The sequence below is a fragment of the Lontra canadensis genome, unplaced genomic scaffold (genome assembly GCF_010015895.1).
Source record: "Lontra canadensis isolate GAN:19392208 unplaced genomic scaffold, GSC_riverotter_1.0 scaffold8, whole genome shotgun sequence".
In the NCBI taxonomy this organism is placed as follows: domain Eukaryota; kingdom Metazoa; phylum Chordata; class Mammalia; order Carnivora; family Mustelidae; genus Lontra; species Lontra canadensis.
In genome coordinates, this window is record NW_022631002.1 from 21,437,075 (window position 1) to 21,509,163 (window position 72,089).

Sequence of the window (72,089 nt, forward strand, 5' to 3'; positions counted from 1 at the left end):
GTATTTTATATCAAAAAGCAAGATGCAGAGGGCATGCCTGGGTGACTCAGTGGGTTAAGCCTCTGCCTTTGGCTCAGGTCATGATCCCGGGGTCCTGGGATCGAGCCCCACATCAGGCTTTCTGCTCAGCAGGGAACCTGCTTCCCTTCCTCTCTCTCTCTCTGCCTGCCTCTCTGCCTACTTGTGATCTCTCTCTGTCAAATAAATAAATAAATAATCTTAAAAAAAAAAGCAAGATGCAGAATAGTGTACATTATATAATATTAGTAACATAAATAAAAATATATGTATACACACTGGGCTAGTACTCACTTTTTCTCTTAGAAAAATTTCCCACGAAACTGTTTAATGTTTGTTTTGGGTGAGAGAGCACATTTCTCTTTGATTTTGTTTATTTTTATGCTCTTTGGATTTTTTTCAAACTATTCATAAATTAATATTTCCTTTTAACATTTAAAAACACAAATAAAAGGATAAACTATTGCATATGTAATGATCAGTAAAGAGAATTTATATTTCTTACCATCAGAATTTTTTGTTAGCATAAGTTTCCCTAAAATGGGAGTTTCTGTTAGTTGAACCTTTCGATAACTGTTAGGACAGAGGGTAATGATGAGATCTATAGGAACTGTTGTGTTTGATGAAAACTAGACACTCGATTTATCAATAAAGAAGCAGGTTCAGAGGGATCAGTAAATTGTCCTACTTCACTCATGTATTAAATTACAGAGCTAGAATCAATGCCAGGTATGAATGATCCCAAAGCTCCTGTTCTTTCTTATTTCATATTTCTGTCCTCTGCCATGAAACTTTAAGCCAGGGAGGTCTGCTTCCTTTTAGGCAATTTTACCAAGTGGCTCAGTTCCCCAGTTGTCTACAACTATCCAGCTGGTATCGCTTATAAGAACCTTACTAGCTCATTTAAAAACATACCTAGGTTCATCTTTTACTTGAGCACTTTTTAAAAAAAAAACTGAAAGCATATATTGTAAAAGTGTAATTTCACAAACTTAATATTATCTGAAGTCAACTTATTCTGAGGAAGTTTCAACATATTTCTTCTTTCTGTAGTAATGCAGACACTGGATTAATATATTCCCTTGAGATTAGATAGAAAAATGCAAAATGTCTGCATTGAATTTTACCTAGGAAAACTATCCTGTTGCTAATAGACAATGGCTCCAGCTCTCTCCATTTTTAGACATTTCTCAGAGTAGAGGCTAAAGCTCTGATCCCCTCTGTTTCACTGTGGTTTCCAGGCTTAACAGTTTTATTGCGGATTATGTGGGAGAAGCTTTTACACCTGTTTTTATTTGAAATTTATAATTGTGAAATTGATACATATCAGTTTCTTCATTATTTGGATGAGTCAGTTCAAAAGGATTAAGTGACTTTTCTGGGACACATGGGTGGTGGGACCTGAAATCTGCCCCACCTCTATTGGTTGTACATTCAATTTTCCCCCAAATATATCATTCAGACTTGATTGTTGATTGAAGATTAAGAGTTGATACTAAAACAGTACAATTGCTGGAATACATATTAAATATGTGGCAATATTTATTTAGACTTGACGGTGTGAGCTTTATCTTTCCTTCAACAAACAGATCATTTTATCACATGACTCATGTGGGAAGTCAGGTTCAGATTCAGCAGAAGTCTGCAACTCACTTGTGTTAAAAGATCAACCTATAATATATTTTTAAAGTTAACTAAATTCTTTTAAAAAACAAAGTAAATTTTAAATTTAAAAAGTGTTCCTTCCACACTGAATCTCTTTAATGTCACTGCCTCCCAAATAATAAGAAATGGATTTCAGTTTATTATCTGACTCCAGTTTATTTTCTCTCTACCTTTACCAGATGGAAATGTCACCAGATAAAGACACTAACCACATACAATGTTGGGGTGAGAATGACAGGTAATTATTACTTTAATTCAAGTGCTCATATGCTAATGGATTATCGACAGTTACTGATATCATTATAATAGACCACCAGGAAAAAAATGATTCAGAAGTCTCATATTAGACTGGCTGGGATGAGATGTATCACTGTCACTCTGTCTTCTCAGAGTATGAACACAGAGAATGACACACATCAAGGGAAAGTAAGAAATAGCACTACTGTTCAAAACGACGGTACAGTATCTAAGCGCTGAGGGAATTGAACTGGAAGATCTCTTGGTAAAATATTATCACCTGCATTTCTGTTTTTTATCTAAAGCATGGCCCTTCATATACTTGTTGGAACCAATGTCTTGAATATATCTTGTTCTGTGAATTTCAGGACACAAAACTGAATTCATGGATATATGGAATTAGAATGAAATTTAAATATATTCTCCTTCAGTTTTGTCATGATGAATGATCCTTTTCTGAAGCCACGTTCTTTAAATGTCCTGAAGTTATGGGAGTGTGTGGCAGTTCCAGGAACTCAATCCTAAATTTATTATTTTTTAAGTAGTTGGCAGGACTCTCTTGTCAGCTCCCCTGTGTATATTTTGCATTGTTGTTGACTTTTCATTTCTGTCTGTTGTAACTAGATGCTCTTCAGATCTTCAGTCCCTATTAGCTCCTTCCTGAGAAAGAGGATTACAAAACGAAAAACATCTAATTAAATTGCGCATTACTTATTAGGATATATTTGCTAATGTGTCAATACATAGATACTGTCTCCTTACAACTGCATCTTCTGGTAATGGAATGTTCTAGTATTCATTTTTTTATATTTGGATATTATTAGAGGAACTTTGGTGCTGGCTTTATAATTTAGGGGTTGTGTCAAGGATTTGTTAATTATGTATTTTAATGGAAATATTTCTTCCAAGGAAGATACCTACAATGCCATTGACTTGGAAATCATTTGAAATTCCTAGTCCGAAAGTGGAAGACATTGTTCCACAAATGGCCCCAGCAACAATTTGACCATACTCATTTATCCTGTGAGTAAGGTATTTGGCAAGGATGTAGCAATGTCAAATTTCTCTGCTTTAAACTGTCCTCAAATGACTGGGGGTGTCTTAATCCTGAGGGTGTTGGAAGGGCAGAGGATCCATTTCTGTGGATCCATTTCCATGGTACCTTTGTTACTTACATATCTGGTGCCTGAGTTGTGATGGCTGAAGGATGGACTCAGGTGGTACTCTTAAGCAAATCACCTGTATGTTGCTTCTGGCATGGCAGCGTCAGAATAGTTGGACTTAATACTTGTCAGCTTGTTAAATTTCCAAGAGTAAGTGTTACAGTAAACAAGTTAAACCCTGTATGACCTTTTATGGGCTAAGTTTGGAATTCATCCAGATGTATTTATGGGCTGAGGCAGTGATAGGCCCACCCACAGTCAAGGAAATGGGACATAATTCCATCCCTCAACTGAAGAATGTTCACGGATTTGTTTAGGTTTTTTGAAACCCTCACAGACATACACATCTTATTTGCAAATGAAGATTTTAACATTCTACTTCTCTAGACATTCTAATACCAGCAATGCAAAATAAAATCATTTATAAAGTGAGTTTGCAGGATAATAAGCATTTTTAAAAAGTCCTACATTTTATCCCAATAATATCAGTGTTATAATTTTTTAATATAGGAATTCTCTTAAATAAATAATAGCAGTTAGTAGTAGATAACATAGTCAATTAAATATGGTAATAATAAAAAAAATTTAATTGCATGGGCAGATTTCCATAATGTTAATTAGATGAAAAAGATACTGCTTATGTGTGTGTATAACACACTATTTAGCTAGAAAAATGCAGATAGAGATAGATACGTAGGTAGGTAGATAGAAGGAGTTTTATATGTTTTTGTGGCATATTATTCTGGTTGTTGCTATTGATAAGAACAATTTAACATAATTATATGCCACCTCCAGAGAAGTTGAGACACACTTTTCCTGTGGGGAGTTGAAGTAGAATATATCTAAGTGTTTATTTTTGTTTTTAATCTCTGTAAGCCCTAGTTTGTGTACTGAGGCCAGTAAGATGACATAATATCCATGGTAGTAATTCTGGTTGTGACATGGGGTGGTATATTACAAGCATGATCAGATACCTACATATTTGAAAACAACAAATCTTTAAGTTCATCATATTTTAGAAGTAAGAGCATCTCACTTTTAACAATTAATATCCTCTGATCTATTCAGCAGATTTTATGGAGACATGTTGCATTAGACTGAGTTACTGAAGCAAGTAATTCATATTTATATCCCCAGGACCTCGCAAAACAAAACAAAACAAAATAAAAAAAAATCCGTAGAATAAGTCCTTTTTAAAAAAGTTTCAAGGTTTTATTTAGATTTTGATTAGCTAACATATGGTGTAATATTCGGACTCCTGGGTGGCTCAATCAGTTGAGTGGCTGCCTTCAGCTTGGGTTATGATCGCAGAGTCCTGGGGTCGAGTCCCGCATTGGGCTCTTTGCTTAGCAGGGAGCCAGCTTCTCCCTCTGCCTGCCGCTCCCCTTGCTTGTTCTCTCTCTCTCTCTCTCTCTCTGACAAATAAATAAATAGATAAAATCTAAAAAAAAAAAAAAAAAAACCATGGTGTAATACTACTTTCAAGAGTAGAATTTAGTGATTCATCACTTACATTAAACACCCAGTGCTCATCACAAGACCTTCATTAAAAGAATAGGCCTTAGGGATGCCTGGGTTAAAGCCCAGTTAAAGTGGGTTAAAGCCTCTGCCTTTGGTTCAGGTCATGATCCCAGGGTCCTGGGATCGAGCCCTGAGTTGGGCTGTCTTCTCAGCAGGAAGCCTGTTTCCACCTCTCTCTCCGCCTGCCTCTCTGCCTACTTGTGATCTCTGTCTTTCGAATAAATAAATAAATAAAATCTTAAAGAAAAAAAGAATAGGCCTTAATAAAAGTCCAATAAATAATCAATTTATGATCTCTTGTACAACCCTTTGGCTAAAGGACAAAGTCTTTAGGTCATTTTGGATCTGCTCTTGGGATACACACCATCACACACTAGTCAGGTAGGCCATTTAATTATGAAGGCAGCTATATTGTAAAACTGTTTCCACTTTGAGCTTCCATTCCAACTACAATGTTAGCTCCACTAACAACATTAGTCATTTTAAATATCATTCAAAGATGGACTTCTTGACTTTTCTTTTTTTTCTAATATTTATTATTTATTTATTTATTTATTTATTTATTTATCTTAGAAGGGTGGGGTTGGTGGAGGGGCAGAGGGAGAGGGAAATAATCTCAAGTAGACTCCCCACTGATGATGGAGACTGATGGAGGGCTTGATCCTACCACCCTGAGATAAATTCAAATTCAAGTCAAATTCAAGAGTTGGACACTTTACTGACCAATTATCCAAGTGGCCCTTGACTCTTCTTTTCTATAAATCTTTACAAAGGTGTAGTTAATAAGAAAATGAGGGAAAAAATATAACAGTGTCTTCTGCATAAGTCATCAATTTAACTTATAATAACTAAGATGACCTTTAATAATTTCCAGATTCCATTTGTGTCTAAATGAAATGACCTATATCTTGATGAAACTTTTATCCTCCCATTGGTTTTCTTCAGTCATTTGCTCAAGAGCAAGTTTCACTTCTTTAAACTGTTATCCACTTCCTGGAACCAAGAATATTCCAAAACAAATGTTTTGAAGAATGTTGTATAAGATGTTGTATTTTTATCCTGGAGAATAAATATAGAAGGGAGATAATAGGCAATATGTGTGGGTTTGCTGGGAGAAAGGAAGCATAGCACAGCTCTAAGATAGAATAAGCATAGAAAGAAATATCACTGTTGTGCATAAGTAGGCCTAAGGAACAGATGGTTATACTAGATTGAATGTTAGGTCTGTTGAATGTCTGATGGATAAAGTTTATCAAAGAATAACCAGGGAGAAATACATATATATTGTACATTTCAGCTCACATTGATAAAGTACCTTTAAAAAAAATAAAGATTCTTTATTTATTTGAGAGAGAGAGAGAGAGAGCATGAGCAAGGGACTGGGGGCAGGGAGAGGGACAAGGCAACTTCCCGCTGAAAATGGATCCTGACTTGGGGCTTGATTTCATGACCTGCGGTGAAATCAAAAGTCAGACAGCTAACCAACTGGGCCCCCCAGGCACCTCAATAAATGTACCTTTTAAAAAAACTGAAGTACAGTTGACATACAATGTTATAGTTTCATGTGCACAACACGGTGACAAAACTATAAGTTATGCTGTGTTTACCATAAGCATAGTTACCCTCCATCTCCAAACAATGAGCACTATTACAGTATCATTGACTATATTCCCTATGCTGTACCTTTCTTTGCCTAATTTCTTACCTAATTCCATAACTAGAAGCCTGTACCTCATACTTCCCTTTACCCATTTTTACCCATCTCCCTGTCCCTTTTCCCTCTGGCACCTACCAGTTCGTTTGTTTTATTTATGGGTTTGTTTCTGCTTTGTTTGTTCAATTTTTTTTTTTTTTTTTTGGTTTGGAGTTTTTTGTTTAGATTTTTACATATAAATAAAATCATATGGTATTTGTCTTTTCCTGTATGACTTATTGCACTTAGCATAATACCCTCTAGGTCCATCCATGTTGTCACAAATAGCAAGATCTCATTCTTGTCTATACCTGGTAATATTCCATTGTATATATATTCCACATCTTCTTTACTGATGGTCACTAAGTTGCTTCCATATCTTGGCTATTGTAAATAAACATAGGGGTACATATATATATTCAAATTAGTGTCTTCATTTTCTTTGGGTAAATACCTAGTAATGGAATCACAGAATCATATGGTAATTCTATTTTTAATTTTTTGAGGAACCTTGATACTATTTTCCACAGAGACTGCACCAATTTATATTTTAAAGGTGCATGACAGTTCCCTTTTCTCCACATCCTCGCCAATACTTACTATTTCTTGTCTTTTCTATTCTAATCATTCTGACAGGTTTAATGTGATCTCTCATGGTGGTTTTGATTTGCATTTCCCTGATGATAAGTGATGTTGATCATTTTTCAATGTGTCGATTGGCCATCTGTATGTCTTCTTTGGAGAAATATCTGTTTAGATCTTCTGCTCATTTTTTAAAATTTTCTTTTAATTAAATTTGATTATTTTATGTTGAGGAAACATATCTAGAAAAATGTTGCTAAGTCTGTTAAATGTACTTTTACTTTCATCTGATCCTGTTATCCTCCTTTAACATCTCAATGCCTTGTCATTATACTTCAATTGCAATCCATACTCCTTACTGTGGCCTAAAGAGTCCAGCCCTTCCTTGCTCTTCCACCTTCTCTTACCTTTCACCTCACCTTTTATCATCCTCCGTGATTCAGCCTCACAAATCCTGTCACTTCCTCAAATGTTCCATGATGCCTTCTTTCTTGTGTTCTATGACACACATTTCTCTCTGTCTGGGAAACTCTTCGCATCCCATTATCTCAACCCCTGATGTGTCCTAAAAGGAATACCACACATACTTCATAAATTGTCAAAATTACATTTAGGTATTATCATAGCTTTCATACCCTAGAAGTGAAGACTGAAGCCAATATGGGCATTTGCTTAAGTAGTTTTTTGGGAGACAGTGGGAGTAAGAGAGGTAGGTTATAAAAGGAAGAAGAAGAAGAAAAAAAAAGAAAGAACAAAATGTAGACCCAGCTCCAGACAAGCATCAAGTTCTTCTAAAGTCTGGAGTACCAATTCTACCACAGAGTTAATCCTACCTTTAGCAGAGGGCAGCCTTTTGTAACACCCCTTCAGTCAGCCTTAGTTGTTAACCAAGGTATGCCAGAGAGGTCTTATGCTAGAATATTCAGCTAATTAGCTCCTGGATGGCCAGTAGCAGTGCTCTGAGATCAGGACAACTATAGGTCGTTACCAGCAAACAAAGCACAGAGAGGGAGGAGGGATGATTACACCAGCTGGTAAAGGTGATCTAATCAGGGCACTGACAACATTCATTACATGTATATCTAGTTCTTCCTTGTATTCCTTTGGTCATGGATGTCTTTCTAAACTGTAGCCTGCAAGCTCTGTGAAAGCAAAGATGGTATCTGATTTTATTTGCCATTGTGTTCCAGTGAGCATGTGCCACTATAAAAGGCACTTAAGAATTAGTTATTTAAAGAAGGAATGGATCAGTTGTTTTTGATATGGGAAACCTACAACATATATGGAATTATAGGAAATAAAGTCTCAAATTTTATGAATCCTTAGCATGTGAAGACTACTGATCTAGAGAGAAAGCATTGTCTAGGAATCCAGTAGCATAAAGTAGTGTCTCTTCACCCAGAGAGATATGTTTACCTCACAGAACTTCACAGTTGAAAGGGACCTTAGAAATATTGAATCCAGTTCCCCAGCAGAAGTTTGATATTTCTCTACTATGTCTGTTATAACAAAAATGTATTTGCCTTAACCCTTCCGAACGGAACAGCCATTAGAAGTGATGGGATACCCATTACTTTACTAAAATCTATTGTTGGACAGATATAATATTTAATTCTAAGTCTAAATAACTAAAATCCAAACTGTCAAAGTTTGGAAAATCTTTATTTTTACTGTATTTGTAATCCAAACAAAAAACACCAAATAAATCTTAATGTTGAGTTTTACCTTAGAGCAAAATTCTATACATTTTATCTTACCATAATATAATTAGCTGGCTTAACCAATGCTTGATCAGACTGTACACATCAGAAAGAGAAAATGTAAAACTTAATAGAAGATCATTTGGCCAAACAGTTAAAAATCTCTGGGTGAATGTATTTTCCCTAGAAAGAGATGCCAAATCGTGGCATTTGGAATGAAAATATAGTACATACATCTCTAACACCTCTCCTGCACAAATGGAAGACATTATTAATATGTCATGGCATTTCCCTGCTTTGCCTAGATAATAACAGAATCTTTCTAGGAGTAGCATAGAGGAGTAGCATAGCATTCAGGCACTGCCAATCAATCACCACTGGCAATTGTGATGGACCTATATACTGTCTCTCCCGAAGAGGAAGAACACAGAATTTTTACATCACTCTGTTGTTAACCTAAGAGGGATTTGCTGGGCTGCAGGTTCTTCAAATACCAAATGCTATAGTTAGTTGGGATGTTCTTTCTGACGTCTTTTTATAAGAACTCAAGAAAGCATCAACACCATTCCCACTACCACCACCACTACCACCACTGCCAGTAAATTAATTATTAAATAACAATAATGAAATAGAATTTTAAACAAAACGGAAAGTTCCAAAGTTTGACATTCTACACACGTTATTCAGATAAGGGTCACCCATACCTCACACTCTTGGTCTGTGCAGGCTCATTTATTTGTTTCCGTTAAAATATCTGTTCTGATGTGTTTTTTCACTCAATGAACATTTTCTGTTTTGATTTTCAAATCATGAAATGAATCTTATCTGTAAATCACAAAACAGAGTAATGCTCAGGCAAAACAGTCTGGGAGGAAACAAGCACACAAAGGACAAATAAACAGAGTGATTGGATACTCAGGGCTAGATGTTTTACTGGGAGTACTGCACAGAAAATAAGACAATGGGAGTTGATAATGGTTCATTTTCTTTCTGGTAATTCTAAATTGCTAAGTAAGTTAAATGAGATTAGAGCAAAAAAGGACAAATTAATGTTCACCTTTTTCCTCCCAATGTGACAGAAGATAATTCCCACAGTGTTTTGTTTGAGGTGTCTCCATAGCTTCATGTAACTGAAATATTGTGTCCATTTTGAATTCTTTAGAATGTGGTTCTTCCAACATATTAAAAAGTTCAAAATTTTCAGAACTCAGTTCATTAGTGTTTCAATTTTCATCTGTATTATCAAATTAGCTTATTACAGGAGAAAATGGGTTTATTTATACAACATCACTTTTTCCTTTATTCTTCCCCTAACACATGAAGATTTATGATCCCCAAGCTTTCTCCTCCTAGATGCAAGGACACTTTTGCCTATAATGTTTTTAAGAGTGGTTAATATTCTTATCTGAACATTCTTTTCTTTCCAGTTTGCCTCAATCTCTGGAACTTTCATCCTATCTCCTATCTCCATCCTATCTCCTATTTCATCCTATCTCCTAAGATATCTTATCTTCATCCTATATCCAAGTCTAAATTAGTTTTGCAAGTTTCCAAAAAAAAAAAGTATCTATCTCTTATCTATTCTCCTGATCACATAGCTGAATAGCCAAAACTTTTCAAGGGATCTTTAGCAAACCAACAATGTTTCCTTTTCATGTCACTCATCTGGAACATCTTGGTATCCTCTGTCCCCTAAAAGCTTAATCCCACCTTTACATAGGGTGTTTTAAAAGTCAACTGTATTTTCCAATGTCTTCAAATAGAATCATGGATAGTTTTAGGTAAGTAAGGCTCTTCCATTTATATTTTATTAAATGAAGAAATGGTTAAGCAAATTCTCAAAGTTCTAATGGTATTAATGTTAGAACCAGAATATGAAATCTGGTCCTTTAAAATCAAGCATGATGCTCTTTTGCTTAAGATGTAAGCTTTTCCTTGAAAATACTTAAAAAATTGAATAGCTTATTGTAGGCATCATGAATAAATTAGAAGGACATTTTTGTGTTCTGTTGAACTTTCAAGAACAGCTAGAATTAATTCTTCTTTAAAAAATGGCCACATGTGGTCAACTGAATATGGCATGTTCATCATCAACCCCCGTTTTCTTCTACTTTTATTTACATTTTAAAAGGTGAAAGGAAGCTGTTCATTTTCTATTGGAGTCTTTCTATGAGATTTCCACTGTTGTTGTCATTTTAAAGTTGCAATTATCTCTTTTACTGTCCTTATGGTTAACTATCTTATGCACTTCAAAAAGTTGGAAAGATAGAAAAAAATAGATTTGGTGCTGGGCCAGACTTCTCATTTACTTTCTTTTATTCATTCAATGCAGACTCTTTAATTACTTGATCTTGGTGACATTTTAAATTACCTATAACTTTTGTTATATCTTTTATAAAAGGGGGAAAAATAATACCTTCTTTGTATAGTTGACATTCAATTTAATTGAAAAATATATCTGTAGGGCTGAGAATATTACATGGAACATATTCTAAATTCAACAAATATTATCTCCCCTCCTTTTTTATAAAATACATTAATCTCAGAAATAACCACATGTTATTTATATTAATATATTATATTATTATAATATATTAATATAAATTATATAATTATAATATATTAATATTATTTCTAATATTTCAAGCTTGCTAGCTACCCTTACGTATTAACTTTATGATACATGTTTTTATAAATTAGTTTAGTCATTTGTGTGTTTACTTATAGTCACCTATTCACCTAATAAACACATATAAACTGTCTATTAATATCTGTGGCCAAGGGATTAAAAATTTTGAATAAACTAGTGTATTAGTTCACTATAGCTATCATGACAAAGTATCACACATTGGATACAACAGAAATTTGTCTCACAGTTTGAAGGTAGAAGTTTGAAATCAAAGTGTTGGCAGAGTCGATTCCTTTTGAGGCCTGTGAGGAAAGATTCTGTCCCAGGTCTCTCTTTTTGGTGTATCTTTATGGTCATATGATATTCTCCTTGTCTATATGTCTGTCTCCAAATTGCCTCCATTTTATAAGGAAGCCAGTCATATTGGATTAGGGCTATCCTAATGATTTCATTTTAGGTCAGTTACCTCTATAAAGAGTGTGTATATAAGGTCACAGTATGAATTCCTGGGGGTTAGGATGTCAAGTAGTACTTTTGGGAGGGTACAGTTCACTCCTGACAGGATTAAGAACTCATACTCTATTGAGATATTCAAAAATATATCTTCATAAATACTTAAATGTTATCCATCATGGACTGTGTTCAAAAGAGTTATACTGTATATGGACAAAAAGAAGAGGTTGAACATTTAATGTTATATTGTTTTCCATCATTAAAATACATCCAGAGGTTCTTTTTAAGGGATAGGTAAGGGAAATCTGTTTTGTTTTCTAGCATGCCTACTTAAATCCTCCAGGCACTGGTTATCTTGACCATACTTACAGGAACTGGTTGATTCCTGTATCATTTGCAATGAGAAATCAATGTGTAGAAAGAATCTAGAACAATTTTACCCCAAAAATACCTACACCATTTTATTTGAAAGACCAGAATTGCCATTTTTTTAATGATTAATTTCCTTTAGGGTTCTATTCTTATGCTAAAGGGATAAAATGCCTATTCTCTTTTCTTTAAGCATTCAAATCAAACAAACAAGGATCTCCAGGAGAGTACAGAGATAATTAGAGAAGAATATAGCCAAGCGGACTCTGACAATTACATTACTGTTAAGTAACTTAAACTTTCTATAGAAGGTACAAGTCATATCTTTGGTAAAACAAGTAAATCTAAGTGGGAGTTTTTAAAAAAGTAATTGTATAGACTAATCTTTATTAATTAATTCTTAGAAAAATGCACCAGATGCCTGGTATTTTAATGATAGGAACAATGTTAATTGTTTCCTGCTATAATTAAGGACATCTATAGTAAAACAAAAGTATAATGCAATATAAATTGAAATATAAAATTAATATTTCAACTCTAGAAACATATTTTGCAAAAATCAGCAACACAGGGGTGCCTGGGTGGCTCAGTTGGTTAAGTATCTGACTCTTGATTTTGGCTCAGGTCATGATCTCAGTGTCCTGGGGTTTATCCCAAGTCTGTGCTTCTCAGTGCTCAGTGGGGAGTCAACTTGAGATTCTCTCCCTCTCCCTCATACCCCCCTCAAATAAATATATTAAGTATTTTTTTTTAATCAGAAATACAGAACAATTTTTGTCGGATTTAGTTTGTTCATTTCCTTTTGTTTCTTTGTTTGTTTAACCACACTAGTAAATATGCTGTGTTCTTTCATGTGGTATATAACAGGGATATGTTTTCACTACTCTCCTACTTCAAGATGCTCATTACAAATTAAATATAATGCAAAGATGTTCCTCCTATCACTTGCCAAGTGTTGTGTATGTCACCATGGCTTAAGATATTCTAAAGTCACAGAAGTTCCTATGTATTCAACATCTTTCATCTATTTCTTCTTACAGCCCCTTTTTCTTACAGTTTTCAGGAGATAGGTCATATTTTTGATACACTGTAAAATTTAGCTCTACACATCTATGTGTGTCTTTTTAACCCCATTCTCCTCTAGCTGGCATTCACTTTTATCTCTAAATTAAAAGACATTCTTTCTTTCCTACCCTACACTCTAGATAAATACTCTCTGAGTTACACAGGAAAATCCTTTCTTTAAGTATAGAAATAAATAAATAAATGTATAATAGTATATTAAAGCTTATAAATTATATGTCTATGGTGTAAAACATATTTATATATTACATATAAATACAAGCATTGAACAGCTCTTCCTCTATAAAGAAGAGACAGATGGGGTGCCTGGGTGGCTCAATGGACTAAGCCTCTTCCTTCGGCTCAGGTCATGATCTCAGAGTCCTGGGATCGGGTCCCACATCGGGCTCTCTGCTCACCAGGGAGCCTGCTTTCCCCTCTCTCTCTGCCTACCTGTTTGTGATCTCTCTCTCTCTCTGTGAAATAAATAAATTCTTAAAAAAAAAAAGAAGAGACAGATAGGTAAAGAGATACTGTAAATTATTATATATATATATATATATATATATATATGAAGCATATATATGTGTGTGGATATATACTCATCCATATTTCAACCTGATACAACTCATATCTGATTTAAAATTTGTCTTCCTCATTATTTCGAGTAGAGAAAGGCCTCTCATTTAGAAATATAATACCAGTATTTAACATAGATATATTAAAGAACTGAAAAAATGCAGAGTCAACAGCCCAGTGTTCCCACTTCTAAAAACCTAAACATATATACTCGAATGTTCACAGTAGCACTATTTATAGTTATCAAAATTGGAAACTATTCATATAACCAGCAACAGTAGACTAAACATAAATCATGTTTTATGCAAACAGTGAATACTCTAGAGCAATGAGAATGAACAAAAGACAATTCCATACTTACAGATTGGTAGTAGAGGTTTTGCTTTATGCAAACAGTGAATACTCTAGAGCAATGAGAATGAACAAAAGACAATTCCATACTTACAGATTGGTAGTAGAGGTTTTGCTTGGATCAGCACTGCAGTAAAGTAAAAGAAGGAAGCAGGATTGGACAGAAGTCCAAGAAGGAGAAGTCAAGCTTTGAGCCAGTGCCCCCAAAATTGTTTGACCAACACTGCAAAGACTTTTAAAGAAAGAATGTTCCATCAGAGATTTCTGGAATTAGGACAAGAGGGCTGACCTTATGTTCCCCCTATAGCTCCGTGATTGGATATCAGTCACTCTGGAGAGCAGCCAAGTAGGTGAGATCCTTTTCTTCAGTTAAATCAATTTTTTTTTTAGATTTATTTACTTATTTTAGAGAGACAGTACATGAGCAGGGGAGAGATCAGACTTCCCTCTGACTAGGGAGCCCAACAAGGATGATCTCACCACCCGGAGACCAGGACCTGAGCTAGAATCAAGAGTTGAACTCTTAAGCGACTGAGCCACCCAGGCACCCCCATTAGATCAATTTCATTTATTTTTTTCTTTGAGAGAGAGAGAGAGAGAGAGAGAGAACAGGAGCAGGAGGAGGGGCAAAGGGAGAAAGAGAAGCAGACTCCTCGTTGAGCAGGGATCCCAAGACCCTAGCATGACCCGAGCTGAAGGCAGATGCTCAACACTGAGCCACCCAGGCACCCTGCAGTTAAATCAATTTTAAAGGGATCTGACAGCTGAGGGTAGTCTGCTGGCATTATTTCCAGCATCTGGGATAATAAGCCCTTTACCCTAAGAGGTGTTTCTGGATATGGATGGTATCACAGGGTCCAATTTATTCATGCAACAACATGAATGACTCTCAGAAAATGACTCTCAGAAAAACTCTCAGAAACATGAATGACTCTCAGAATTGTAAATGAAAGACCTTGGGTGCAAATTAGTACTACTATATAATTCCATTTATATGAAATAGATAAATAGGCAAATTGAACACTGTCAGAACTGAGGATAGTGGTTAATGCTGAAGTTTAGTGAACAGCAAGGATTATTTATAATGTTCCCTTTTTAGTCTGGATGTTAGGTAGATGGGGTGTATCCAGTCAGTATCTAAGCATCATTTGAGCTGTTTATTTAGTATTAGTGACTTTTTCCATATATATCTACCAAGATGAGGTTGTGAATACTTTCTATAGGGAGGCGGGGGAGAGGAGAGTCTGCCTTTTAAAAACATCTATTTATTGATCTGTTGTATATCTACAATGTGTGCATACATGTATTGGGGAGTGTAATATTTCTTTCATTTCTACTCTCTATTGATATATTTTTAAAAACCACTGTTTGCAATGCACTTTTCATTCCTAGAAGCAGCCAAACCAGGCTTTTCTGCCCTGCACACTGTTTTAGCCTAATGTAAGGCAATATCACAACTGAGAAGAATTATGGAGGATTTAAATAAGTTGCAATACAAATTGAAAAGATCATCTCCAAAATTCTGAAGTACATTCAACACTAAAGTTCATCTAGGAGTAAATATGTAATAGAGAGAATTTTTATGAGGAATATAAGTACTATATAAGTACTATTATAGAATATAAGTACTATTCCATATTCACTCACATGGATTCAGGAAATCATAATATACATGGCTAACTTTACACACACACGCACGCACACACTCACAAACACACAGATATTATATAGTCTGTATATATAATAGAAAAGGTGAATTTGGTTTATAGTTTCTGCTCTTGAACAGCTCTTACTCCAAAGAAAGAGAGAGATAGGTAAAGAAATAATTATCATATCACTGTGAATCTTGATCTGAAGTTTACTGACCTTTAAGTAGAAAAGGAGACTGTAACTGACATCTGTGTTTATATTCAAAATATTATATTAGCTTTCTAATATAATATCATCTATCTAGGGCACTCTTCCCCTTTTCTTCTAACCCTCTTAGCTGGAGTAAACACACAGACACACAGACACAGACACAGACACACACACACACACACACACACACCACATCACATTATGGCAAAATAGATTTGGGAAAAATTGGTTCAAATAGCATAATATTGCTATACCTAAATCACAGTTGGCCCAATGGTAACTCAGACTATTGGAATGTTTTATGTGTAGCTGGCCTACTTCTAAAATGCTTGCCCATACATCTTCATACATCTCAGCTATCTAAATCCTTTTTATATTTCATTAATTCAGTCAACTCCTGAAACACAAAGCCCTGTTTATTTGTGAGTTTCTTAACAGTGCCCTGGTGAATATTGCTAATGATCAGGAAACTCTTGGTTATTATTAATATGCTTTCAAAATGCCCTTCAATTCAATACTCTAGCCAGGTACAACCAATTGATCTGTTTGGGCCCATAATATGCCACATTTTGGCCATTGCTTCCAATTCTCGATTTAGGGAAAGCAAATCTCACCTTTAGAGGTTGCATATGGAGTTGAGAAGAAATTATAATTGAGTTATCATGTAGGCATTTTTTTAATTGTATAAATAAAATATTTCTTGAGCTCAGGCTGTTTGAGGACATTTTCATCTTGGTGAAATATAGTTTGTAAGCACTAAGTGTTCTTTGCCATTTCCCAAACCTGTACTCTGTGTCAGCTCCTGTAGAGAGGAAGTGAATAACAACATGCCCATGATCTTGAAAATCTTGGGATTTCACAAGTGAGGCAAATACACCCAATAATCATGAGATAGTGATGTATGTACTAGGATATTAGTAGGTATGTGTTGCTAAGCACTGATGATAAGGCATTTAATCCTGTCAAAGGGTCAAGATTTTTTGAAACCATTATGGCAGACTTTACAGAAGTCTGTTTTAAAAGACATTTGGGGAATTTTGATCGGAATGGCATTAAAAGTATAGATTGCTCTAGGCAGTAGAGACATTTTAACAATGTTTATTCTTCCGATCCAAGAGCATGGAATGGTCTTCCATCTTTTTGTGTCTTCTTCAATTTCTTTCGAGTGTTCTGTAGTTCCTCGAGTACAGTTCCTTTACCTCTTTGATTAGGTTTATTCCCAGGTATCTTGTGGTTCTTGGTGCTATAGTAAATGGAATCGATTCTCTAATTTCCCTTTCTGTATTTTCATTGTTAGTGTATAAGAAAGCCACTGATTTCTGTATGTTGACTTTGTATCCTGCCACATTACTGAATTGCTGTATGAGTTCTAGTAGTTTGGGGGTGGAATCTTTTGGGTTTTCCGTATGTGCTATGGTGAGTGCTGTGAAGTGTGTAAACCTGGCGATTCACAGACCTGTACCCCTGGGGAAAAAAACATATTGTATGTTTATAAAAAATAAAATAAAAAAAAAGAATCATGTCATCTGCAAAGAGAGAGAGTTTGACTTCTTCATTGCCACTTTGGATACTTTTATTTCTCTTTGTTGTGTGATTGCTGTTGCTAGGACTTCTAATACTATGAGAAACAAGAGTGGTGAGAGTGGGCATCCTTGTCGTGTTCCTGATCTCAACGGGAAGGCTGTGAGCTTTTTCCCATTGAGGATGATATTTGCTGTGGGTCTTTCATAGATAGATTTTATGAAGTTCAGGAATGTTCCCTCTATCCCTATACTTTGAAGCATTTTAATCAGGAACGGATTTTGGATTTTGTCAAATGCTTTTTCTGCCTCAATTGAGAGGACCATGTGGTTCTTCTCTCTTCTCTTATTGATTTGTTCTATCACATTGATTGATTTGCGAATGTTGAACCATCCTTGTAGCCCAGGGATGAATACCACCTGGTCATGGTGGATAATCTTTTTAATGTGCTGTTGGATCCTGTTTGCTAGGATCTTGTTTAGAATCTTTTTTTTTTAAAAGATTTTATTTATTTATTTGACAGAGAGATCACAAGCAGGCAGAGAGGCAGGCAGAGAGAGAGGAGGAAGCAGGCTCCCTGCTGAGCAGAGAGCCTGATGCGGGGCTCGATCCCAGGACTCCGAGATCATGACCTGAGCCGAAGGCAGCGGCTTAACCCACTGAGCCACCCAGGCACCCCTCTTTTAGAATCTTAGCATCCATATTCATAAGTGATATTGGTCTGAAATTCTCCTTTCTGGTAGGGTCTTTGCCTGGTTTGGGGATCGGGGTAATGCTGGCTTCATAGAAAGAGTCTGGAAGTTTTCCTTCTGCTTCAATTTTTTGAAACAGCTTCAGGAGAATAGGTATTATTTCTTCTTTGAAAGTTTGGTAGAATTCCCCAGGGAATCCATCAGGTCCTGGGCTCTTGTTTTTTGGGAGGTTTTTATCACTGCTTCAATCTCATTACTAGATATCAGTCTATTCAGGTTGTCAATTTCTTCCTGGTTCAATTTTGGGAGTTTATAGTTTTCCAGGAATGCATCCATTTCATTCATTGGTTTATAGTTTCTGCTTAGGTTTCATCTAGGTTGCTTAGCTTATTGGCATATAACTGTTGATAATAACTTCTGATGATTGTTTCTACTTCCTTGGTGTTAGTTGTGATCGCTCCCTTTTCATTCATAATTTTATGAATTTGGGCTTTCTCTCTTTTCTTTTGGATTAGTGTGGCCAATGGTTTATCGATCTTATTGATTCTTTCAAAAAACCAGCTTCTAGTTTCATTGATACGTTCTACTGTATCTCTGGTTTCTACCTCATTGATCTCTGCTCTAATCTAAAGAGCTGGAGCAAATAATCCTAAAATTTGTATGGGATCAGAGGAGACCCCGAATCGCTAAGGAAATGTTGAAAAACAAAAATAAAACTGGGGTCATCATGTTACCTGATTTCAAGCTTTACTACAAAGCCATGATCACCAAGACAGCATGGTACTGGCATAAAAACAGACACATAGACCAGTGGAACAGAGTAGAGAGCCCAGATATGGACCCTAAACTCTATGGTCAATTAATCTTTGACAAAACAGGAAAAAATATACAGTGGGAAAAAGACAGTCTCTTCAATAAATGGTGCTGGGAAAACTGGACAGCTATATGCAGAAGAATGAAACTCGACCATTCTCTTACACAGTACACAAATGGATAAAAGATCTCAATGTGAGACAGGAATCCATCAGAATCCTAGAGGAGAACATAGGCAGTAACCTCTTCAATATCAGCCACAGCAACTTCTTTCAAGATATGTCTCCAAAGGCAAAGGAAACAAAGGCGAAGATGAACTTTTGGGACTTCATCAAGATCAAAAGCTTCTGCACAGCAAAGGAAACAGTCAAAAAAACAAAGAGACAACCCATGGAATGGGAGAAGATATTTGCAAATGACAGTACAGACAAAAGGCTGATATCCAGGATCTATAAAGAACTCCTGAAACTCAACACACACAAAACAGAGAATCATATAAAAAAAAAAAATGGGCAGACACTTCTCCAATGAAGACATACAAATGGCTATCAGACACATGAAAAAATGTTCATCATCACTAGCCATCAGGGAGATTCAAATTAAAATCACATTGAGATACCGCCTTACACCAGTTAGAATGGCCAAATTTAGCAAGACAGGAAACAACATGTGTGGAGGGGATGTGGAGAAAGGGGAACCCTCTTACACTGTTGGTGGGAATGCAAGTTGGTGCAGCCACTTTGGAGAACAGTGTGGAGATTCCTTAAGAAATTAAAAATAGAGCTTCCCTATGACCCTGCCATTGCAATACTGGGTATTTACCCCAAAGATACAGATGTAGTGAAAAGAAGGGCCATCTGTACCCCAATGTTTATAGCAGCAATGGCCATGGTCGCCAAACTGTGGAAAGAACCAAGATGCCCTTCAACGGACGAATGGATAAGGAAGATGTGGTCCATATACACTATGGAGTATTATGCCTCCATCAGAAAGGATGAATACCCAACTTTTGTAGCAACATGGACAGGACTGGAAGAGATTATGCTGAGTGAAATAAGTCAAGCAGAGAGAGTCAATTATCATATGGTTTCACTTATTTGTGGAGCATAACAAATAGCATGGAGGACAAGGGGAGATGGAGAGGAGAAGGGAGTTGAGGGAAATTGGAAGGGGAGGTGAACCATGAGAGACTATGGACTATCTAAAACAATCTGAGGGTTTTGAAGGGGCGAGGGGTGGGAGGTTGGGGGATCCAGGTGGTGGGTATTGTAGAGGGCATGGATTGCATGGAGCACTGGGTGTGGTACAAAAATAATGAATACTGCTACGCTGAAAAAATTAAAAATAAAAAAAAATACATTTGTGGGTTAGGTAAGAGGAAAAAAGAAAAGGGAGTTTAGGCTGGTCCTGGAGGCAGAAGAGGAGTAGGACCAGGCAAACATCCAGAAAGACCTGAATGAAGAATACTTGTCTGATGCCACAGATTTATATTCAGCATAAAACTTGGAAAAAGTCACTCTACTTAAAGCTCTGAGCCCATGTCAAAATTGCATTCCAACTTCCTTTTCCTAGAAAACTTGTCTTTTCTCCAGTTGTTGAAAAATTACATGCTACAGCTTTCTTTCTCCAGTATTGACAAATGGTTAAATGGAAAGGGAGGTCAAAAAAGAAAATCAATGTGATTTTACACAGTCCTCATTACTAGGTCAAGCATGTCTTCTCTGTGCATACTCAGGCTGGTTTCCTTGCTCTGAGTAAGGCTTTTAAAAGGTTGCTTGCTGGCTGAACTGTCAGCTCAGGGAGAGAAAAAAAATGGTTTTCAAAATCTATCTACATAAAAAAGTAAAATAAAACCTCATATACTGCACTATGATTCTATCTTCAATTAACATCATTAATGCAGAACCAAGAAGGAAACACTAACTGGTCATTTCCATATAAAATAAAGAACCATAAAGATTTCAAGCTGGAAGGGTCTTTAGGGATCATCCATGTCAAACACCATTTTTCCTTTTATTTTATAAAAATGGAAATTGGTGCACAGAGAAGTCAAGTGACCTGCCCAAGGTGACAAATTGAGCTAATGGCTGAACCTGAGTTTGGTCCCAGTAGAATGGGTAAAGAAGCCCAGGCATTTGAATCTGCAGTGTGAGGAAGAATAGTTTACTTGAAATTACATATTGTTATTCCTTTAAAAGAAAGCTTTTTATTCAAATAAAGACATTTATGTGTCTGTTCCATGGTATCTATTTCTGCTGTCTGTGTCTGTGTTGGGATAGGGAACATATACTCTTCATTCCTTAGAATCTGCCTCTTCCACCAGTGGTGCTCAACACTGTCTGCACATTAAAAATACTTGAAGGACTTAAAAAAAAAATCAATGTCCTGACTCCACTCCCTGGAGATTCTAATTTAAATGGTCTAGGATGGTATCCTATCAACTATATATTTATAAAGTTCCCTATGGGATTCTAATACAAAGTCAGTACAGAGAACAGCTTCTCTGACCCAGCAGCAAATCAATATTCGGTTGTTCATAAGCCTTCCCAGATTCGTGTGCTATCTGTACTGTTAATTATCTAATATTTTCCTCACATTGACTGGTATTTAACTTTTTTATCGTGTTATGTTAATCACTGTACAATACATCATTCGTTTTTGATGTAGTGTTCCAAGATTCACGGTTTACATATAACACCCAGTGCTCCATGCAATACGTGCCCTCCTTTATACCCACCACCAGGCTCATCCACCCCCCAACCCCTTCCCCTCTAAAATCCTCAGTTGGTTTCTCAGAGTCCAGAGTCTTTCATGGTTTGTCTCCCCTCCAATTTCCCATTCACTTTTCCTTTCCTTCTCCTAATGTCCTCCATGTTATTCCTTATGTTTCACAAGTAAGTGAAATTATATGATAACTGACTTTCTCTGTTTGACGTATTTCACTCAACATAATCTCCTCCAGTCTTATCCATGTTGACCCAAAGTTGGGTATTCATCCTTTCTGATGGCTGAGTAATATTCCATTGTATATATGGACCACATCTTCTTTATCCTTTCATCTGTTGAAGGGCATCTCAGCTCTTTCCACAGTTTGGCTATTGTGGACATTGTTACTATGAACATTGGGGTACATATGGCCCTTCTTTTCACTAGATCTGTATCTTTGAGGTAAATACCCAGTAGTACAATTCCTGGGTCATGGGGAAACTCTACTTCAATTTTTTTGAGTAATCTCCACACTGTTTTTCAAAAACATTACCCATCAGGAAAATTCAAATCAAAACCACATTGAGATACCATCTTACACCAGTTAGAAGAGCAAAAATTGACTGGTACTTAACTTAAACATTTTTAAAAACACATTTTATAGTGCTATGACAAATGATAAACAATTAACCCCTATTTAAAAATAAAATTTAGGGCACCTGGGTGGCTCAGTCATTTGAGCATCTGACTTTTGATTTTGGCTCCCGTCATGATCTCAGGGTTGTAATGTTGAGTCCTGTGGGGCTAACGTGTTGGGTGTGGAGTCTGCTTAAGATTCTCTATCTCCTGCTCCCTCTGCCCTTTCCCCACCTCTAAAAATAAATAAGTAAATAAAATTAAAATGAAATAAACATGATGTAATCAATATTATTAAATATTAGATAGATGCCATTGCTTACCTGAGATTTTGAGTCTAGAGCTTATTATTTCCTTACTAAACTTCTAGATAGCACATATAAGGGAGTCGTTTAAGACAATCATTGACCACCAAGACCTCTTTTCTGATGTACATGGATAGACTGAGAGAGAAGTATAAAGGGCACACTTAAATGCCTGGCCTCTTAAAATACAAAATCATCTTTCTTAATACCAGGGATAAATGTCCCACACTTCAAGAATCTGTGAATCAAGATACAGGAAGAACACAGGATTTGGTCTTCATTTCTTGCATCTACAGACATACCAGGGCCTCAGCTCATGTCTTGGTGTTATTGCTGCTTTCTGTTGGGGTATGAACCACATCACACTGTTTAAGGTTGGTGACTTCTACTTTACGTTTAACTCCCTGGTTAAGTGGATGCATCTTTAATGAAGAAACTGTAACAAAATGAGATATGGAATATCTACTCTACTGACTTCCTTATGCTTCCAGAATTCCCAAAAATAGCTCACCAAACAAGTCAGGTATATGCAAATTGCTTTAGAGTTGTGTTTGAGAAATTCAAGGAATATTCGAACACAGGAAATGAGAAGTCATGTTTCTAGCTAAGTTGGCTATTTTCTGCAGGCTCAACTGAAGGTATTTAATGAAGTAGGGTCCCATGAGAAGGAGGGTCCCAGAAGATGTCTTTGTGAGAAAAGAGACTCCAATAAATCAGTCACCAAATCCTGAAAGAAAATGGTGGCTTAAGTAACATGAAGGTCTTAAGGGAAGGGCAGTGTCAGACACTACACAGAGAGGCATGTGTCACATAAATACACATCACACTTACATTCTCAAAGCTTTCTGGAGAATGCATAATGGTAGTTTTCTATTTGGAGAGCCCTAGTCAGCTTTCTCAAGGCTGCTTCTGATTGCAGTCAACCAGGTTGCATTATTGACCATTTCCACACTATCTATGTGTTCTCTCTACTTTTCTTTGTGTCTGTTTTATCTCCCTGCACCCCTTCTCCCCTTTCTCTTCTCTGGTTTTGCCTTTGCAGGTTCTCCAGACTCCAAGGCTATCTCCCTCATATATAAACAATTAACAATGGAAATGTCTCTTGTTAATTTTGCAAAGACATGTGTATATCCTCATTTTCACCCAGCCATTCCCCAAGAAAAGATCTGACTCCTTAAGTCCTTCCCCTTATACTCCCCTGGGAGCCAGTCTGCCCTGTGAATGGTGCTCCGAGAGTTTGCTGGTTTTGACTGGAGATGCAGGACTGATGTCTCAGATTGCAGGAAGCAAGGTGGGCAAGAGCAGTGGGGTCTCATTCCACCTACAATGGTAGATGTGTCAGCTCATACCTCTGTTTCCTTTCTAACTTCCCACCAAATTGAACTGTAGGCTTGCCAGTTATTCTAATCTTTGAATTTATTCAAGTGACTATTCCTCACAAGGGCATATAGGCTGAACTCATTTTAAGCGAGGGGACAATCTCACATTTAGCAAGGTACTTCCCTCTCCTCTGAAGCAGAGATACTTGACCTTACTTGCATTTTGGTATGCATTTAAATGCATCACAGGTGTTATACTTACTGTGCTTTTGGATTAGAGTGTCTTCATTATTATGTATTACAGATCTATTTATTTATTTATTTGGTTTCTTCAACTGTCCATGTTGTCACTTGAGGACAATGTATAAAGCTATATTTTAGTGTTCTTCTGGAGTCCCAAGGGAGGGCTCCAGAAATTATGTAATATGTATGTATACATGAAGATTCAACAGTGTCCTCTCTTGTTTTCAAACCCCAGTGATCTTATGTGATCTTCTCCTCCAATCTCAATTTATATTATTTCTTCCTGCCTTCTTAGGCTCCAAACACTTACTATTATTTCATTTGGTGGGTGGGGGGGAAGCAAAGCTGCATATAGTTCTAAAGACTTTGTTCATGCTGTTCCAGAAGCTTGAGCCACTATAGATCCTATCTTCTCCAAACACACATACAGAGAAGGCAGGAAACAGGGAGAGAAAAAGAGAAAGAATGAAAGAAAAAGAAAGGAGGGAAGGAAGCAAGCAGGCATAGTAATGGAATAAAGTTCCCTACCTCGAAACAGGAAATCCAGAATGTCTTTATAAAACACAAAAGCAACAAAATAATGCTCTATTTGGGGTAGGCAATAATGTAACTATATAAATCTCACACTTACAAACATACCAATAATGCAGACAGAGTTTTATTTATGTCTATTATGAACTTATAATAGTTCTAAATTTTTATATTGATTTGATCCTTTTTTATGGCGATCACTTCACCATAGTGATTGTCTTCCCTTTTCATTCATTTATCTATTCTATAAAAAAATTTTTACACTTTATCATGTGCTACCCATGTTTAACAGCTATTTTGATAACTGTAGCTAATAACAAAACAATCTGTTAGCAAATTTGGGGGGAATAAGGACAGAGACCAACTTGGATTTCTTTCAAGCTAAATGAGGATGGTAGTAGGGAAGGCTGACACCCAGCAAGGTATTTGTTGAAAATGCGATATATCATATGGCTCAAATAAAATAATTTTGTGTCAGTAGTTATCCATATGTTAACCAGCAGTCATCACCACTAACCTGCTACTATAGATGAATAAGAATATTTATCAGTTTTCAATAAAGTGATGCCTACAGTGTATACAATTAAAGAAAATTGGAACATTTTGCCAGCAAAGGGGAAAACAAAACACAAATAAAAATACCACTTCCAAATAAGTATACATGGGAAGAGAGAGTGATGGGGATCGCCCTGTAAGGACAAGGCTTCGCTAAGAGACACACAGCTATTAAATATAGTGCTGCAATTATGTGAAAATATTTTCACTTTGAGAAAAAGATGAGCAAGTCTGTGGCATACAGAGAAACAGCTCTTTTTTATTTCTTATAAAGAAATTGTACCACTAATGCTCTTTCCCCTTGCCGTCTGCCTCTGAAATCCCCTTATCCTCCTCTGATAGACAGACACAAATTGAATTATCAAACAAGCTTCCCCCCCCCCCCCCTAAACTGAGGCACCAATAACCTCTATCATCAAAACACTGTCTGGCCACTGCCATCTTGTGGGCAGGATGCTATCATGCAGTTCCTCTTCTGGCCAAATCAAGGACACAAAGTATCTTCCCAGGAATGAGAAAAACTGCAAGCCAATAGATAGTCAAAAGGAATTATGGAGGCCCCTTATGCTGACCTAAGGAGTGAAATCAACTATTTAAGCATATATATACTTACAGAGTGAGAATTCTCTGTGTGTGTGTGTGTGTGTGTATGGTGTATATATATGCTTATATATATATGGTGTGTATATATATGCTCATATATATATTGTTTTTTAATTAAGTATACAAGTATTTATCATGGATTTAAAAAATAGCACAAATAGCACAGACCCTTGTATATTAATTCATCATAAACACTATAATATGAAAATATGAAGTGACATTATATCATATGTTATTATTACAATTTTGGGAAGCTAAACACCCAGATACTGCTCATGGTTTCATAAGTATAATGAGATTGTTGATGACTGCTGTATCCCCACTATTTTATTTTCTTTCTCCATTCTACCTCTGCTTCAACCTCTGTAAAAATTTGGAAGTTTGGACTTAACTATCAATATCTTGCCTACAGGAAAAATATCCTGGTTCCTTTTGCCAACTGGAAGACATGTTTTATTTTGGAATTTTAAATAATTCATATTTAACCTTGACCACATTCTTGTGGCTGGCATACCCATCACACACATCATCTCTAGGGCAAGGTGTCTTAATGGTGACGATGGTAACATTTTGGGTGAGATAAGTTTTTGTAGTGATGGTGGTAGTGGCAGTAATAGCAGGCTATCCTGTGCTCTGTGAGATGTTTGGCAGCTTCCCATGTCCATCTTCATCTCCAACATGACAACCAAAAATGTCACTGGTTCTGCCATATGCTTTGGGGTAGAGGGGAGCTAAGCCATCCACAGTTGAGAACTCCTTCTGAGAACCAAACTTCTGGCTATTTTCTTACTATATTCTGTAATCTCCCTTTATCTTTCCAACCTCTCCATGCCTTTTTGCTTCTGTCTTTTCTCTCACCTTCAATGTGAAAACACTTCAAATTCTTGTAGATCCATAAATGCCCATATTTCTTTTTATAACACTTAATCTTTGATGATATATTCTTGGAATATTTTTCATCTCTCTTATTAAACAATAACTTTCTTATGAGCTGGAAGGGACTTTCTCTTTTTTTTCCTCTAAAGTAGCATTTCCCAAACTGTGTTCCATGGAGCACTGGCACTAGCCACTTAATATTCACAAATTTGTTGTGTGTATGTGTTACATGCTTGCACTCATGTGTGTATAAAAAATTTTATTGTCAAAATCTAAAAAAAAAAAAAGGGGGGGGGGCGCCTGGGTGGCTCAGTGGGTTAAGCCTCTGCCTTCGGCCCACGTCATGATCTCAGGGTCCTGGGATCAAGCCCCACATTAGGCTCTCTGTTCAGTAGAGACCCCGCTTCCCCCTCTCTCTGCCTGCCTCTCTGCCTACTTGTGATCTCTCTGTCAAATAAATAAATAAAATCTTAAAAAAAAATTTACTGTCAAAGATGGAAAGTGTTAAACCATATCCTTAACAGGGACATTCACAATTTGCATTAACATACTAAGGGCCATAGAAATCTTTTAATCGATATAACTGTTTAACACAGTGTTTTCTCCCTCAAATATATTTGATATGTCCATGAAAAAATAAATTGGTTACAGGGCTTTGTCTTGTCAAAGAGCATTTCAATTCAATCATGCTTCTCTTTGCCTCTGAAAAGTCACCAGTGATTTTTCATTTAGGCTCATATTAATTTATGTTGGGTGACAGAGCAATGCGTCACTGAACAAAGAGGCAGTTCTACTGATATTGGTCAATTATAATGTAAGACTGGTTTTGAACTGTGGTTGCAAGGAGCAGAGGGGACTATGGAGTCAGAGATGACATGGGAAAGAGGGGAGCTAGGATATAAAATGATTGAAGAACTTTGCTCACAATGTGGAAAAAAACAAAATTTCTAGGCCCTAGAGTGGTGGAGAAAGGGCTGGAGTGGGTGTCGAGATAACTTGTTTATAATTAAAACTTTGGTTAATACTGGTTAATATTATAGAGACACTACTTTTATAAGAGAGTTACACCATTTATTACATCAAGAGACTGGAGTGGTTAACTCTTAAACTGTTTTTTTTTTTAATAGCTTGACAGTAAAATTGACCCTGGGATGGTTAAGATGAGAGTATAGTTTGTACAAGTGATTCTGTACTTTATCTTGATTGAGTTTTCAGTCTTCATGAAACACTGCATGAGTATATACTGCACACACAGAAGCTAACTATTTAAAATAAATAAGGTCTATTGTGGGAAGATATTTGAGAGGGACTGTGGATGGAGGGAGTCATCAAGGATGTGGTACTTGTAGGTAGTGGGTAATTAAGAACCAGACAGAGGGTACCAGGCAAACTTGAGAAGCAGCTGCTTTTGTCTTCTATGATCCTCTCTCTCCATTCAGTTGTGCAACCTTTATTTCTTATGAAAATTAGTTCTTCAAAAAGCATGTGTTTAGCTAATAACATTAAAGTAGAAATCAGGGGCACTTCTTAAGTCAGATTAAGACAAAAAGTTTTAAGCTGCAGGAGAAAAAAGATCATATCTGATGGATTCTCAAAGGGAATGGGAAGAGGTAAGAACTTTTTGAGGTAAGAACTTTTTCTACTTGCTCAGACTAGTAGTTATAGCGCAGGAAGGAAATGTCTATATGTCCTATGTTTGTTTTAGATGCAATCCTTGTCTCTATTTCCATCCAGGGATTTAGAAAATAGGACACAATACATCTATGGTGTCACATGCAATTAGTACCCTAGTGAATTGCTAGTGAGACAACTCCAGCTCCAAAGAGGCATTCTAAATAAACCCACGAATACATCACATCTTCACAAATTGCTCTTATAAATTAATAGATACATATGCCCACAGAAATGAAAATGAATTTTGAAAAACAAACCCTGAACAGCTACCATGTGCAAACCAGGTTAGGTGCTAAGGATAAGGCAAGGAGGAAATTTCATGGTCCCAGTAATCACAGAGTTCATTAGCAAAGGGTCAGTTATAGGACACACCACTGTAATATTGAAATAAAGAGAAAATAAGCCCTGTTTTAGAAAGACAGGCTCAAAATTAGGGGTAGGACAGGTAGGATCAGAAGTGTGAGTGTCCAGATCTCAAAGATGGGTCAAGCTGGTATTTAAAGTAGTACTAAAATAAATAAATAAGAGGAGAAAAGATATTTCAGATAAACCAGATAGTTGGAACAAAAGCAGGCAGGTAGAAAAGAAGTTTAGGAAAAAAGAGAACCCTTCTGGGAGGCCACAAAATGCTAAAGGTTATTACATAAAAGATAGTGCTAGAGAGAAAGTTTTGGCCTTAGAATAATTTTAAAGAAAATTTTACACTTTAGTTAAAGGGTGGTCCATAGACTTATGTAACTGATTATAAAGGTAGGTTCCAACCTCAGCCAGTTCCAATATAAGGAAAAGAGAAAATCACATAAGATAACGTTTTTAAGTTTCAATATTGAGAATCCCTTTGGTTCACATCTCATTTCAGAGCTTCATAAAATTAGATGGACAAGTAAAATTTAGAACAGTGCTGTCCCATAAAAATATGTGAGACAATAACATGGATCATATATATAATTTTAATTACTGTAGTAGCCTCATTAGAGAAGTAAAAAAAGATGCAATTTAACAGTGAATTTTATCAGTAAAATATATCAAAATATAATTTTTCTACCTTAAATAAAGATCATTAATGAACTATTTTACATTTCTTTTTCAAAGTAAGTTATTGAGATCCACTCTGTATTTTACACTGATGGTACATCTTGGTTTGAGCTGGCCACATTTTTTTTTTCATTTATTTGGTTTATTTTAGAGAGAAAACATGCACCGGCAGTGGTGGGGGGTGGGGCAGAGGGCACAAGACAGAGAATCTTAGGCCCCATGCCCAGTGCATACAGGGCTCGATCTCACAACCCTGAGACCATGACCTGAGACGAAATCAAGAGTTGGAGGCTTAACCGAGTCATCCAGGAGCCCTGAGCTGGTCATATTTTACTTTTTTTTTTTTCCCCTAAAGATTTATTTATTTATTTGAAAGAGAGAGAGGAAGCACATGAGCAGGGGGTGGGAGAGAGTCAGAGGGAGAGGCAGAAGCAGACCCCACACTGAATAGGAAGCCCATGTCCACGCTCGATCCCAGGACCCCCGAGATCATGACCCAAGCCGAAGACAGATGCTTAACCGATTGAGCCACCCAGGTGCCCAAAGCTGTCCACATTTTAAATATTCAATAGTTACATGTGGCTATAGATTGCCCTATTGGATGGCACTTTCTTCTGCTAGCAAGAGAAAAGGGATTAAATGTGGCTGCTAACTATGATCTTGGCCACACTCATAGTTCCCCTTTATTCATTTAAATGAAGTTTCTCTCTTTCTAGGCTGTTACATTCTATTCCTTGAGTGTGGAAAGTTTTGCCAAGATTGTTGAATTTTTCCAAAGCTTTTTCTACACCTGTTGACTGGAAAATCCTTCATTCTCTTTCTCCCTTAAATGTTTGGTAAAATTCAGCAGCAAGTTATCAAAATATGAGTAATAAACTTTACCCTCTTTCTCTATATTAGAAAAATGTTTGGATAAGAATAGCACTATTGGTTCCATGAATATTTGACATGGATCACATAGAAATCTAATCTGGGACTGGGGTTTTCTTTGTGAAGATTTTAAGTAGAAATTCAAATTCTTTAGTACTAATATTATCCCTTTTATCTTATATTAGTGTTGGTAAATGATGTGTTCATTTTTAGTCTCTGGCGGTGATAGCCATGGCTTGTTCATTGTAACAGGCACCAGATGCTTCCTGTTTACTTCCCATAGCAATTCCCTTCTTTTGAGATCCTCTATCCGTCAATATCCTCAGACTCAATCACCTTGGACCAAGCCCATCAAAGGCTCTGTTGGCAATGTCGTTGGGACCATTTGCAACCTAATTAATCTATCTTTGTGGTGCCTCAAAACAGCATACACACCGCCTTAATTGCTACAACCTCACACCCACTGGGACCACAAACAGAGAATAAGCAGACTCCGATGCACCCTGCAACTCCTGTATTAGCATCATTTACTGCAAGATTAATGAGAGAAGCTGAGAAAGCCAGAAGTGTGGAATAAAAACATAGGTTAGGGTTTTTAGAAAACTTCCCATGCCACTTAACAACTACTTAACTCTTACTATCTTGGTCTTTTGGATAATACCAGGTGTTTTTATTTTTACACTCCACACTTCAGATGCATTACTTATTCTCAGTGAACTTTACAGAATGTGAAGTCTGAAAATGATATTGTTTTAAAAGACACCTCGAAATCAAAATTGATGTTTTTAAAAAAATGTTTAAAATGAAATTTTATATGGAATAATCAATTTCAAAACCTCTTTTGGAAATCAATTCCTTTGCTGAAAATATTAGTTATTATATTGAATATATCTGAAGTACTGATTCTAAAAGAAAGAATGTTTAAATCTAAACATTCTTAAAATAACCACAGTAGCAAATGCATGGCAAAGAAGAAAATTATTAACTACCTCGTAAATTCAACCAGGAAACACATACAAACAAATCAGTGACAACAAAACCCTACCAAAGCAACAATAAAACCACTGAGTGCTTGACTTTGAATCCATGTTCCTTGAATGTGAAACATTGTCATTTCAACATTTCAATCTTGTTAAACATATGGCTTACTGATATATAATAAGCATGGTATATATAACAGTATATATGTTATAATAATATCATATGCTATATCAAAACAGTTAGATGTACATTTCAGTTTTTCCAATTATCAGGAAAGAGATATTTGCATTACACAACAGGGTCATATCCTTGTTGTTGAGTAGGGCAGAGGTAAAGGAGTCTTGGCCTAATTCAACCCCTGTATCTTTATAAGGATCATATGGAGAATGGATTCTAAGGTAATTTGAAACCACTGGGTCATTCAAAGTAGCCATTTCTTTAAAGTTTTTTCTTTTCTTTTCTTTCTTTCTTTCTTTCTTTCTTTTTTTTTTTAATTTAACAGAGAGATCACAAGTAGGCAGAGAGGCAGACAGAGGTGGCGGGGGAAGCAGACTCCCTGCTGAGCAGAGAGCCCGACTTGGGGTTCGATCCCAGGACCCTGAGATCATGACCCGAGCTGAAGGCAGAGACTTTAACCCACTGAGCCACCCAGGTGCCCCTAGCCATTTGTTGTTAAACCCCCTTGATTCCTCAAATGTACACAAAAATATATCATACCTCATTTATTATCAAAAGCACAAAAATAACATGAGTTAAATGATCTTAATCTGTGCATAAGCTAACGTGGTTCCAGTGGTAACTTTCAAGATGTTCATCACCTTTTCATTATATAATCATGATTATATGATATATAATCTCTCTGAGAGATACATAAACTAATAAGTAGATTTTTAGTTCTTAAATTATGTGAGTAAGAGAGCAAATAATCAGAGTTGATAAAGTGGAAACCTTTGAGATTTCCACATGATTCATGGAGGTTCCAAGGTTTGTGGTCAAAAGGCAAAGCACATCATATGAGGAAATAAGTAGCCAGTACAAAAGGGTTTTTATTATTTGAAGTGCACACATGTGCATACACACACAAACACACATAGAATTACTGGTGAACCTAGTATGTAGGCTGCTTCTTAGAAGTTACATACTAGGGAGAAAGAACAGAAAAACAAAAGGTTTTAATTTTAGGTGCTTTAACAATATTAAAACAAAAAAAGGGTAAAATTTTCTAAATTTTATTGATCTAAAAAGAGAGGTACCATGTGAACAGAAGAGTATATTTCATTGTACTAATGATGTACTGTGAAAAAAAATAATAATGATATGTTTTAGAATCGGCAAGGAATTTGTTGTGACTGGTCTCTAGAGGAAGGATTAAGACTTGGCAAGTAGCTTAACGTAAGCATGTAATGGGTCTTATGGGATACTCTATAAGGTGAGTATTCATACTGCGGTTAGAGTAAACCACTAAATGACCTCATGCAGCTATACCACTTCCTGCTATTATTTTCAAGTTTTCTTCTCATTTAAAAAAATTTTAATCGAAGTATAATTGCCATTCAGTGGCATATTAGTTTCAGGTGTACAACCTAACAATTTGACTATTATATACATTATGAAATACTCACCTTGATAAACATAGTTACAATCCATCACCACAGAAAATTATCACAGTATTATTGACCATGTTCCCTAGCTGTACTTTTCATCCTCATGACTTAATTAATTTTATAACTGGAAGTTGGTACCTCTTCATTTCCTCTACCTATTTTGCCTGTCCTCCCATTCCCCTCCCTTCTAGCAACTGCCAGTTTGTTCTCTGTCTTTACGAGTCTGGTTCTGTTTTGTCTTTTTTAGATTCCGCATATAAGTGAAATCATATGGCATTTGGCTTTCTTTGACTTATTTCTTTAAGCAAACCCTGTGGAAAAGGGACTTAGGGGAATAAAATGAGAAGAATAAGACCATTAGTTTTACTATCTCAGTAGCTTAGATAAGAAATTATGTTTCTAAAATTGTTCTCATATATAGTAGAACAGAGGGTAGTAAACATATGTAAATTAAAATGATTCACATAACCTGAGCAATTTGAAAAAAGGTGAAAGATAGATTATTAAAGATAGCAAACAATTTTACCTTTCTGCTAAAAAAGAATTCTTGGATGTTGCATGGACTATAGGTGATACTCCAACATAAAATATTCTGCTAAACAAACACATTCTCTTTACATTACACCCAAAATTCCACAACAGCATTGTACAAAACTGTATTCTTGTGCTGAATTAGGAAGGAGATTTTCCCTCTCAGAACTACAGAATGCACAGAATTCAGGGCATTTTTTCATTGAAGTTACTGACCTTTGCCATAAAATGTTTCAGGAAATAATCAGTACTCTAAAAGGAGAGAGTATTTTTTTAATGCAACATCTTCTAAGCACCGGCACAAAAATTATATGTCCCATATAATGTGGGTGTTCTGACAGTGCAGTCAAGTTAGATTAATTGTAATAAACAAAAATTGTCACTAAAGCTCTCAGCTTATGCCATCTAATATTGTGTGAATACATTTTATTTCCTAACATTATGAAACAGCCAAGAGTATAATAAATTACTTACCTAAGCCCTTTGAGGATTTTTGCATAATTTACCAAAACAAATTGATTTTAGCGGAAAAGCTGCTAATTTACATGGGTAGGAAGTGTTTTCCTTGGTGTGATGAATTTAATTTGAATTTCCCTGTTTGCATGAGTTCACTCCAGTAATTCATCACTGTTAGATTAAACTACAACTATATTTTACTTGAGTAGGTCCCTAGCATTCAATATATATGAATGAAAGTAAATTGCCTTTATAGTTTGGCTATATAGTATATATAATACATGATTGTTAAGGTATCTTTTTAATAGAATAAATAATTGTTTTCAATGGTTAAGCGGTGACATGCATAATTTTAGAATATGAGAAAAATAATTTTTTAGTCTCCTTAAATTATAATTCAGATTTGTTTGTTTTGATTTTTTTGGTTTTTTGAAAAAGAAGGAGATATACACACTTATAGGGCACTGAAAATGCACCAAGTTATGCCCTGGGTATTTTACATTCATCATGTTTTTTTCTTTTCTAACATCTCTATGAGTTAGGATTTATTGGGTCTTTTCTGGAATTAAAGTTAGGAAAAGAATCTCTTTGTAATATAGTTGGAGACTCAGGGAGTCATGCTATCTCTCTGACTCAAGGTACATGGCCTCTCTTTTCTCATATAATATACTGAAGTATTTGTCGCTTAAGTTCCGTGGACTATGGTTACACACAAACATGGATATTTATGAATACACACACACCTGTATAGATACATGAGTGTATATTTATATGCATACCTGTACCTCTTTTTCAGAGCAGAGTGTAACTTAGATTTCACAAAACACACCTGGGGTTTTACAGACCTTGAACACATTCTTGTAACAAGATTATTTAAGACTGAGGCCTTACACTTTATTTTAGCAAATACTAACCATGTATTGCTGAAACAAACAAACAAAAACAAAACAAAACCCTAAGAAGTTGCTTAAAACAACCAACATCTATTATCTCATGTGGGGGTTTATGAGGGGCAGACTGCAGGGGTGGTTTAGCTGAGTAGTTTGAGTCTAGAATCTCTCAGGAATTTTCAGGTAAGCTGTTGGCTGGAAGGCAGTTATCTCAGGGCTTAACAGAGACTGAAGAATTAACTGCCAAGCTCATTCCTGTGACTGCTGTCAAGTCTCAGTTCTTTGCTGGCTTTTGGACAGAGACCTCTGTTCCTTGCCATGTGGGCCTCTCCCGAGGAAACCTAAGTGCTTTCATGACATGGCAATTTGCTTTGCCCAGAGTGAGGGATCTAAGAGAGCTGGCTGGCAAAAGAAAGTCCAAGACAGAAACTGCATCGTTTATAATCCAGTTGAGCACATGATATACAAATGATATTGGTCACACAGTCCAATTCTGGTCCCCCATGGGAGGAAACTACACGAAGATGTGAACCCTGGGAGACAGATATGAGTGGGGCCATCCTGAAGGCTGGCTAGCACAAGGACCAGGCATATACATATCCACAGAGAAATTTAAATGTCATAGCTGACATAAAATAGTCCATAAGAAGAAGAATAGTCCATAAGAAGTCCATAAGAAGCGGCCAAGGTCTTCAGTAATTTAGAAAAAAAGTTGCTCTCTCAACAACGCATGATCTGAACAATTAACATAGTGTCATAAGCAAAATGGACAGTAATACATAATGTTAACTGTGGGACAGAGTCTTTTGACCCAGAAAGATCTAAGTTTTCCAGAGGCTATGTTTGAAATACTTCATAAAATCTGCTCCTTCTCTTTGATCACTTTGATAAGCAGAGAACATTTTACATAATATTGGCTGTAATAAGACTTAGCTGTCAGAACATTCCCACCAGTATATCAGTAAAGAATGCTTTAGATTTTAGCTAACGTAAAACTTGGTTACAGCGGTTTAAACATCCAGTTTTGGGGATGTTTAGGTGGCTGTTGGTTTGGATTCGAATTTGGCTTCTCTCCAAATCTCTTGAACTTTTCCCAAATCTTTATATCTCCATAATGTCTGTCCCATCTATTCCAGCTACAGATATCATTTCCCGACTCCCTGCTGGCATTAGAGTCACATGAGGTAGTGTAATACTTACTTCAACTTTTTATTTTATTAGGAAAGTAAAAAAGCTTTCTTAATGTCGCAGCAGATTCCCAGTTCTACCTCCTTTGACAAGGTTAACAACAACAATGAAAGTAATAAGGACAGTTTACACACATATAGCACTTAACTATATGTTAGGCACTATTCTAAGCGTGCTTTATATGTAATTCATTTAAACATCTACCTTGCTGTAACTACATGAGTTAGATATTCTGGTTCTCCATTTAGTAGAAAGAAAAAGGAACTGAGGTCGTTCCTTCCCCAAAGTTGTATAGCTAGTGAGTTGGAGAGATGGGGCTTAAACTGAAGAATTTGCTTTCAGAATACACATTGTTAACCATATTACTAGAGAAATGCATCACCACTCCGGCTGCAGAGAAGTGGGGCCGTGCATAAGCTTTTCCAGCCTTTTAAGTGGAAGTATCAAGTAATAACAGGATTAGAGAATGGGAGGTGTCCCCACGTCTATATTGTCTGCTTCCAGTCGTGAGTCTGTCTAATAAGACTGTTTAAGTTTAGATTTCTCCATGGATAAATTGGTGGCAAATGGATCCTTTACTTATTTTAGATCATACAACACTAATTACTTTTAGGACAACTAAGAGTTGCAAAGTCATTTTGTTAATATCAGATATAAATGATTCCAAGGTGTTCTTCTGAAAAGAAGACAGAGTATAGGTAGTAAGTAAGAGATGATTATAATTCCTAAATTTCTTTGCAAATTAAAATACATGTACTTATAATTGCATCAGCTTTCACATTTTAAGTTCTGTAAGAGTTGCTTTTTGGGTGTCCGATATTTCTTTCTGTATTACCTTTTATCTCTGGTGTCAAGCATTTGGTGTCCACTTGGAAGTAAGTGGACTAGTGAACCACAAAGCCTGAGTCCCCTACAGAAGGCTTTCATTGTACATGCCAGCAGGAGTACAACCACTTGCTGAGTTCTCATTCACCATTAGAATGGACTTGCCCTTACTTAAGAACAAGACTAGTGTCACCCTTACCCATTAAGAACTTATTAGGAGGCATCTTCAATATGTTCCAAATATTGATTGAATGGCTCTCAATCTTATTATCAATTGTTGGGGCAAGAGAGAAATTATGCATTAACAGCATGAATCAAGTTATCGGAAGTTGCACTTATATACATGCTCACTGATCTATATTGTTCATCTTAACGTCTGGGCCCCAATATTGGACAGGCCTTAGTTTCCTGGAGGTGAATCACAGGGGCTGAGGCGTGATTAAATACTCAATGGGAGAGACTCAGAGTCCACAAGTGGTGATACAATAACAGCCTCTCCAGTTACTACGCTCGTTCATAGGTATTGCAGTATACAGATAAATTCTTAGTGGCCTTCAACTAGATAAAGAACATTCAGCAAGCTCTGATTTTATACAGAATATTGCAGAAAGATATGAAATGTATTTCTAACTCTCTCTGGACCCCCGAGAATTGAGGCATTTACCAAATATTTCCTGGTTGAGGGAGTGAGAATGAGATTAAACACTGAATGGGTACCCATCCAGTCAAACATTTACTAAGCACCCCCTTTCTCAAGCCCCGGGTGCTCAGGATGCATTAAGAGATGAAGCTTCTGTCCCAGAGTAGATCTTAGAGCCTAACAGGGGAGGCAAACACAATTAATGCTATCTGAAATGTCTTATGTGAGAGGAATTCCTAAACCAGACTCAACTCCAGCAGGAAAGATATCCTGGGTTCTACTGCACATCCTTGTACCCTCACTTCCAAACATAAAGGCAGTTCTCAGCAAATATTTGTTGAGTGGAAAGATTAATAAATGAATGAAAACAAGGAGTGGAGACCATATTATTGGGGCATAGATTAGGGACATTTTTTAAAGTATTTGGGGGCAGTCCAAGAAGGCTTGTAAAAGAGAAGTGATGGTTACCATGCCTATCGATAGACAAGATGGAGCAACACAGGTGAAGAAGGAGGGGAAAAAGCAAGTAAGGTTGAGGGAATGCATATGCCAAGACCCACTGTAAAGAGATCTCCTTCTGCGTTCAAGAAATTGGTTCCATTCCATATATCAGTGAAATCAGTACTTCTTTCTCAGCCTGAAAATAATGGAATAGGTATTCCTGTTATAGAAAAGCATGAAAAAATAAATAATTAAAAATAATTACTTACATTGACTACTAACAGGGATTTATCTTTGTAAGAGGTTATGAACAGACCCCTTCATCAGATTCACATAGGACACAGCATTTCAGAATGTTCTTCTATGATGAGGAAAAGTTGTCAGTATGCCTAGAATGGTTAGGAATGCTTTAAATTGTCATCAATGATTTAAAAAATTCAAGGTCAAAACATATTTCTTTAGCCCTTTGCATGCATAGAAAATCACTTTAATTCTGTTGAATATATTGCCCAATGAATATTTGAATATTTCCCCAAAACAATACCTATTACAATCTTTATCAATAATGTTTCAGACACTTAGCAATAAAGGTGTCACACAAAGGAACTTTAAATTGCCGGTATTTATCAAATGCCTATTAAATTTCCATGGGACAGGGGGATTAGACCGTAAAAAGATGAATAACAATAGCTTCAGAGTGGTAAAAAAAAAAAAAATCACAGTTTTGCAGCCGCTGTGGAGGCGTTGAGGATAGCATTACAAAGCAAATTAATGGCAAAGTATAATAACAGTTACACCACCAGTGAGTGGATAGGGCTAAAGAAGTCATAAAGAAGGAGGCACAAATTATCTCTGAGGGAAACAGAGAAGGTTGTAGAAGTCAAGATATTTAAACTAGATGGAAAAGAGTAAAATGTCAAGAGGCAGAGAAGAGACAGGACATTCTCAAAGACTACTGCACACACACAGGGTAAAGGCAGAAGAATATGAATATTGAAGAAGAGTTAGTAGTATGGCTTGGGTGAACTACAGGGAAGTGGAGAGGGAGCAGCAGAAGACAGATTAGGTTTGCAACATGCATCTGACTGTGATGGTTTAGACACGGTAATCCGCGTGTAACAAGTTTCGTCCTAGTCCTCAGTCTTTCAGTATCTCCTGTGTCTGCTTGTTCTTAGTGTCTAGAAAGACATGATACATTCACTTTTTGCAAGTTTAGGTCAGTCATGTTTAGACTGGTAATCAGGGAGAGATGGTAAAGCAGCCCCATCTATTTCTTATAGTCACTTCCATGGAAGCCAGTTCACAAAGATGGAATATGCCAGCCGCTGGAATTGTTCGTATTCATTCTCCCCAAAAAGAATAGTGCATGATAATATTGCATGATAATATGCAAATTAGCTAGTATTTCTCATTCAGATCCCTAAGCATGAAAAGGTTGGGAATAATTTTTTAGGTAAAAAAAAAAAATCACCTAAAAGAGAAAAAAAATCACCTATAATAACTTAATCTGCACAAGACTTCTGCATAGACATATAATGAGATGGGTGCTTGCAGTATGCCGTGTTTATTTAGCGTTGGCCTTATAAAGCAGCAATCATTTGCATATTTCTCTCAATTAAGTATTATACTGACACACTTAATTAAAACTATAAAGGGCACTGACAATATTTCATTCTTTTAATGAAAGAGGAGACATATTATACAGTTCAGACTGTTTCTGTATTTAATTTTCCTGACTTTTTTACTGCTCAAACTGTGTTCCTTCTATGAATGTTGTCAATTAGGATGAAAAGAAGGAAAATTAAAGTCGCTCTTGAAAATGCACTTGTGTTTGTTTGTGGAATCTGTGTACATTCAGAAAGTTGTGATTTGCATATTTCATGTATAATTAGACCCAGGAAAAGTGAACACTAGAAAAGCTAGGGCAGTTTCACACTCTACCAGTATCTTTGTCATTTTGAGGGATTCATGTCTGAAGACATAGCCTCTTTTTCAAAAATGTTAGTTTTACCTTTTTTTTCCCCCTGAAAAATACCATAAGGATTTTTTCGAAGTCTATCATATACATCAAAATATATTTAAGGATGTATCATGTGATGTTTCTGGAATAATGTGTGTTGAGATAAACATGGTACAAAAAATGTAACTGGACTTGGTTCTGGAAACTTGAGTTGAAATCATAGTCCTTCCATCATACTTATGAAAGCTTTCCATAAGTCATGTTTATTTCATCAATTAAATGGAAGTAATGGCACATAGTCCATTGACTTTATTTATCAAATAGAGAATGTCAACCACTTAATGTACATGTAAGCACTTTGTAAACTGTTATACATCAAAGAAATATAATAATATTTTTTGAGGTTCTAATCTCCTTAAATCAAGAAGGCAAAATAAATTAATGACTTTTGGCCAAAAGAGACTTACAAGTCTAGTGGGAAAGACAAATATACAAGCCACCATAATTCAAGTAGAATGGAATGGGTATTATATTAGAGAAATAAAACAAATGCATAAATATGGCAAACCTGCTTAAAATTCATTTTGCTTTTGTGGATGGATCTCCTTGGAATAAGACCACTAGAGACAGATTAGGACTAGAAGAAATAAAATCCATTCCCAAAGGAAAAAAATCAGGAAATTTTCACTTGAATCCAGGATTAAAGGAACAATGAGATTTTAATATTTCCAGAAAAGTAAATCTGTACCTGTATTATCTGACTACATTAACAGCAAGTTTCTACATAGCTGCTTCTGGTTTTGTGTCAGCTCCTTTTTGAGTTGCTGTGAATATTCAACTGTAAGCATTTACAATGATCTAAGAAAGAGGGATATTCTTAGATTGTGTGTATGTGTGTGTATGTGTTTATTTCTCCCCCACCTCTAACCTTGTCTATTTCTTTCTCTACTTCTCTCTTGCATCACACATGCATACACTGATAATTTTTAACATCCAAATTCTCTATTTTAGAAGAGTGAGATAATTATTGACGTCTTGATGACTTTAAAGCAACTTCTCCATGTAACATATTCTGAGTGTCACATCTTTCAACTAATCAATACCTGCATGGGATTTAGTTTAATTGATTCACATCCATTCCCTTTTCCCTTTACTGGGCATATGTAGGTGCACTTGGCAGACTTTGTTGAGTGAATTAAACTTTGGACTGTAGACCCATGAGGTTGCTTCCAAATGAGATTATATGACTTTAGCCATGACTTTCAGCACATCATGTGCATTTAGTAACATGATGGCATGTTGGCATATCCTTGAATAAACAGTCCTGTTGGAGACTAGGGATGGTCTCTGACTGAGGTATTGGACAAAAAAAAAAAAAAAAAAAACAGTGCCCTCGTCTATAATCTGAGGTCTAACACTGACATAAGACATCCATGCACAAAGAGAAGGAACAATATACAAAAGTCCAAGGGTGAATGATAATCTAACACATGGGTTCAAAAACACAACCAGGGGTGCCTGGGTGGCTCAGTTGGTTGAGTGGCTGCCTTCAGCTCAGGTCATGATCCTGGACTTCCAGGATCGAGTCCTGCACTGGGCTCCCAGCAACTTGGGGAGTCTACTTCTCCCTCTGGCCTTCTCCTCTCTCATGCTCTCTCTCACTCATTCTCTCTCAAATTAATAAATAAAATCTTAAAAAAAAAAAAACCACAACCAGTTGCTGAAACATATGTATAAATATTGAGGTAAACAGTTGGGATAAACCCAATACACAAGTTTTATCAAGATGCTGAATTATCTGTAGTTTTCAACTGTAGTTTGTGATTAACTGGACCCTGTATGTTTGGAGTTGTACTTTATCTGCTCAGAGTAACTGGTGATCTATAATTGAAACAGCATGGTTTTTCAAGCAACCACATGGCTTTCAACAACACCTGTCCAAGTTACTCCAGATGTGATGGTCAACCTCTCTAAATTTCCTAGAATTTGTTCTTATCCTCTTACCTGGAATATTTCTGCCTCTGTTCTCAGGAACAGAGTGAAGCCAAGGGTATCACAAATTCAAGGGAGAGATTCTAACAAATGGTGGTATTAGTGGCTGGAGGGGAATTGGGCTTCTTGGATCATCAGGATACCAGTAGCAACAGCAGTGCAAGAGTCACTGGGAAATTACTATGAGCCAGATCCTGGGCAAAGTGCTTTAAAGAAATAGCTCATTTAATATTCCCGGAAAATTCACGAAGGAGAGTCTCCCACTAATCTCATTTTATAGATGAGCAAACTCAGGCTTTGAAAATCTTTCTATAGTTAAACAAGTAAGATTTTGTTGAAAGTGTCAGAATCCAGAGCTATATCCTACTTTGAGTCTATACTCTACAATGCTATACAGTTGGCTATTTGTTTCCTTGATAATTCTAAGGGTCTTGATCATAAAAAAAGTAGAAATAATTCTGATGGGACATAGGCTTGTTGAGCTATCTCACATTCCATTATCCAACCGCTGGTTTTATAATGTGCTACCTGTGTTGCCTTTGCTAGCATCAAGGGTTTCTAAACCATGTGCCAAAGTGCCCTAGAGCATTACAGAACTGCACAGAGGTTCTGCAGGACATGTTACACTTTTAAGCAGTTCTTGACATTTGTCAGATATCCTCTAATCTATAAATCTGGAGTAGGTCACAATTTAAACTCCAGATTATTTTATCTTCCTTTTTTAAAAATTTGTACTGCCATGTAGGATTAGGGAAGTCCCCAGGGGGAGAATCAGGAAAATGGGTCCTGAAGGAGTGGGTGGGAATGTTTTCCAGTGAAGGAGAGGATATGGGATATATATATAACTATATATAACTAAACTATCTATATATATATATACCTTTAATGATGTCGTATCTTTGCAAAAATACCATCAAACTCAATGTGCAATAGGTAATAACAATGGTGGTATAGAGTGTAATTCCAACGCTTGAAAAATTATGCAGCACACCTCCTAGTAATAAATTGTGTGTTTTTTTTAAAGATTTTATTTATTTATTTGACAGACAGAAATCACAAGTAGGCAGAGAGGCAGGCACAGAGAGAGGAGAGGCAGGCTCCCTGCCAAGCAGAGAGCCCAATGCGGGGCTTGATCCCAGGACCCCGGGATCATGACCTGAGCCAAAGGTAGAGGCTTTAACCCACTGAGCCACCCAGGTGCCCCAAATTGTGTTGGTTTTTTTTTTAAGGATGAAATTATAATGTTATATTTTCCTTTACTTTACATGCCTTTTTAAAAACGATCACCGAGTTCTTAGGACATAAATACTTATTATACTGTTTGTCTCTAACTTTGCAATAATATGCATTATTAGCTACTTCTTTTTGCATTGGGTCACCATGCAAAGATTTCTGAGACAAGGGTGCTAAAAATGAAAAAGTGTGTCAACTTGTGAATGACTGCTTTCCTGAGTTTCCTGAGGTAGATAAGCACACATTGGAATTCTGGGCCTCATGTGTCAAGTTCCATCCATGCAGAATAGCCTTTGTTACTTTAGGCTTAAGTATAAATCCACGGGTCTTCATGAGTGGCCATCAAAGGGCACCTGAAACAATTTATAAGTGCAGTGGAGTACATTCTCTGTTGGATAAACCTTGCCTGGGGGTAAGTGGCAGATGGGATATATCCATACAAGTAAATTCCTGTTCCTTTCTCTCTTTTTTAGAGACCGCTTTGAGGGGCAGGTTTTCCTGTAGCTCTTCCTAACTTGCACACGCCACATGAACACAGCTACTCAGTGAACTGCTGGGTATCCCAGAAGCTATCTGTGAGGAAGTGGTCAGAATATGAAGCATGGCACTATGGAGCTTTATATCTTTCTTTGACTAAATTTCCTCTCTCATCACCACTACTGTCACATTTTCTCCAGTCTTGCTATCCAGATGATCAGCACTAGAAAAGCATCATTGCCCCCTCAACTGACAAAAGGATAAATTTTCATGAGAATTAAGTGACAGTCTTTAGATTAAAGGGTCTCAAAACATGGCCAGAAAAAGAGTTTGAGAGTTTCCCCAATATTTCTTTGAGAAAAGATTACTAAATGTGCTTTTGTTAGTCTTTGGAATCTTTCCTAGATTACCCACTCTCTCATGGACTCATTGACAAATTTCAGTGATATCGAACTGAATATATTCTACAATCTCTCCATTTTAGTTTTTTGAAAATCTTTACAATACAGTTACTATATGGCTGTTTGTCTTAAAGTTAGTGCATTAGAAAAATAATCAAATGGTTCACATTTCAAGATACTTTATCCCTCTGATTTTGAAGGAATCATTACATTTAATTTTGCCAATATTAGAGAAGTTTGAATCCTAAAGGAAAGAATATAGCATTTGTTAAGCGCAGTGTTATAAATAAAGTAATAGTTGGGAAACATAGAGCATTTGTTGAGCTTTATTTTCACACTGGTTACAAAGGAAGGCACGATAAGTATGCTAATATATTGATTCTCAAATCTATTTTATGACGTAGGTATTGAAGTCAGAATTGATAAGTTGCACATTGCTTCAAAATTAGAAAATGAGAAATCTGGTTTACCAGAGTATTTCTAGACAAGGTGATAAAATGAGCACTTCTTGGAGTTGAAAAGTTACAAACTTTAAATTGTTAATAATCTGCTTACACAATGCTTTCTAATAATGAACTCCAAGTGATGAATTAGCTCATTCATTATACTTGAGTTCAGTCTGCCACGCAAGGCAGAAAAAAGATACAGATGTACTCTCTTTATTCATTACTCCTATTGAGCTTCCCCACACTGAGCATTCCCACTGACTTCTGAGGCACTGAACACAGAGAGCATTAAAAGGCCACAATATGATCTTGCTTTGCCCCCCTGTTGTGCTAATCTGAACTCCCTTGAAGCTCCGGTGAATTCAGTATGAGCTAAGTTGAGTTCAACTTCTCCAGGAAAGGGAATGCACTGAGAATTTGGATCCCAGTCAATGGTGCATCTACTTAAAAGTTTGAAGTCAATATTTTTGAGCCTGAACTCTTTGTCAGTCAGTATTTCTTTTCTTTTCTTTTTTATTCTAAACATCCTTCTAAACTGATTTGCAATTGCAACCCCATTTATCCCCAATTCTTTCAGAAATCGGTTTGGTTAATGATCCTGATTTAAAGATCATTACTGCTAACAACGGCTGATATTTTGCTCTTCACATTTCAGCTTTCACAAGTGTTTAAATGAAACATTTTGATCACTCAATGGACAATAAAAGTTCTCATTACAGGCATCAATTGGATTCTCAGAATTTTGCATACTGATCTCTTGTGGACTCTATCACCAAAGTCATTAACACAGTGTTTAATAGCTCACCCTCTTTTGGTTGTCAAACTTGGTAGAAATGGAATTTTTGTAGATAGCATTCAATAAACGGATAGACATTCTTTTTCACCATCAGATACATCCCACTGACCACCCTCAGTAATGGGAATAAGTTTTCTAACACGATTCCTCTCTCATATTATTTTTTTCCTAACTATGAATCTTGTTTCATCTTTGGATTCTGGATATGGTGATATTAGGACAAAATAATGTATTCCATGATTAGTACATTGTGTTTAGTAGCTATCATAAGCTATCATAAGCATGAAGTAGCAACTCCATATACATGCAAGTGTTATAATTATTATCATGCCTGCTCTTCCTTTCATTCAGTCATTTTGTCCCTCAAGCAAAGGCAGACATTGTACAGGGCCTAACCAGCAGTAAGATGAAATGTTTTTATAGCATAATTGCTTAAGAGAAAAAAAAAAAAAAGACTGAATTTATTTATTTATTTATTTATTTAAGATTTTATTTATTTAACAGAGGGAGAGATCAAAGTAGTCAGAGAAGCAGGCAGAGAGAGAGGAGAAAGCAGGCTCCCCGCTGAACAGAGAGCCCGATGCGGGGCTCAATTCCAGGACCCTGAGATCATGACCCAAGCTGAAGGCAGAGGTTTAACCCACTGAGCCAGCCAGGCGCCCCAAAAGACTGAATTTAAAACAAAATGGAACAAATAACAACCTACATTCCCATCTCTACCTTGCAGAATTTCATTGACAAAAATGACCTACAGAATTTATAAGAAAAGTGATGTTACTGAAATTAACACTGTATGTGTTGGGCTCTTTCAAACAGATTTGTTTAGAAATGATCAACCTGGTTGTCAGACTCTTATGAAAGTAAGATATTATGAATTGAATCTGTACGTTCCCCTGAAAATGGTGAAACCCTAACCCTCCATGTGATGGTATTTGGAGGCAGGGCCCCCATGATGGGATTAGTGTCCTTATAGGAAGAAGAGACTAAAGCTGTCTTTCCACTATGTTAGGACCCAGTGAGGAGACAACTGTCTGTAAACCAGGGAAAGGTCCATCTTCCGATTCCATCAGACTGGTATTCCGATCTCAGTCTTGTAGGCTTCAGAATTGAAATAAATAAATTTTTGTTATTCAAGCCACCCAGTTTATGGCATTTTGTTACAGCACCCTACGTCATAAAGGAATGAGGAGAAATAAGCATAGAATGAGCTCCTGGAGATCTAAGACATTAATCATTGTGCTACTATCCCGAGAACTCCATAAAGCTTCCAGTGACCTCAGGAACAAGTGCATATTGCTCCCCAAAGAGCAACATTAAGATACGGGTTCTAGATTGGAGCACCAGATTTGAGTCCAATTCTACAATTGTGTAGATCTATAAAATGGGGCAAGTTACTTGTTTCTGATCCTCAGTTTCCTCATCTATATAATGATAATCATAATAATTCCATAGTTTTAAGTATTAAATGAGATGCTACAATTAAAATCATTACTCTATTGAAAGCAACGTAGTTTGCATTCAGTAAATGTTAGCTTTTATTATTATTGTTTTTGTGAATCAGTTTATATTTACATCCAATTTTCTCTGTATTTTTGGTCTCCTTTTCTCTTGCTTTAGTTTCCATATTTCCTGTGAGTCCAACATACAGCATTGTTCAGAGAAAAATCCTTTGTTGTTAAGTTTACCATGGCCCATTTTGAGTATTCCTATTAGGCAGATTTTGTATACAAGTTACCCCATAGGCTATCAACCTATATGCCTAACCTATAAATCACTGCCTCAGGTTATATTATAAAACATGACCCACTGAATTAAATCCATGATGGTAGGGCCACATGGCAAAAATCAAAACAAAACACTGTGTCCTACATACAAAATATTGCCTGATGATTTCTCTTAGGAGATGGAACCAGAAGTTAGTATGCCACAGATACCTCTCCAATGAAATCATCAATCTTGTTTGTGACAAATATAACCATGGCTGATTTTCAACACACTGATTATAGTAATGAGAAGAAGTCACATTCTTTTCCCAGTATTTTTCGTCAGGCCTAACTGAAGGAAATCTGTATTAAGAAACAAGCGCTCTAGGGCAGAGCCTTGATGGTCTCTAAAAAGGGAACCATGGAGAACATTAATGGTTTACAGGGAAGAAATGGTAACAAAGAGGAAGGTTAGTTACTCTTTAAAAATAAAAACAAACACAAAAAACCTAACAGATAAGACTAGAGCACAGACCCTGCAGGCCTTGATTTAAATAGCAGAGCCCATCCATCAATCAATGGCTGTCCCGAGACCAGACCACTACCAAGAAAAATGCCTATTCGTGGGAAAGACAAAGACTGAGCGTTGGTGTTTGCATGTATGCGTGTTGCAGGAGTGCTGACAACACGAACTCTTGTCTTTGACTCTCCATGTGTTCATGCCTCTGCAAAGAGCTCCCTCAGCCCCTGGTTCCTCAGGCCCCGGGTAGGTTAATGCGTGCCCTGACGAGAATGCTGCGGGAGGGCTCGTTTGGATCTTCCCTAAAGCGATGTACAGAAGTCTCCACTTCAGGTAACTAGTAGAGATGGCCAACGCACAGAAGGCCCCACTTTATATAATTAGCAGAGAGCGTCCGGTTCACAGACGGTGCCATTTTAGAGCACTGCCCGGTGACCTCATCTCCGTGCGCCTCGTTCTGTAAGCGCGGGGGATGACGGTCCCGGCTTGTCAGAGGACGCGCTCCAGGTACAGCCGCGTGAGGCTGTTGTCGTCGGTTCGCTCGACTCCTCGGACAGTAAGTTACCCTCAGTGGGAGTGCCTTGCGTCGTTTCTCAGTCTCCAGGGACTTCTCAGTGCGGAGGATACTTAACTGAGCCTCCTCCACCTTCTAACCTGTGTGTTTAAAAAAGACAGCAAGGGGCAAAAAGGGTCATTTTGCCTCCGGTGCTATTCTGAGGAAACTACCAAAGGGCTCAGTTGCTGTAGTCCCATATTTGTTTTGGTACCTGGGAAATCATTTTTAAAAAGATGGAAAAGCTAGGGGCGCCTGGGTGACTCAGTGGGTTAAGCCTCTGTCTTCAGCTCAGGTCACGATCTCAGGGTCCTGGGATCGGCGTTGGGCTCTCTGCTCAGCAGGGAGCCTGCTTCCTCCTCTCTCTCTCTGCCTGCCTCTGCCTACTTGTGATCTCTCTGTCAAAAAAATAAATAAAATCTAAAAAAAAAAAAAAAAAGATGGAAAAGCTACGTTTAGGGGCTATGCTGAAAAAGACCGTATTTATAAAATGGACAGGCCATGGGATATAATGTACAGCATGGTGGCTATAGTTAATACTGTGTTGTGTATTTGAAAATTAGTGAGAGTAGATTTTTAAGAGTTCTCAGGACAAGAAAAAAATTTGTCACTATGCATAGTGGTAGATAATAACTACACTTATGGTGATGATTGTTTTGCAGGATATACAAAGTTTGATCACTACATTGTACACCTGAAACTAACTTGTTACACGTCAATTATACCTCAAGTAAATAAAAACAAAGGCATGGGCTAAAATCTAATATTTCTATTAAATAATAATTCTGCTTAAATGCTGAAGAAAATGAGCATCAGTACATTACATAAATTTTTTTTTGTGTTGTCTGATTTCTTTTAGGTCTACATCAAATATTTTGTGTTGGCTAGTATCAAATAACCATGGAGATAGATGAGTAAGGCATTATTGTGTAGCTCAAGTCACCAGTGATCTTATGAGGATGGTAGACTTGCAATGACTTAGAATAATTTGATGAATATATGGATTGGTTTGGGTCACGGAGCAAAGATAGCCTCTCCTGTATGAGATCTTAAGTATGGGTGTCTCAGTTGCATCGATTTTTTCCCCCCCCAAAAACAGTGGTGTTAGTGTGTTTGTTTCTGGTAGTACACTTGGTTCTGGTTTCATCACATCAGTTTGGTTGGCCAAAGTGAACAGTCCCAGGAATCACTTCGAAAATGAGTAAATAACCAAAACAGATTTTATTACCTTTAGCACTTTTAATACATAGATATTAGAGGTGAGAGATACGTTTTTCCTGCCTTGGAATGTCAAGTGGATTGGTATTGAAATTGGGGCTGACGGTGGCCATTTAGTGGAATATATAAAGATTTAGTTTTAGGATATGAAAATTACAGCTCTATAGAATATGTAAAGGAGAGTAAAGGCAGACAGAGGAAACTGGGGGAAAAAAGTTTATCCCATACCAAATCTGATTTGATATGAACTCATAATGGCTCCATTTTTATAGGAAACTGAGCTGAGCCTATAGACTTTCAGTCACAAGAGTTCTGGCGTTGTGAAATGTGAATGTGAAATACATTATGATACATATACATTGCGATACAATACAATGTGAAAATACAACATTGCTGTATTTTCATTAAATTATGGACTTTAGGGGCGTCTGGGTGGCTCAGTGGGTTAAGCCTCTGCCTTCGGCTCAGGTCGTGATCTCAAGGTCTTGGGATCGAGCCCCACATCGAACTCTCCGCACAGCAGGGAGACTGCTCCCCCCCACACCCGGGCCTGCCTCTCTGCCTACTTGTGATCTCTTTCTCTCTCTCAAATAAATAAATAAAATCTTAAAAAAAAAATTATGGACTCTATTTGAATTTCACTATTTTTCCTCTAGTGTAATTTTCCATCCCAGGATCCAATCCAGAACACCATATTGCATTTATTGAGCTTTTGTTTGTTTGTTTGTTTGTTTATTTTGAGCTTTTAAGGAACATGATAAACTATGTCAAAATCCTTCAGGGGCAAGATATCATAGTCAAATTATTATTCTTAATCCCGCTTTTCTTCAAGATCTTGGGTTCTTTTTAATCACAACATTATGAGGTTTCACTGACAAATTTTTTGATGCTATTTATCAGAATTATAAGCAAATATGTTAGATTTCAAAATAAAACCAAGCAATTATTTCAGATCTGTTTATTTGCTAATGATCTGTTAGTGTAAACAATTAAAATATGTTACTTGTTAGAAATACTTCTTTGAACAGTTAAGATCACATTATCAGGCATGAAATAGTGGGAGAAACCATTTCTTCAAACTTTACTTATGATAGAACTCTATAACTCAGCTCTTAACATAGGATTGGATTTAAATTTGCAGCCATTAAGGCATATCTCTACTTTATATTGGGTTTTAATTTAATATTTGTCACTAAGGAAACTGATTTGCATTTTAATGGGAAAAATCACTATGCAAACTTTCAAACTTTTGAAACATTTCACCTAGAAGTTGACAGCAAAGTCAAAGGAAGTGAGTTCTTAAAAAAAAAAGTTAGTTGAATTACATAAACTGGAATCATTTTATTTTTCAAATCAGATATTCTGTTGGGAATTAAGCCCATATTTACAGTTCTCTAAATATTGTAGAAGACTGACTTTTCCATTGAAATAAAGGTGATTTTTTTTAAAAAAGGTAGGTAGCTTATTCATATTTAAAACATGCATTGTATAGATCTTCTCTATTTGAACTATAAACTACTAAAATTTGTCCTTTTTAAAAAAATCTTTGTTCTACATAATTGTTCATCTCTTGGTTTTCTTATTTACATGTTTTTTCATTAAGAGTCCAAGAGGATTCCTGATCGGTAAATATGCATTTACATCAAACAGTTTTTTCCTCTGTATAGTAACATTTTAGCAAAAACAACAACAAAACAAAAAAACACATAACAAAGATGGTTACAAGTAATCCAAATACAAAGCTCTTGGCCAGTTTACTAAAAGAGATCTATAACACTTGAAAACATTGGGTGTTTAAGATTTTACTATTTGCAGAAATGTAGTCATCAGTTTAAACATAGAAACCAAAAATTCTTTTTTTGGTAACTTAATTCTAAAAGAATCTTGGCTACTTAGAAAAGTTATTTATCATTTCTCAGCATCAGTTTCCCCTTAATATCTGTTTCTTAACTCAGTTATAAAGATTATGTGCAATAATAGGGGTAAAGCATCTGACATATTTCCCAGCAAGCATTTAACAGGAGTCATGTTCTCATTTTTTGGACATAGTGTGAGAGTTGCCCATTTGGTCAACTACATGTATTACATTAGTTTCAGATGATATAAAAGACTTAATAGTTCATTCTCAATCTTGGTGCAATAATTCCATACTTTTACTTGTTAGTTAGATATTCATTGTTCCAATATTACTTTAATATAGCAGTTTCCTCCTACATATATAAGGTCTATCTATATAAGATCTATCGCAGACTATTCTTTGCATATAGTTGTCTTGTGTCTTTGGACTTTTATTTGGGACTGTTTCTCAACATTACTTCGTCTTTCGTGTAATGGGCATGTGCAAAAAAAAAAAATCTGTTATATAGCTTGTTGCTTATTTTGAAGTTCTTTAGTGTTTCTGGGAATTAGAGGCATGTTGTGTATCCATGGCTAGAGTATGGCACAGATAAGGCAGAAACATTTCTCGTGTATCTCACATAGGAGATACTTCTTATCTGATTGTCCCTCTGGGTAATTTTTATTATTATCGTCTGGTCTGGGTATTATCCTGTTTCTCCACTTTACACTGCTGTATTTCCCCTTTCACACAATAAGCAATTTGTGTGGAGACTTTTTGAGATGATACAGTATCAACTCTCACTCCAAATGGTTTTTGCCAGGAACAATTTAACTGAGAATTGCAAACTAGTGATGTTCCAACCCCGCCAATCACTTCATCTTTAAGAAACATGGCACTGTAAAAATGTTGTCTCTCCCCCCGCTTTTTTATGTACATATTTATTTATCTTCTATCAATTTATTGTTAAAGTGAAATCACACATTCTCATTTTACGTTAAGGGCTAGAATCTATCACTGTCTTTATCCATTGAGATGATGAAATTGTTCAGATTTGGCTGTGATTTCTCCAGAATTGATTCCTTTTGGGAGTGAGCAATACTGTGAAGCCAAGATCTCTATGCCAGACATTCCCATTACTTAGAGAATTGTTTCTTCTAGATTGTTTCAGTAGGTAAATAGAACTAGAAGAAATAAATACATGTACACATGCATGCATAATATAAACACATATAAACATGCACATACACAATCACAATTCCGTATGTTGTGGCTGCTTCCTTTCTCAGTAAGAGCCCTAGCTTCCAACAATAGTAACACATTTCTGTTTGCTAAATTATATACTACACATAAAGGAGTTTCAGAGTTTCTATGTCCATAGAACTATAAAAGTGTGGCACACTAAAAAATCTTATTTTCAATTTTTCTTTCCTATAGACTGTGTTGTTTTCCTTCATTCTTTTTTTTATACCTTTTTCCTCCATTCTTTCATAAACAAAAGGCAGCATGCAATATATATGTGTGCACTTTGCTTTCTTAATTTAGTAACATAGGAACTTTGTTACTATGCAACTGTCTTCACATGCATAGACATTCTTATTTTCAAAGCAACATTGTACTCACAGTATATTTGCAAAATAGTTTATTCAACAAAATCTCTAATGTTTGAGCAGTTAAGTCCTTTTAAAAGTGTTGCCTTTTCATATAGTGCAATTTTCGTATAAGACATGGGAATAACTTTGTATAATTTTATTTTTTATTGCTGAGGATGCATCATCAGGATAAATTCCTAGGAGTTAGCTTCTTTGGTCAAAGGATAAATGCACACACAGTGTAGGTTTCTTTACAGCCTAAGCAAGCTAGTGTTTTATCAAATTTTTGGAGTTTGGCCAATTTGATGGGTAAGATGTAAAACGTGAATGTTCTTTTTATTTCCTTCTCTCTCATATGAAGCCTTACCTATAGATACTTACTGCCCATTTTAATATTTGTATTTGATAGTTGTGACTTTTTTTGTATGACTTGTGGGCTGTTGGTTCTTTAGTATTTGAATACATTAGGGTTAATCTTTATCTTTATTTTTCCCAGGTTTATAAGAAATCATAATTTTTCTAGTACTTAAAGGAGTTTGTTTTCTTGCTTCCTCCCCCTGCCCCATTTTTCTAGAATCCATTCTTGTATGTGGTGTGATAAATAAATGAGATGTAATCACATTCCTAGTTTCATACAGTTTCTCCAGCTATTTTAAACAGACTAATTTAAAAAGGCTAACTTTACATCAGTGTTTTGAAATATTTAACTTAAACTTGATTTCATATGTAGTTATGAATTCTTATAGACTCTATTCTATTTCAATGTTTTGTCTACTTAAGTAGTCATAGTATATTGTTTCCTTGGGTTATTCTTTCTTGGAGGAAGAATCTATAAAGAACGTTTACTATATGATAGGATATACCCATACCCTTTACACTTATTATTCTTATTCTTTCTACACATTCTTTCTTAGGAATTTTTACATTTTTTTCTAAGTTGTTGTTTAGTATCATCTTGCATAGTCCTAAGGATATAAATCTTGTTCATATTTGTATTGAAATCAAAATAAACTAATAGGTTAAATGAATGAGAACTAAAATTGTGATGTTTTGACACATCCTGATTGCTCTTACTATGTCTCAACACATCACAATTTCAATTCTGTTTACTCAGGCTTATTTTTGTGTCTTTGGGAGTGGTTTATGCTGCACACAACACACACACACCCCATGGAGATGGGATACCTGAACAAAGCTCTTACTCCTCTCTCATCCACATTATACAGACATTTCATTATATGTGCCTTTCGTTGTAATGAATAACACATTGGACTAGGTCTCAGAAAGGCCTTGAAAGCATTTGATATAGATAAAATATCTATAACATTCCACAAATTTTGCCATATCCTTTGAATTATTCTAGTCATGATTCTCCCTTTCTGCAAATTAGACAAGTAATTTCTAAAATTAGAATGTTACACCACAAAATCTGAGTAGGTAATTTTAAGGTTTTAAATATGAATTTTCAACACCAAGATTGTAGATGATATTTCCTTTAGGTCTTCTTTTGCTTAATTTCTCAGGACTCTGGACTAAGAGGCACATAATATTAGGAAGAGACTTTTATGAGTGTTAAACTATTGCCTATTTTTTCTATTGAAATTAGTGTTTAGTTTTCAATTGTGTTTTTCTTTAATTTACTAAGAAAAATGGTTGGCCTTTTTCTCAAATTTATAAAGGTAGCCTGCAGGGAAATAGCTAATTATCCTAAATATATTTTGAAACTCCCAAAAGGAGATAGAGGAAAACCTACTTCAAATGGGCCTGTTAAATGGCATAAAAGTCCTTTGATAAACTCATGGATCATCCCATGACCACTATTGTATGATTTATTAGGACCCTTTCTGTCTGTGCTGCAGGAAGAAAGAGTAGTATTATCCTGTATAGAAATCTGTAGCTACAAGGGGGAAATAGACCATTTAAATGCAAATCTTCTAATCCAAGAGATTCACTCTCTAAATAGAAGTGGGCCTTCAGGGTGACTCATGAAGTTAGCAATATGTGGCCATTCTTTTGGGAATGCTTATTTTAGGAAATCTAATAACCTGCTTTATTATGTGAGGATACAATATCCTACCACGTATCCCCAAGACTTTCCATAGTTACTGTTGCTCATAATGTGTGGGCTTCCTGGTTGTTAAACGTTTTAGTAGCTCTTTAAGTTATAAATCAGGTGCCAAAAAAGTTCTGGTTCTACCTATAGTATTAAATCGTCTATAGCAATTACATAGTATATATTCTCTAGTCACAATTATTGGAAAAGTGTTGAAGAGAAGTATGTTAAAAAGACAGAATGGTATATATATATTTGAGGAGCAGTAATATTTCATAAGAATGGTTTCACTGCAAGATACACACCTCTGAGCTGTCTTTCCACAAATCACACTGAATATTCATTTTAAAAGTCTCTTATATATTATGGGGGTAGTAAACTATTTGCAAGCTATATTTATGATACAGAGAAATACAAAGATGGACTTCTACTGATCAGTTCTGACATCCCAGTTCCAACCTGATTTCTGGAATTTTTGTCCATAAAAAGTAACTATTCTCTGTACCCTTGTTTTTTCCAGTATTCACTTGTAATTAATGATTCAGTCAGTGGTTTTGGTGGTTTGGAGGAATGGGTACAATGGTAAGTTTTAAATGAAATCCATAGTGTAATGCAAAACTTATTATTGATCACATAGTCAGAATTGAAAAGGGATGGATCAACTACTAATTCCTCTGCTGAAACCTGAGAAGCAGAGTATGGGTGATGGTTCACCAAGGAGTTTGCATTTTGAGGGGAAAAAGTCCTGTTTCTGAATAGGTAGATGGCTGGGAATTTTAGGAATGCAGGGGAGAAAGGCTTTGAGTTCAGAAGCATGCCATATACAGATCCTGGGAGGTCTTAAAATCAGAACAATTAGAAAAAATGACTTGTGGAGTGAGCTGAGCAGCACAGAATGGGATAGAGAAAAAGGACACTGGAAACAGGTGCTAGAGTCAAATTATGTGAGAAATTGTGTTTCCAACCTGAAGGAGTCTAAAATTTTTACAGTAGGTTATTTTGAGGGAAGTTGTTTTGTTTTTTTTTCTGTACCCACTAGTTTTGGAAAGCAGAGGATAACATGAGGTGTGTTAAAGGAAGATAACTTTGCTCTGGAAGCATCAAGTATAATAAATTGGAGAGAGAGAAGTAGAATATTTAGGATACCAATACAGTCGCCAAATCATAGATTTATGAAGTCTGACCAGAGCTGCTGAGATGAAGAAAAATGACTTTAAAATTACAGCTGACTCTTGAACAACACAGGTTTCAACTGTATGGGTCTACTTATACACAGATCTCCACAAAGTTTTTTTAAAAGATACGGTATAGTACTGGAAATTTGTTTTATGATTTTCTTAATAGATTTTCTTTAGCTTTATTATAAGAATTCAGTATATAATACATAAAACATGTAAAATATGTGTTAACCAACTGTCAACCTTCTGGTCACCTATAGACTATCAGTCATCTTGGGGGAGTTGAAGTTAGAGGGGAATTTTCAACTGAGAGGTGGGGTGTCAGTGCATCTAACACCCACATTGTTCAAAGATCAACCGAATAGACAATGGAATTGACAGACTTGTGGAGTAATTCAGTAATTAAAAGGGAAAAGTCTGAGATATTTCTATATTTAAAGAGTAATATAGATAGCATTATGTGCTACATTGAATGTTCGTTTATGAAAACTATGCTAAGGAGTATGTGAAAGATTTGTGGCGGGGGGTGAAAATTGAGTGCAAAAGGTCAGAAGCCTACCTAAGTAGAGAAAGCCAGCAGGTAAGAGGCTACCAGAGTTTGTATAGATCCATGGGATTTCAAGTATCATTAAATAAATGAAAGAAGCATTTGGTTGGGAAAAGGTGTGTGAACACAGATGCTTTGTTATAAAATCTGACCATTTGCTCTCCACATCTTTTTTTCCTTCTAAGTCTGATTCAGCAGAAGTACTAATATTCTAAGAAGATGGTAATGAAGGTGCATATGCTCTTTTTGAACAGGCAAAATTACTTCTACTCAGCACACTGGTGGTTCATGTTGCTCACTGTCCCTAGAAGAAACTGATTATTGTGAAATAGGACTCTTTTCCTTTAAAAGACCTAAATAATGATACTTCATATACCAGTTTTCTTACAAGATGTAGACCCCCCACAGATTATTTCAGAAAGGGTAAATCTGCCAAAATCTTAAGAATTTGATCAACTTTGAAGATATGAGAAGACTGAGTGGAATCAATATTTATATCTCTAGCTCTTCAATTCAGAGGACATTTATTTGGCCAGAGTAAACTGTGTGGTACATAGAATGATGGCTACAGTGAGCATTTTTAGAGCTAAGTAAAAAAGTGTCATGCAAAGTGTTGACACATTTTTCAGAACAGTGAAATAAACATTTTTTGGGGGGGAGCCAGATCATTACAAATAGGATCTCTCCACTTAATGTAAGATTTAAACAAACAAAATATTAAGAAAATTATTCTTGGAATTACAGAATCAGAGGATTTTGAGACCTGGGAAAGGCTTTTGAGAATTTATCCAATTTGGTCAAACTTTCTATTTTTTTATGACAGTTTTATTGACTTTCAATTTATATATTATAAAATCCATCCATTTTAATTGTCTAATTCAATAATTTTAGTAAATTTAAAGAGATGTGCAGTCATCACAATAATTCAGTTTTAGAGCCTTCAGGCATCCAAGAAGCTCCTCATACTTGCAGTAAGTCTTTGTTCCCATTCTCAGCCTACATAACTATTATTCTACTTTTTGTCTCTATAGATTTCCCTATTGTGGACACTTTATATAAGTAGGATCATACAACATGCTGTCTTTTATGTTTCTTCTCTATTACTTGACATAATAGGTTCATCCTATTATAGAGGTTCATCCACACTGTAAGTAAATAATGGGTCTCCTTTTTATTGCTAAATTATGTTCAATTATATCAACCCTTTAAATTTAAATATGAGGAAACTGTGGTCAAGTAAGGCAGCATAACTATCTCAAATTCCTATAGCACATCTGTGGCTCTTGAATTAGTCCTTTCTGGATATGAAATGGGACTCTGACAGTGGATGATAAAGGTCCTGACCTCATCCTAGCTGGTTCTGCTCACTGGATGTAGAGAGATAACAATGTGCAACATGTAAGTAATTTTGTCTGGGGGACTTCCCACATTACATTCAGGGAACTTATCATTTAGCTAAACCAGAAAACAGTATTGATCCTTCCTCTTTCCTAGGCCTTTATGGTAAATTTTCATTAACATACAGCCACAGTGACCAACATCAGTTTCTTTGGGAAAGTATGGACAGTTATTGTGGTGACTATTTTAGAATTACTTATCTTTCTTCCTCAACTAGCCTATGAGCACTTTGAAGTCAGGGAGCTTTCATAGGATGAGGACCATGACTGACTGAGAACTCTTTGGCTACAAACATATTTTAATCCAAATGCTGTGCTTCATAAGTAGAGAAAATGGCCTAATGTAACTCTTATGAGGTCCCACAGGTAGTGGGTAACAGAGTTATGTAAAGAATTTGGATTTTGTTTATTACTACATTTGGAACATTTTAGGGACTAAAGATGAACTCCAAATTTTATCTTTTCTTGGATATCTAGGAAAGGTAACCGTAGCATTTTGCAGTCTCCAAGGAATCTAATGAAGGCTATCACTCTCTCTAATTAGTCCCATTTAATTTCCGTTTTATTAAAACAATGTGGTGACTCATGCTTGCCTTTTCACCTGATTTTAATTAGGTCTCACGAAACACAATTTGGTGAATCTGGCCATTTACCTCATTATAAAAAGAGACAGATTATCCCAAACTAGGGTTCTAATGAAAATAAAACCTTCTTTTCCAGTCAAAAGTGATCTACTCCTAGATATTAAATACTTACAAAATAGATACAAGCCTATGTCCTTTCCAAGGACAGGTTAACAAAATACTTTTAATTTCATATTTTTCAATCAAAAAATTTTATTTATATATGTATATGTTGATACAATAAATAATATTCAGTCCATTAGAGCATATAAACAGAAGATGTAAGATTGTGGTGTAGTAAAACACGGAATTTGTCAAACTCCCCAGGTTCAAATCTATCCACTTCCTCTTTACCATGTTTGTAAACATGGACATGTTTCATTAGCATTTAAACTCTCATTTACAAAATGAGAATGATACTGTCAATTCTATTAGATTATGGTGCAAATGAAACAATATAATGCAAGGAAAGCATGTATAATAGTTATAGAAACAGTAAATTTTCTATTATTATAGCTATTAATGAGTTCAGATAATTCTTTGAATTTTATTTTCAATTTTTATATATTTTTATAGAGCCTGGAATTTCTGTGAACCATAGTGTCCCAAATATTCTATCCTAGGTCTGTCAATATAAAATGTTCCAAAATTTTGATCCCAGAGTACTATTGCTTTCTAAAGAAACACAAATACACTTTGTGAGGACACTTTCAGATCAGACAATGTGGTATATAAGTATGGTATCTAATCTTACAATGCAGTGTGAGCCATAAAAACTACATTGTATCCTAGCTTGTTTCCGATTGTTGCAAATAAAATTTCAATAGTGTCAGGCTATTTCCTAAATACAGTTGTGAAGTATTTTCATTCACATCATATGTCTTTCTATAAAGTTAAACTTCATGAGAAAGTAGAAAATTGATAGAATTCAACGCAGCTAGGAAATACCAGGAAGAGCCTGAAAGGGAAGGGGGAGAGAGAGAGAAAGAGAGAGAGAGAAAGATGATTTGTGTATCTATAGTTAGAGGTAGAAGTGTTATAGGAATATTTGTACTCAGTCTTAAACCATTAAAATACATTGATAATAGATTTGGATTATTTTTAGCAATATAAAAACTCAAGATAAAAGTTATGATAATTCATAAAATAAAAAATACTATAAAAATCTAAGGCAACCTATGAATGGGAAAAATATTTGCAAACTATTTATCTGATAAAGGGTTAATATCCAGACTGTATGAACAACAAAAATAAGCTGATTAAAAGTGGGCAAAGAACCTTAACAGAAATTTCTCCAAAAAAGTTATACAAATGGCTGGTAAGCACACAAAGCCCTTGTGCACCATCAGTGAGACATGAACTGGTGCAGTTCTATGGAAAACAGTATGGGCTTCCTCCAAAAAAAAAAAAAAAAAAAAAATTAGAAGTAGAATTACCATATGACCTAGCAGTCCCATTTCTGGATATCTATCCAAAAGAATCAAAATCATGATCTCAAAGGGATATATGCACACCCTTCATCATTACCATTTTTCACAGTAGCCAAGCAATAGAAGCAACTTGCCCATCTCAGATGAATAGGTAAATAAATGTGGTATATACATATAATGGGATATTTATCAGCCTGAAGAAGGTAGAAAATCTTGTCATATGCTAAAACTTTGATGAAACATTATTTCGTTAAGTTGAATAAGGCAGCCATAAAAAGACAACTATTGCATGATTCCACTTATATAAGATACCTAAAACAGTCACTCTTTGAAACAAAAGGTAGAATGCTGGTTTCTTGGGCTGCAGAAGGGAGAAATGAGAAGTCGAATTTATATGGATAAAGAGTTTCAGTTTTGCAAGATGAGAAAATTCTAGGAGACCTGTTGCACAGCAATGTCTTATATACTTTTTGCTGTTAAAAAAAGGAAACCTGCATTTTGGCCAATGGCTATGCAACCATACTAATGCAAGCATATAGTTATATTGCCAATGACTGGAAAAGTGACTTATTAACTGACCGTTATTTTGAAATACAGATCCTGCAACAGAAATATTCCTAAAGAAACCATATATTTTTTAAAGATTTTATTTACTTATTTGACAGAGAGAGAGAGATCACAAGTAGGCAGAGAGGCAGGCAGAGAGAGAGGAGGAAGCAGGCTCCCCTCTGAGCAGAGAGCCCGATGTGGGGCTCGTTCCTAGGACCCTGAGACCATGACCCAAGCTGAAGGCAGAGTCTGAACCCACTGAGGCACCCAGCCACCCCAGGAACCATATTTTTTAATTGCATCAGTTTGTATAACCTGTATCTTATTTCCTGAACAATGATGTAGAGAGTGGGTACCAAAAAGAATACATAAGCATATTCTCTGATGTACTCACCAGGAAATTTAAAAATCAGAATTTTTTTCCATCTATGTTACTCGCTTTATTGTGGATCTTCAGAAGATTCAAATGACTGTAATTTTTAAGTAGTAAATTAAGTGTTGAGGAAGATTATTATCTCTGGCTGAAGAACTCTTGCTACACCCTCATAAAAGTTCTGGGATGCTAGCTTGCTTATGAAAGTCATTCAGACCAGAGGTGTGTGCAAATATATGTAATGTGAACATGCTCTCTCATCTGTAGCTCATTTAGATGTACTTAGAGCAAGCTGAGAAGTGTCACATTCCAAAAAACCATTAGGAAGCTACAGAATTTTGGGTTTGAATCCAAGTCTGGGTATAAAACCTAAGGCTTTACCACCCAATCTTCTTTCACACTTGCTGAATTCCCCATGCCCACCGTTTGATATGCCCATTCATCTAGCTGGATTACAACCTTCAGACTGACTTGAGCATACAGTGATTGACTGGAGGAGTGTGGCTCAGAGCACGCATTCGAGAGTTAGATCTCAACTCAGTGCAGAAAGAACTTCATAATAACAAGTGCTTTTCAGCCATGAATGAAAAGTTACTGCAAAGGGTACTGTAAAAAATGTTCTTTGAGCAGTTCAAGTAAGATGCAAGGAAATCTCTTAGGAATGGTGAAATGTTTGAAGAAACGTTTCTCTCATCTTGCAAACCGTATTTCACAACTGGGTAGTTTTCCTCTGGTTAGAACAAGTTTCTCACAGGAGGTTGATGACCTCTTTTAAAGAAAATCACAAAAAGCAGATATAACAATACAGAAAAGGGTACACACACAAAGCACCACAATTTTTTTTTTCTATACATGCACACCAAAAGTTACAATTGACATTTCAATCACTATATAATTGCATGCATTTTAAATAAGTCCAACAAAACATAATCTCATATTTTTATTTCCTCTTTATCACTTGTTCATTCTTTATCATATCCATATCTTGGGAGTTCTTTGCAACTGGATGAAATTTCAACTTGTTAAACAGATTTGTTTTTGTACTGATTTACTAAGTATTAAGTTGTATATCTCATTTAGGTTATCTAGTATTAATTTAATGATCTTAAAACATTTTCAAAATTAAATGCCAAAAGTTTTTGCAAACATTGAGAAACTCGGCCATCTGCCACAGCTGTAGAAAATACATTCCTACACATCCAGTCATTATAAACCGGTGTCCTGTCATTCAATATAGATACCCAGAGGCCATTTCATATTTAATAAACTGATATAATGTTTTCTTAATCCTGGGAAGAAAATAATCCTAATTCTGTACTGTCTATATCTCTAAGAACACAAAATCCTCTAATTTTCTATGTGGATTTGCCTGCAGTGATACCATGTTTTGCTATAAAGATGTACATACACACCTCATCAGAATACAGATCTGAATAAGTGTTACTTTTATTTTCCTGCATACAAACAGGTTTGGACTCTTCAGCAGGTTCTTTTCTTCCTTTTGTCAAGCTTTCTCTAAGCATCTGTCATTATTTCAACATCTGGCGGGGGGGCAGATAAGCCATTCCAATTGGAACATTGCAGTCAGCAACTTTCTCCAGGAAACTAAATTTGTCACTTCTGCAAAGCATCCGTCTTCTGCCAGCTTTTGACTTTCTATCCCCAGGCCAAACTTGAAAATCAGGCCTCCCAGTTTGTAAGGCTGCTGTGCTATGGACTAATTCAGTTGTGGAAAAAAGGATGACAAAGGGTGGAAGATCATGATTAACTCAAATTAATTTCTAGAACAGCAGGAAACCCATCTAAATATGATATAAAGATTTAATCTTAACCTGATATCTTTCCAGCCATTATACATGATTTCCTTTTTACAGAAATATTGAGTGCTATGCTACATTTTTCCCTGACAACTGCTTGTACAGTATTGTCCCTCTTTGATCTGAGGGAAAGGTCAGATTTTCAGATTAACTAGGAAGCTAGTAATTGCTAATTTGAAGTGTGATATGAAATAAATTCACAAACCACTCCTTATTCTAATCATATAATTGAATTGACTACAGCACTGCAGAAACGTTAACAGTTTTTTTTTTTTTTTGAGGCAAATCTGATCAGATTCTCTCTCTGATTAGAACTGTTCACTGATTTTATTTCCCCAGATATGATCATTTTCTGAGCTTGTCCAGGTGAGTTGTTTTCTGACTCCTGCGTGATTCTCCAGTCTGGTCTCCTCTTCTTGTTCTACCCTCTGATGACTTCAGGATCTCTCTGCCATGCATTCTTGCCAATGTACATGGTTATTCCTATTTCTGGGATGCCTCAGCAGCCCAAAGGGATGCTTTTCAAAATCACTGTGCATTCAGATTAGCAAGGAATCTTGTTTAAAATGAAGGTTTGGATTCAATAATTCTGAAGTGGGCTTACGCTGTTGAGGTAGATAGTGCACCTTGAATAGTGTGGTCTCAGAACACTGGTTCTCAATCATGGGGTGATGGTGCTCCCCAGGGCCTTTTTTAAAATATCTGGAGGCATTTTATTTGCCAAGGTTGGGGGGACACTATTCGCATCTGGTAGTTAAAGGCTAAGGATGTTAGTAAACATTCTGTAATGCCCAGGACAGCCTACCATGACAGAAGCTTATTTAGGCCAAAATATCAGTAATGTGAAGTGAAAAAAAAAAAACTTTAAAACCTTGATCTTGAGGCCACGTATGCTTCAGAAACCAGCTCTGCCCTCCTTTGTTCTCTGAACAAGTTCTTAATCTCATTCATACAGCTCTGGTTATTTCTGGCTTGTTCTACCCATCCAGCCTCAACACTGGTTCCCTCACCCACCCAAATGACTATACCTCTGGTATATCTGCTGTGTTATCAATTATTTCTTTTATGTGCTTAATTTCCTTTTAATTTGTGAGCATCTTGAGTGCAATTATATCTATGTCACAGTACACAGCATCTATTTTGTTATTATTGATTTAGAGCACTTTTCTTTATGATTAATAGAAGATGGTGGAAGAAAATGAGATATTTAAAATTTTTAAAATCCAATTTAGTAAGCATAAATAAAAGGTAAAACACGAAGTTTCCATTTTGTTTAACCTACCAATATGACAGAAGAATCTATTGTTCCTACAGGAGCTGAGGAAAAAGGATTTCTAACTGCTCATAAGAATGTGACTGGTTCATGTGACTCAGAGATAAATTGCTCATAGTCTTTAAAACATACACACTTTTGACTCCTCTCTAACAGGTCACTTTTGATTGATTGACGTAAAGTCTAATCAGTCCATTGACCAAGAGGAGGAATTTTCCTCTATGTGTTTATAGTAGAATTCAGGGGCCCAATGAATTCATGAAGGAAAAACAAAACACCTAACTTAGCATTTTATGTTTAATGTAGGAAACAAATTACAGAGTTATCAATACATGTTGTCATTTGTGGCTATCACATATATTTTTATAGTGCTTTAAATATCTTGAAATATTGTTTTTTTTTTAATTTATTTTTGCTGTGTGTGTGTGTGTTCTAAGATTCATTGCTTATGCACATCACCCAGTGCTCCCTCCTTAATACCCACCACCGGCTCACCCAACCCGCCATCCCCTACCCTCCAAAACCCTCAGTTTGTTTCTCAGAGTCCACAGTCTCTCATGTTTCATCTCCCCCTCTGATTTCCCCCAACTCACTTCTCCCCATCTCCCAATGTCCTCCGTGTTATTCCTTATGCTCCACAAGTAAGTGAAACCATATGATAATTGACTCTCTCTGCTTGACTTATTTCACTCAGCATAATCTCTTCCAGTCCCATCCACGTTGATACAAAAGTTGGGTATTCATCCTTTCTGATGGACGCATAATACCCCATAGTGTATATGGACCACATCATCTTTATCCATTTGTCCGTTGAAGGGTATCTTGGCTCTTTCCACAGTTTGGTGACTGTGGCCATTGCTGCTATGAACATTGGGGTACAGATGGCCTTTCTTTTCACTACATCTGTATCTTTGGGGTAAAAATCATAGGGTAGCTCTATTTTTAATTTCTTAAGGAATCTCCACACTGTGTTCCTAAGTGGCTATACCAACTTGCATTCCCACCAACTGTGTAAGAGGGTTCCCCTTTCTCCACATCCTCTCCAACACTTGTTGCTTACTGTCTTACTGATTTTGGCCATTCTGACTGGTGTAAAGTGGTATCTCAATGTGGTTTTGATTTGAATCTCCCTGCTGGCTAATGACGATGAACATTTTTTCATGTGTCTGTTAGCCATTTGTATGTCTTTTTTGGAGAAGTGTCTATTCATGTCTTCTGCCTGTTTTTGGACATGATTATCTGTTTTGCGTGTGTTGAGTTTGAGGAGTTTATAGATCTTGGATATCAGCCATTGTCTGTAGTGTCATTTGCAAATATCTTCTCCCTTTCTGTGGGTTGCCTCTTTGTTTTGTTGACTGTTTCCTTTGCTGTGCAGAAACTTAGTGCCAAAAGTTCATTTTAGCTTTTGTTTCCCTTGCCTTTAGGGACATGTCTTGAAAGAAGTTGCTGTGGCTGATGTCAAAGAAGTTACTGCCTATGTTCTACTCCAGGATTTTGATAGATTCCTGCCTCACATTGAGGTCTTTTATCCATTTTGAGTTTCTCTTTGTGTATGGTGTAAGAGAATGGTTGAGTTTCATTCTTCTATACATAGCTGTCCAATTTTTCCAGCATCTTTTATTAAAGAGACTGTTTTTTTTTCCACTGTGTATTTTTTCCTGCTTTGTTGAAGATTATTTGGCCATAGGGTTGAGAGTCCATATCTGGGCTCTCTACTCTGTTCCATTGATCTGTGTGTCTGTTTTTGTGCCAGTACCATGCTGTCTTGGTGATCACAGCTTTGTAGTAAGGCTTGAAATCGGCAATGTGGTGCCCCCAGTTTTGTTTTTCTTTTTCAACATTTCCTTAGCAATTTGGAATCTCTTCTGGTTCCATACAAATTTTAGGAATGGGGAAAAGCTGGCAGCCTTCCCTTTGAGATCAGGAATATGACAAGGATGTCCACTCTAGACACTGTTGTTCAACATAGTACCAGAAGTCCTAGTAACAGCAATCAGACAACAAAAAGAAATAAAAGGTATTCAAATTGGCAAAGAAAAAGTCAAACTCTCTCTCTTCGCAGATGACATGATACTTTATATGGAAAACCCAAAAGACTCCACCCCCAAACTACTAGAACTTATACGGCACTTTAGTAACGTGGCAGGATACAAAGTAAATGTACAGAAATCAGTTGCTTTTTTATACACTAACAATGAAAACATAGAAAGGGAAATTAGAGAATTGATTCCATTTACTGTAGCACCAAGAACCTTAAGATTCCTGGGAATACACCTAACCAAAGAGGTAAAGGATCTGTACTTGAGGAACTACGGAACACTCATGAAAGAAATTGAAGAAGACACAAAAAGATGGAAGAGCATTCCATGCTCATGGATTGGAAGAATAAACATTGTTAAAATGTCTATACTGACTAGAGCCATCTATACTTTCAATGCCATCCTGATCAAATTTCCACCAGTATTTTTCAAAGAACTAGAACAAACAATCCTAAAATTTGTATCTTGAAATATTGTTATATACACTATTTAAAAATGACACTAAGAGATGGTATTTAATGTGTTAATGAGGAAGCACTTATATTTGTGTCATGATTAAAACACTGATAATTTTATTTCAGTATGATTAGCTTTCCTTGTAATCCTGTTTCTCTGTTCTTTCTTTCTTCTTTTTTTTTTTTTTAAGACCCCCCTTATTTATTGGAGAGAGAGAGAGAGGGAGAGTGAGAGGGAGAGGCAGACTTCCCACTGAGCAGGGAGCCTAACACAGGACTCAACCTCAGGAACTTGAGATCATGACCTGAGCAAAAGGCAGATGACCAATCAACTGAATCATCCAGGTGCCTCATGTTTCTTTGTTTAAAAATATTTTAATAGTTGGTCCATCAGCTACACAGAACACCAAAAGAACAAAAGAAGACTTAGGCCAGTCCTCGACACTCTACTTCAACCCTATCAATCTTACTAATTCGTATATAGAGAGATAATATTTCAGGACTATACTTTTACTGTAGACCTATATTAAAATTCTTTATCATAGGATATTCAGAAAACAGTGCAAGTTCCACTCTGCAAAAGACAAATACTTTTTATATATATAACGTACTATATTAGTTTTCTATTGCTGCATAAGAAATTACCCCAGCTTTACTGTCTTAAAACAACACAGATTTAATATGTTACATATAGTTCTGTAAATCTGAAGTCTGATACAAATGTCACCAAACTAAAATCAAGGCATTAGCAAGCTATGGTCTATTCTGAAGACTCCGGGGGAGAATCTCTTTCCTGAACATTGAGTTGTTGGGCATAATTCAGCTCCTTGGGGCTGTTGGAACCAGATCCCTGCTTTTCTTGCTTCTTATAAAAGAAGGCATGTTCATCACGTTCCTCCATCTTCAAAGCCACCAACAATGAGTCTAGTCTTTCTCATATCTCTGTAATATAATTTTTCAATTTTAAGGACTGGTATGATTAGGATAAATCTTCCCACTCAAGATCTGTAACCTTAATCTGTTCTGAAAAGTCTCTTTTGCCATATAAGGCAAGTAAACCATAGCTATACACTGGGGATTAGGATATGGCCGTCCTTGGGAGACCGTTAATCTATCTATCATATATCCTCTGACAGGAATAGCCTATCTCAAATCAGCTTACTGTGTCTTATGCGTCTGATAATAGGCTCATGAGGACACAATAGTCTGGATGTAAAAGTCCAGGTGCCTAGAAATATCTCACAATGACTAGAGGCACTCTTTATCTTGGAAGTTCATTAATACCTCATGATTATTAAGTGAGGATGTCTGAATCACATGCAAACCAATGAACCTTAGTTTTATTATTAATACATATATAGCTATAGATGTAATAACTTCTGATATATTCTTGTTAAAGGAGTGTGGATGAAAATCTTTGCTAATATGCTTCTTTTAAACCCTCTAAGTTCTATTAAAACATTCTATATTCTCCATGTCTGGTATTGTTAATACTCTAATGCAGTGTTAGTTGTTTTTTCCAAAAATCTCAGAATGTGGAATGTTTGCTTTACTTAGTAGAGCTGCATAGGCTACCAGCAGCCCCCCCCCCGCCCCCCCGCCGCAAAAGAGTAACTTTTTGGATAGGAAAGTAAAGAGAAAATACTTCAAATAGATAGGATTATGTTTTGTATGATGAATTCCTGAGTCACAGATTGACTTGCATATCTATCTTAGAAATATTTTACTTGGAAAAAAAAAAATAGGCCATAGGTGGTTGTTGGTTTCTCTTTTCCTTCATACTTGAAGTAGTACTAGCACTTTTCATACTGTTTATATCGATTCACTCATTCACTTAGAAAACTGTAGTGAATTTGGGGCACCTGGGTGGCTCAGTGGGTTAAAGCCTCTGCCTTCAGCTCAGGTCATGATACCAGGGTCCTGGGATCAAGCCCTGCATGGGGCTCTCTGCTCAGCAGGGAGCCTGCTTCCTCCTCTCTCTCTCTCTCTGCCTGCCTCTCAGCCTACTTGTGATCTCTGTCTGTCAAATAAATAAATAAAATCTTAAAAAAAAAAAAAAGATTGTAGTGAATTTTATTGTTTAAGTATTTCTATAGAAACAGAATACTTGTGCATAAAACTTAACTTTACCAATTACGGGTTATGTGTAATTAATTGGGGATACTATATATTGGTAAGGTCTGGCAATTGGATAGTATATTTGAAAACACATATAAATTATGAGGCAGAAGTCAGTACTCATCGGCTGTTGGTACTCCTGTTTTGTAAACTCCAGAATGCAATATTTGATTTATTCCATGATTTATGCCTCTCATTGGATTAGTTCTGTAATTTGCAAATTACAGAGATTAACTTTTCTAATTTCTCTTTATCCAGCTTATTGATATGTAACTAGCATATAATACTGTTAAGTTCAAGGTATAAATTGTGTTAATTTGCTATACTTACACATATAGCAAAATAATTACCACCATAGCATGAGCTAACACCTCCATCATGTTTCATAATAACCATTTCATTTTTGTGGTGAGAACATTTAAAGTCTATTCTTTTAGAAATTTTCAAGTAATAATATAGTTTTATTAGCTATAATTGCTGTGCTGTATATTAGACACCCAGAACTTATTTACCTTATAACTAGAAGTTTGCATCCTTTGACAATTCCCCATTTTCCACTGGGGGTTGGAGAGGGGAATATATATGCATGTATATATGTATATATGTATATATATATATATATTTTTTTTTTTTTTTTTTTTGAGGATGATGGAAAGTTTATTATTTACTTCTTGCACCATCAGATATAGGGAATAAAACTGGAGAGAGGATCTGGTTTGGAGGTATAAGGACTTCTTTTACTTTCCTGCATATGATGAGGAGTGCACTACGATGGGCCTTATGCTATAGTCTTGCTAATGAATATATCATGATTGATTTGCAAATATTAAATCATCTCTGAAATAAATCCAGCTCGTACCTGGTGAATGATTTTTTAATGTATTGTTGGATTCAGTTTACTAATATTTTATTGAGGATTTGTACATCTGTGTTCATCAGGGATATTAGCCTTTATTTCTCTTTAATTGCAATATCTTTATCTGGTTTTGATATCAGGGTAATGCTAGCCTCATAGAATGAATTTGGAAGTTTTCCTTCCTTTTTCTACTTTTAATTATAGTTTAAGAAGAGTGAGTTTTAACTATTTTTTTAATGCTTGGTAGAATTCACTTGTGGAGCCATCTGGTTCTGGACTTCGGTTTGTTGGCAGTTTTTTGATTAGTGATTCAATTTTATTGCTAGTAATTGGTCTTTTCAAATTTTTTGTTTTATTCTAATTCAGTTTTGGAAGGTATATTTCTAGGAATTTATCCATTTCTTTCAAGTTCAGTATATTGACGTGTGTGTGTGTGTGTGTGTGTGGCAGAGAGAATATATATATATAACACAATATATATATATATATATATAACACAAAATATATATATATTTTTCATAATATTCCCTTATAATCTTTTGTATTTCTGTAGAGTTAATTGTTTCTCTTCCTTCATTTCAGATTTTAGAGTTTTCTCTCTTTCTTGTTGAGGAGTCTGACTAAAGGTCTATCAGTTTTGTTGATCTTTACAAAGAATCAGCTCCTGTTTTTAATTGTTCTATTCCTTTTTTAGTATCTATTTCATTTATTTCTGCTCTTTTATTATCTCCTTCCTTTTACTGGCTTTGGGCTTTGTCCTTCACTTTCTAGCTCTTTAGGTATAAAGTTAGGCTGTTTATTTGGGATTTTTCTTGCTTTTTGGGGTAGATCTATATTTCTATAAACTTTGCTTTTAAAGAGGTGCCTGGGTGGCTCAGTCAGTTAAGCATCTGACTTGTGATTTAGGTTCATGTCACAATCTTGGATTGTGAGACTAAGCCCTGCCTTGAACTCTGCAGTGGGCATGGAGCCTGCTTAAAATTCTCTCTCTCTCCCTCTTCTGCCCTGCTCCCCCCAGCCCTGGAAAAAAGAACAAATGAACTTTCTCTTAGAAGAGCTTTTAATGCATCCCAAAGATCTTGGACCAGTGTCTTTACATTTTCATTTGTCTTCATGTATTTTAGACATACTTTTTAAAAAATCAGGCTATTCTGAAGATACAAAAGAAAGACAAAAATATGGCTTAATTGAATAGAATGTTGTAAAAGATCTTTTGTGTTTTAAACAATTTTGTAATCAAAAAGTTAAATATTTTATCTGAATTCTCTCCTACCATAAGCATTTGGAACTGTTATAATCCTGCAGTCCTGGGACAAAATATCATTGTCATTCTAAAAGCAGGATTCATAAAGAAATGGAGTTTAGTAAACATGCAAATTATGTACCATAGTTTAAATAATAGGTTCCAGGTAAAAAGAGATACATAACAACTAGAAAAATCTAATCAATTTTGATGGATCATGAAATAAAGAATAAGCATAGTCAATGTCTTAAGAGAAGATGTGTGAGCATTGATGATAGGTAGTATATACATTAATAATAACCAGCATAGCTACCAATAATATATTAATGCTTACTACATATCAATCACAGAAATAAAACAACGATTTTTCTATCAGGTTTTACCCCTATACTATGACATAAACAATGCTATAATTTCTATTGTATAGATACAAAGACAATGAAAACAAAGTAGTAAGTACATTGCCCAAAGGCTTCACTGATTTTGAAATAAGGAATCAGAATGGTCAGAATTATCACTGTTAATCACTGTCTTTTAGGAAATATAAACAGAACAAAACCATAGAGTGTTCCATCTACATCATGCAGTGGCAAGAAACTGGATCTGGGGAATACAACCACAGTCACTAGACTCACAGAGTGGTCCAGTAGGCCTTACGTATTTTAAATAAATTATCCGTTTATGTTTCCCACCTCCTTTTGCTAATAAATGCTTGAATAATGGATAATAATGAGCATGCATCAGTTCATATTTTTTGAGAAAGTACCACTCCTCTGAACCTGACATAGCCTGCATAGAGATAATATTTTGAGAAATAATTCTTGAACTTTAACCCACAGATAGGTATAATTGTGTAGCTCTCTGTATCTTTTGCATATTGTGCATGTTACCTTTTAAAAATAGCTTCATAAGAAATAAAAATAGCATTGTGTTTAAGTATAACATTATCACATGAAATTTTCAGAAGTAAAATTCTAGAGAGGTGCCTGGGTGGCTCAGTCGATTAAGCTTCTGTCTTTAGTTCAGGTCATGGTTAGATCTAGTTTAGATCCCAGGGTCCTGGGATCAAGCTCTGCATTGGGCTCCCTGCTTAGCAGGGAACATGCTTCTTCCTGTCCCCCACCACCACCCTGTTCGTGCTCCCACTTGCCATCTCTCTCTCTTGCAAATAAATAAAATATTTTTAAAAAAGTAAAATTCTAGAAATTACTTGATGAAAATATTTTTATTTTCCAATTTTGGATTATATAGGAAGAATCCTATAAAAGTGATCAAAGAAAATTTAGTTAGGCAATGACTTATCCTTTTCAAAAATTATCTGTTTATGGGGTAAAGATTGCCTCTGAAAATTAGGGACACATATGTACTGAACATACATGTTATTAGCAAAACCCTAATTTTTACATGTTAGAATATTGCCTTATCTAAGATGAGAAAGTAGATTAACTCAGAAAGTTGTGTCTTCATTGCATTTGAGTCTGTGTACATTATTGGCCACGGCTTAAGAGGAAAAAAAAAATCTGTCAAGGCAGAGAGATTCAATTTGTAGGAGAGTTCCTTCCTGAGGAACCACAGGTAAAAGTAGAAAATGAA